Source organism: Lonchura striata, chromosome 1, assembly GCF_046129695.1.
Source record: "Lonchura striata isolate bLonStr1 chromosome 1, bLonStr1.mat, whole genome shotgun sequence".
NCBI lineage: Eukaryota > Metazoa > Chordata > Aves > Passeriformes > Estrildidae > Lonchura > Lonchura striata.
Genome location: NC_134603.1, coordinates 133,874,112 through 133,946,200, shown reverse-complemented (window position 1 = coordinate 133,946,200; position 72,089 = coordinate 133,874,112).

Below are 72,089 nucleotides of genomic sequence, written 5' to 3'. Positions count from 1 at the left end.
AACAGAATTGCAAGGTTTTTAAATATTTTTAAACTATTTTTCTTATATATATTTGTACATATTCCTGTGCTTCAAAAAAATAAACATTTCTTGGAAAAAATAGGTGTGTAATTATACATGTACCACAAATTACATCCACCAGAATTGCTACATATCAAGTGGCACCTCTGCTTTTCTGCACTATATCATAATCCTCATTCCCAACAGCTCTTACTGGAAAGGAAATACCATCTTTTACAAATGTTGCCTAGTAGTTCTTGTTAACTGGTGAAATTACTGTTGTTTTTAATTTTAGGATTGTATATTAAATCATAATGAGTCTTGTGGAAGGTAGTAGGTACCTCTTAAAACATGCAAATTGTGTAGATGATGGATTGCCTCTGATAAACTGGTTTTTAAATTGCTCTGAAAGTGAAGTAACTTTCAAATGCTTTAATGTGCAGAAAGTTTCTACTTTTTATTTGATATTTCTTTTTTTGTTGTTGTTATTTGAAGATGGAGCCATAAAAATGTGGGGATCCAAACAGAATCTAGAGTGAGAGCTGACACCATATGCTCAGCTCAGCCTTTGCACAGCAAAAGTCTCTAAGTAGAAAAATTCTTTCTGCAGCAATACTATGACACAGAAGAAGAGTTGCAGGTGATGTTCCAGTTTTTTCTTGAACTGACTTCTGTCATCATCAAAGTCAAAAGGAAGAAATCTGTTTGGTTAATTTGCCTGTCCTCCTTTGCAGTACTATCACCCAGTTCTTTTTTAATTTTTTTTCCCCTTTACACTTGGACAAGGTGATTCAGAGAATCCCAGTTTACAATCTCATAAACTTGTGTTTTCAAGTGCTGGAGATATTTGTATCTGGTTGTTTGTATGAACTCACCCTCATCAGGCTTTAAACCACCTTGCTGAGATATCCCTAACCCTAGATTGACACACAGATGCTGTCTCAAGGGCACAGCAGTCTCTGTGTCAGTTTCTACATCAGGTTTTCAATCCCTTCTCTTGGCAACTGCATAAGGGGAACAGAAATGCTGCTGAATCAGACCTCGACCTACCTAACCCAAACTCACAATTTTGATTCTGCCAGGACCAAAATCTTCAAATAGAGATTCAAAAGGGGGAGACTTACAAAGCAACTTCTCTCTCATTTAAAGTTCCTAGAAAACAGCTGGTCAAAATCTTTGAACACAGGACACAGAACCTCTCAGGCTCAGCTGAGTTAAATGGCTGATGAACACACTTGAATGTGACATTCAAAAGATTTGTAGTTTCTATCCTCTACATTTATGTCTCTTCTTATTGCTGTAAATATTTTCCTTTTTAGTGTTTTCCAGCTACACCCAGCAGCACGTATTTCCATAGGTCATTTGTTGTCAATGCAACGTACTTTCTTTAAAGTTTTTCTATATTTGTCCTTTGTTCTGTAGCTTTGCTCTTGTACTTTTAGCATTCAATACAAATGCTATTTGCCAATTGTTTTAGAGTATCCTTTTACAAAACTACTTTATTTGCTGCAGTTAGTTGAATTGGTATTTACTAAATTATTTTCTTCTTTTTTCATTAGTCATTTTTACAGATCTGCTATTACTAACTTCTTTGGGGCCTTCTGTCTTTCTAATAACCCTTTTTCCCTACATTTAAAATCCTTCCATCTTCAATCTACTTGTGCCTTTTTTGATTTTTTTTTTAATCAGAAATGAATACAATTTACTTCAGGAAGGCCTTTTTCAAAATACAGAAACATTTAATGATGTCTTAGTACAGACTCCAAGTGTTCTTCTGAGATATGAGGCTACAATGAATTAGAGCCCAATCTTATGCACAAAATATTTTAAAAAGTCTTTTCAGTTTATGCAATCTTGCTGTTGGCTTTATGGAACTGTCTGCCATGATACTGCCAAATTAGTTACATTGTGAGTTTTCCAGAGTCTTCCAAAATCCTGCCAAATTAAGCAATTGTGTGCCATATAAAAATTGTCCCAGTTTTCCATTCTTCTTCTCAAATGACTATAAAAGTTTTTTAACCAACACAGTCTCATTAGAGGCAAAATGCTCAGGTCAATACTGTTCCTACTGTTGAAAATTTACCATGTTTCCCATCTTTCTCATGCTATCTGCCCTCTAAGAAAACAACTATTCTCATTTTATAATTAATTTTATTTTCCCAGCAAGTTATGAGGTGCCATAGAACATAATTACACACAGAAAAGACAACTTGTGCATTGGCTTGTGACCTTGCCATACTTATGCTCAAAATTTATGTATTTATATATGTACAGTGATTTATAATTATGTACTTCTATTTATTTTGTCATTATATAAGCCTCTTGAAATAAACTTGATGATTTCACAAACTAGTTTATGGTTGATGAAGCCAACACAAATGAAAACTCTTGCATGCACCTGTGGAAGGACAATCCTAGGTGCCAATACAGACTGGGGTTCTGGAGAACAGCCTTGCAGAAAACAACTTAGATGTCTTGTTTAATTTTAATGAAGTTTTAATTTCAGTGCCACAGCAGCTATAAAAGTTCATTTTCTGCTCATTCTGATTCACAAAATTGACATCTCATTTTGCCTAAGATGGTGATTCCCACTTTTTTTTTTTTTTTTTTTTTTTTTTTTTTTTTTTTTTTTTTTTCTGATAAGGAAGGAAGCAAGAAGGATTTGGCTGCTTTGATAAAAGTTCACTGTCTTCCTGTGTTTGATAAGGAATTATTTCTTGTTGCTTTTTTTCTCCTGAAAAACTTGTTTGCATCTTTTATGTTTTCTGGAATATAACATTTTCTCTCACCACTTAGGCCTCTATCTGTGGACTGATTTTCCATTTTCTGAAGCCACCTGAATAACCACCACTGCAATTTTATCATGGAAGGAGTTTGGGGTTTATACTTTGCTTTCTTCTTTGTTTAGGGATATGTATGTTTTCTAGTACTTTGACATATTCTGCTTAGAGCACATTAAGCCTCTTCTGGAAACTTGCATTTCACACTTTTCATTATATAATATTTTTAATTTAATGTTTTTAATGATTTATTCTTTTTTTCCTTATTCCCTCAGGCTACTTTTCAAATCAATTTAATGCAAGTGTAGCACATGTTTGTGTTCTTTTAATTTGGTTTTGGTTTTGTATAGAAATATGCATACCCCACAGTGAGTCCCTATTCAGGTGGGTTTTTTTGGGTTTTTTTGGGGTTTTTTTGGTTTGGTTTGTTTTTTTTTGTTGTTTTTTTTTTTTTTTACTTTAATGATCCTTCTATACCGAGGACTGTGCTTTTAAAAATATGTCTACTTCCCTTGAACAACTGACCCCTTAATATTTTTCCTTCATCTCTCTGTCTCTTGTACCACATTAATTCTTCAGTGTGACCCATGACATTCATTCCTACCATGCATACTCATTTGCTATCCAAACTCAGAAGTAACTGTGTCGCCTTGACCCTGGTGCATCCATTCCCCTCATCATTCTAGTCCAAAATGGTTCCTCACTTTGCACTTTTCTGCTACATCTCTGACTGCAAAGGGAAACAAACACTACCAAACAAATTGCCAAGGGAACACACAGGAAAAACACAAGCAAGAGCACTAAGTTGCATCACCCTCTTGAATTGGATAATGTCTGTCATTCAATCACGTCTCCCTCCATAGTTCTTCATCCTGGAAGTTGAATTTCTATAATGCTCTTCTCAGAGTTCCCAGAAGATCAGGGCTGTAGAGTTTGCCACGGTATGTGGTGTTGGGGGTATGTGGCATGAATGAGTTTTTATATCATGTTCACTGTGGACTGAACCTTCAAATGACAGGAAATCAATCTCCATGCAGCAGAAAGAGCTACTGCTTTTGGTCTCAGGTAACCTACAGAACATTTGTAGATAAATCCATTTCTTAAACCTCTTGTGAAGATTATATTTTCATCATTTGCCTTTTGCCTTCCTCTTATTATTTGTAATTATAATTGATTCATTCGAAAATTTCTTCTCTTTTCTAATGTAGATAGCTGTATCATATCTAGTAAAAGACATTCGATCTGTCTGTGGAACATAGGTATAACAAGAGAGCTGTATTCATGTGGCTGAAAAACAGCATTTATAAAGAGCTGGAGACAGTCCAAGATTACAAAATTCACATCCACAATGGAATTTGTTCTAAATTTGAGTGGTTTCAAAGAGAACTAATGATCTGATGTGTTTAAGGGAAAGGGTTTCTCATACAGAGGGCTTATCCATTTCAGCAGTTGCATATGATTCCTTTTTTTTCTTCAGAGTAATGTCTGCCAACAAACAATCATAACAGATTTGTTTGGAAAATTTACCCTTTCATTTTCCTCCACAGACAGGTTATTTAGATTCTCCAGACAGAAATATGTGTGCTAACTGCAACTGTTCAACAGCTAGGATTGCAACTACCTTAACAGAAGATCTAGTATAAAATAAAAATGTTTCTAATTCTTCTTCAGATAACTTTGTTTCATCCCAAATTAGCAGCATTTTTTGTTAATGGATTTCAATTATAAACCTCAAGTTGAATTCTTTTTTTTTCCATTCCTTTTATATCTAATGCTTAGCTCCAAGAAAATTTGCACCCCTTTAGAAACAAAGTCCTTTTTAAATATATGAAATGGTCAAAAATTAATGTTCCCTTCACTCATGTAGTTTTACTGCTTAACAGAAGAATCAAGAGGAGTTTTGCAACAAGACAAATAATTTCATTTCTTCTTTAGACTTCATCTGATATTTGGCATCACATCAGTGCTTTTTAAAAGAATGAATATTACTGTCAAAATAGCTTCTCACTGGAGAAAAATGTTGCCTCAGAAAAAACTTGAAGATAATAAAGAAGGTCATTTAGTGGGTGTAAATACCTATAAGATTTTTTTATTATTATTTTGAATATTAATAGTAGTTTTTAGAAATCAAACATGCATTTTCCATTAAGCATGTGCTTTGTCTCACTGAGTGCCACGTGGTAATGCTGGAACCCTGTGCTAGCCCTGAGTGATGGTGTTTGAACAGAGGAAAAGACATCATCTGTCAAAGTTAAATCTATTATTATTTTACTATATTTTATATCTGGCTTGTATTCAATGAATAATCCAAAATGTGCACCAAAGAAAGCTGGAAGCCAGCATTTGAAATACGACCAATTTGCAAGAAAGGTTTTAGGATATCATTTTCAGTTATCCCCTGTCAATGATTGATTGCTTGTTATTGCCTATGTGACTAATTATAAGCATGATGAGTTGACACAAAATTTCACACTACTTACAGCTTGTATGGCTTGTTTTGTCACTCAGAAATAACCCTGCTTTTTATATCACTCACACCAGAATTTATATGCAGCACATAATAGTAGAATTAAAAGCAGACATTCCTGATAATTATTCTTTTTAGTGATAAGTCAAGGTTATTTTACTTGATCCAAAACAAAGAATTTCCTTGCTCAGAAATTATATATATGTGACCTGACCTAGAGCATACCAAGCCAGACAGCTGAATGAGGCAAAGCAGACAATGAAGCCAACACATGCATTTGTAAAGAAAAAGCTAAGCTAAGGCAGAAATAGTGAAAGACAAAAATTTTTAAGATCTCTTCCCATTCCTTAATTTGGTGTACTGTTCTCCCCAATTAATCTAATAGAAAATGTCATTCACTGAGTTTTCCAAAGAAGTGAGCAGTATAAAATGCACTTGACTCCAGAGTACAACTATGGATGTAGTTACTATATTCATATCTTACTTCAGGAGCCCTTCTATTTAAGGCAATTGTTATTTAAATGCTGTTTAACAGAAGCATCATATGCAATGTCAAAGTGCTAATTATTTTAGCTGGAGCTGGTAAGATCACAATTATGGTATAAGAACTCTTTGAGGCATTGCATTTTAACCAATAAAGAAAGCAAAAAAAAAAAAACCCAATAATAAATAAGACACAGACAGGAGAAGAAAAAATATTAAGATACTTAGAAAGTATGATTTTTATGGGATGATTAAAAGAATTTTGCCTTATTAGTCTCAGACATGGTGAACTGTGAGAGGCATGTGAACAGTCTTTAAAAAGACAACTGCTCTCCAAGTGCAGAAGGGGCAGAAACAGAACGAATCCATTTATTTGGTGTAAAAAAAAGATAAAAGTCAGAGACAACGAAAACTTTCTAAATGGCAAAAACAGGCAATTATTGCAAAAGAAAGAAACAGGAGGTGATGGTGTCTGCTTTCTGGAGGCTCCTTAAGGGAAAATTTTAAAAGCCACAAGTTATTCTGGAGTAAACCATAAGTACCTTGCCTGTGTGCAGCTGGCTGGAGTGGGTCACCTCAGTAAAGGGTGTTAAAGCCAGCGTTGTGCTCCAGTGTGGCCAGCAAGGAGAGCAAACACTGAGGCTGCAGTGGCCCAGCAGAAGTGTCCAGAAGGAGCATCAGTGCCAGCCCAGTTCAGATGAAAAGCCAGAGTAGCTGTGCCTGGCCAGAGCTGAAGCCCACCCTCCAGCCTGTCCCACCCCAGACCCAGCCAGGCACACGTAAGAGCTGGGCAAACTCTTTCCTCGGGGCACCAGCAGGTCTGACTTACCCGCTGCAGCACCTCCCCACAGCCCAGGATCCCATTTAACCCAGGAGCACCAGTCCCAGTCCCAGGGAAGCCGCAGCAGGGCTGATCTTCAGCTCCACACCCTGCCCAGCCATGAGCCCCCATCCATGGAAAGCCTTGGTCTGCACACCCACAAGCATGCAAATGTGGCGCTCCCCCAGAGCACTTCTTCATCATCCAAGGACTTTTCTGAGCAGTCAGGGAGTCACAGAGCTGGGAACAGAGAACAGAGGTTGTACTTGGAGGGGATGAGACCTTTGGGAGGCAGTGGCTACATATTTGTAAGTTATGATTGATTACAGAGTAAACACGAGGAGCCTGTACAATGTGGCTTCCAAAGGGCTCTTTGAGCCCTGGATAGAGAAAAAAAGAAGAATTGAGAGCAGAAAAACATTCTGCCTTTATGGGTAGCTCTGGCAAGATCAGTTCTGGAATATCAAATTCATTTCTGGTATCTACATTAGGAAAAGTGTGTTGAAATTTGGAGATGTTACAAAGAGAAGCTACAAAAATAACTTCAGACTTTAAATGAATACTTTGTTGAGAATGTTTTAAAGAAGTTCATATCTTTGGCTTGTCAAGAGAAAGATGCAGGAGTTACCTGACACTATCCTCTAAGTACTTACCAGATGTTAATAATGTGCTCTTTAGCCTACCAGAGAAAAGTGGATCAAAGACCAATGGTTGAAACAGAGCTAAGAAGAGGAAACATATTGTAAAAGCTATGGGTGATTACTTCTTGAAAGAACCTGCCAAGAAAAACAATGGATTCTCCATTTCTTGGTGTCTGGAAATCAAAAAATAATGACTTTCTATAAAATAAATCCAGGCAGATGATGAATTTTAAGTTCTAAATGAATGAAATGCTGCATTTAAGTTATATAGAATTTCAAAATATTATTTATTTGACTTTGAATTGTGCATTTCTCAATAGGCAAAAATCCAAAAATAGTATTTTCCAGTTCTTTTATTTGCACTTCAACTACAAAACAATCTGGATCAGATTTAAAGTCATGACAGAAAGAGCTAGTAAAGGAACAAAGCAATATGTTAAATCTACCTGTTAAACATGTTCCTATACCAGGACTGCAACTAGTTAATCAAAGAAAATTTTCTATATCACTGTCTCACATTAAATGACCAACTTTTTAGCTTAGGTAAAAATAAATAGGCTCACCCATATATAATTTGTAAATCTGAACTTCCTTAATTGACATCTGTGTAGAAAAGAAAGCTCTACAGATATATCAGGCAGACACATATCTGATAATATCTTCCACTCTGGCAGTGTTTCCCCTAGTGCAGCTAAAGCCAGTCCAGATGGAGGGCTGGAGGGTCTTTCCTTTTTGATTGAGCAATCTTTCCCTCTCTTTGATACAGCTTGTGATGAATGTGATGGCAACCTTCTCTGAAATAAGTCACTGGGAGACATCCAGGCTCAAGAGAAAAAGGTCAGCCACACATTCTGCTCACTAGATATAAGAATTACATTATTTCTACAGGCAGCTGGGAAAACCTGTTGGGTTTTGAATTTAGTTTGCCTTCTCATGGTCTTTTGACTACCAAATATACAGGTTGGTGTAGGTTTTTAGCAAAGTGAATGGTGTAGGGTCAGCAGCCCATATCAGACACCCACCCCCACCCCGCCCCTGCAGCATCAGCAGTGCTGCCTCCCCTAGGATTTTGACCCAAAGAATGTGTAGACACTTCTCTGTTCTCACACTGGAGCTCTGTGCAGAAAAAGAGCTCCTTTATATGGAGAAAAGTTTACCTCTTCTTCTCTACCTACTTTTTACCAAACATCCTGCACTCCACTCATCCCTGAGGGTGGTGCCTTACTACCCAGGCCCAACAAACATGGCTTATTTGAAATTTCAAATGGAAGCACCTGCTGAAAGAGGACTCAGCTAGGAACTTGATTTTCTCTTCTCAGTTTCAAGTCAGAGCAGAAAAAGGAAGGGAACCTCATGATTACAGCATTCAGCCTCATTGCATCATTCAGTAGAGCAGAGCACAGTGGAGCCCCTCAAACTTCCACCTTAAGCATAAGGAAAATCTGTCATGGCAATATATATCTTGGATATGGTTCAGCAAGTGTTGTTATAAATACTTCATTTGGCTTAACATGCAAATATGATGAAAATACAAAAGCCAGGTGAGCCATAGTATTCCAACTTTCAAAAATGTCCAATGGAACCAAGGTGTGATAATAAATATTAGCATCATTTGCAGGTAATTTTTTTCCTGAGAAGAAAAAATACCCTTCAGAACTAAAAACGCTTTTTGGTTATCTTAAATGTACATGAAAACTGCAGTGCAAAATGTGTAAAAATCTTTCTGCAATCTCCTCATAAACTGAACATAAAATAGCAGCGATCCCAAGCAGCAAAAGGTGTCATTTAGTGCTCATAAAACTTTGTCCTATGAATGATGTTATGTTTGTATGAATAATGTTCTAATTAACTTATAGAATATTTATCTTAGATTCAATTCTGAGGCAAATGTCAATATCAATTTACACTAAAATTGTTTTATTTTAACATAAACCCTATTTGTCCAACAAGTTAATTCAATTTTTGGCTGGGCTATGTGCAGGTATCCAAGCATAAATACCTTTGAAGATGCAGTAATGAAGCAGCAATATATAAACTGTCCACATTTCCAAGATGTTTGTTTGATAAAATGCACATACACACTGTTAATAGCAAATGCTTTCCATTTCAGAAGAAATGGACTCATTAATGAAGTATTTCCACAAACGTTGCTGAAAACTTTATCAAGATGCTTTATAGTCTTTTTTCCCATATTAATCTCATCCTGAATATTAATTGTTCATTGAATAAAAATCATTTGCAATGTAAAAGTTAATGTTTTCATTATGGCAGGCATTAGTCTATAATTTTAAAAGTTAGAATTATCTGGGAACCTTAGAAAGTTTGATAATGTCCTTCAAAAATGTTCAGAACAGTGGTGCAATCCTAAACAAAATGTATGTTTGGTGTACAAGTGAACTCCAACTCCAATATAGCTATTATTTTCTGGGATTTTTCCATCACTGTTTCAATCATGGGGATTTCCTCATGATCTTTCTCCTGTTATGTTTAAGCTTTTGTAAGTGCTCATCATGTAGTTATTTTTACTCCCTGCTGTATTTATTCTTACCAACATTTTAAGCAACAATTTATATTCCAGCATGCCTTTTTTTCCTAAGGAGATTTCTGAAGAAGAGCATAAAGCAGCAGAACTGTAGCTCTGCACACCACAGGGTGCCTTTCACCCACCCACTCCCATCCCCAAAGAGCAGTAAACACAGATATTGGAATTACCCAAACAAACCCAGTGGATTCCTGGGCTATGACCATTCTTTAAAAGCCCCATGACTGTGCTTGAGAGATGTGGGTTTTCTTAAAATTAAGAGATCATCCATGAAGTGAAGGGCAATGGGAATAAACAAAGCAGTACTGATTTCTAGGCAAGGATTAAATTCTTTACTAATGTAACTCCATAAAGTGTTCCTTCTCAAAAATCAAGACAGCTAAATTCATTGCAGTAGAAATAATGTCCATTGTGAGCTGATACCTAAGTTACCAAACAAATTTTAATTACCAAATTGTTTGCTGCAAAATTTGTCCTTGCAATACAGCACGGTACCCAGTCAGTACAGTCAGTATATTAAAATCCTTAGCAACTTTTAAATTCAAAATGAGTTATGTCAATTTTGTTTTGGGTGGCAGCAAATTATGACTTCACTCAGCAAGAAAACATTTCCTGCTGCTATCTCTTAAAGACTGCCTGCAGTGCTTAACTATCGACTGCTGCATCACACAGACTGGAAGGTGACCAATGGAATGTGCAAGAAGAGATTAGAATGAATTTTTGACGTGTGTTTTCATTTCATAAACTCTAGTCTCTGTAGCCACAAGTTTGTCATTTGTTACGTGTTTTATTTTCAACTGCAATTTTGTCTTATCTGATATTGAAACTCTTCCATGAAGCTTTGAATGCTGAAGCATAAGAAAGAGAAATCAGTTGGAAATTTGTTCATGTCTATCTCTGTACTTGACATTTCTCCACTGATAAGGTTCAGCTAAGTATTGACTTTTTAGTTAAGTTCAGATTAGCTCTCTGGTCCATAGGCATTGATTGTAAACCATTATCTTTTCCTCATTTACAGGCCCCAGTGCTTTAACACAAAAAAAAAAAAAAAAAAAAAAAAAAATAGAAAGAGGGAAAAAAAAAAGAAATATGTAAGACAAAATGGAATGAAAAAATGTGTAAGTGGCTGCAAAGGTGTCATTAAATTCTGTTAGGAAAAAATAAAAATGTTATTGATGTTTACTTTTAAAAAGCTGTCCTTTTTTCATTCTAGCAGTCTCCCTGTTACAGGAATTTTTGACCCATTTAAGGAAAATGTCAAACCAAGATTGCCACCACAACACAAAACTGGGAAAGATAAAAAAATTCTTCTATCATCAATTATCTAAATGCAAACCTGGCATTAAAGAAGTATTACTAAAGGTACTGCTCTGTAGGGGTTCAGTAGTACTCCAAATTCCATTCACCCAGCTCCTTGTCCCAACACAGTGTAATACTTTGGGTATGTTAAAATGAGCACATAAGAGAGCAGGATGATGTAACTCTTTTAATTTTTTAATAGCCTTCAACCTCCCAGGAGGTTCTAGAGGAAATTGAGATCATGCACTACAAGGCAAAGTATGCCTATACTTAAGAAATTGGCTAGGAGAAAAAAAAACCAAATAGGATGAACAAGTAGGAAATCTTCAGCTCAGCAAAAGCTTATCAGTGTAGACCCTTGTGGTTCTGCTTCAGAGAGGTGGCACAGAGAGCTCTACTTCATCTGCCTAGGGATGTCCCTGCCTGGAAGAGGTTAGGATTACATATGGATTTATTTGAAGCAGCTATTGCACACTCACTTCACACCATTCAGTTAATCCCATCTAATATCCAAGGTGTAAATAAGTATTTAACGTCACTGGGCTGAAGCTGGAACAACACAGGTATCCTGGCTTTCCTGAGCAGGTGAGACAACTGTTAGCCTCAGCTGTCAGAAGGAGAGGAGGGAAGGGGTGACAGGGAGAGCTCTGGATCAGGGAGGCATTAGCATTAATGTTGGCAAAATCTGTCTTTTCCTCCATGACTATAAACAGACATGACTTGACCTAAGAGTGTCAGATAATTAGTGCATGCATACTGGCTTTTGTAACATGAACCCTGCTGGTCAACACAGATAGAGAGTTAGGTTTTAAATTTTTGGTCAGCACATTGTATCTCCATGTGACCCTGGATCAATAAAGGAGAATCTCAAAGCAGGGAGAAAGAAGCTGCACTCAGTGGGGTAGATCCAGCTGATGGCTGGATGTAATGGGAAAAGAATTTTTCTGATACTCAGCAGTCACCAAAGATTTAACAATAAGTTTAGGGATCCTTTCTGCTGTGAAATATACCAGCATTGCCTAGTCTTGAATCAGAAACTCCATGTGTTATCCTGTGTTCCCCATCTTCCCTGTGCCTGGGTACACAGTCTACATTTCAAATCCTATGTATGAGTACATTGCAGCAATGACAGCTTAGGTGTAGGAATTCAATTAAATGAAATACTTTATGTGGCTTATTTGAAAGTGCAAAAGGAAGCACCTGCTGAAAGAGGACTCAGCTAGGAACTTGATTTTCTCTTCTCAGTTTCAAGTCAGAGCAGAAAAAGGAAGGGAACCTCATGATTAGAGCATTCAGCCTCATTGCATCATTCAGTAGAGCAGAGCACAGTGGATCCCCTCAAACTTCCACCTTAAGCATAAGGAAAATCTGTCATGGCAATATATACCTTGGATATAGTCCAGCAAGTGTTGTTATAAATACTTCATTTGGCTTAACATGCAAATATGATGAAAATACAAAAACCGGGTGAGTGCCTTTGCATTTTGAGGGCACTGTTCTTCAGATTTTCTTGATTGTTAGAACACCACATCTTCCACAGAAAGATCTTCCAATTTAGTGACTGCCTTTTCTGTTACTATAACATGAAGTCCAGCAAAAATTTCCAAAATCTTAAAAATAACTTATTACCTAAAGACCTTTCTTCCCTTTAAAACAAAATGTTGCGCCTATGCCCAAGTTTCAGATGGATGCATATTTAAATCATGAATCCTCAGAAATAAATGCAGAACTGCAATGCTGATAGGCTCCTAACTGACACCTACAGTCCAAGAAATGATTCCTGTGATCTCATCACATACCACAGGTCCAGCTGGGTTTGGGCTAAGTCAACCTGTGGGTGAAAAACCTCAGTGGAGTTTTAGGAAGTAGTATTGGTAATTTAGAGTGCATTTACCCCGCAAATTTTTCTAAGATTGCAGTACAGTTCATTACTTGCAGAAAGCAGGAATAGCATTTTAATGCTGCTCTTAAAAAATTATGCAGAACTGTCAGCCTTTAACTACAATCATTCTGTGCAGCTAGAAATATGAAGAATAATTGAAATAAGTTGGGCACCTTTTATGGAAGTAGGAGCCTATAAAAAATGTGTTGATGCTGTGAAAATCTTTATTTTTCTCTGACTACCACCATTTTGCAAAGCCTTTTTAAAGCCATTGGTTCTCCCTGGTACCATGTTCCTGTTCAGATATGCTGGGAATTCAGAGGCCATGGCAAATGACTTAATTTACCAGAAAGCCTCTACAGAGCTCCTCAAATGATGAGCTGTGATGAAATTTGTCAGGTCTCCTGAGCATAAAAAGGAAGATAGGTGGAAAAGGATGCAGAATTATTAGTAGCAAGTAAGTTAGTCAGAATCCTGCTTGGAAGACAATCAACTGAATAAATGCGTCATCCTCTTATCACTGTTCATGGCTGGGTCAATAATCTGGAAATTACAGCATCCCCAAAGTCAGGTGAGCAAAAGTTGTATGTAGATAAGATGTAAAATCAAAGTGGAGTTGAAATTAACTCCACAGTGAAGATCCATGGAAGTCAAAAAGCATAGATTCTTCTTTGCATTGAAAGAAGTAAGTGTGAAGGGAACATACACACAAACACATAAAAATCTGCAAAATTCACTTCCTCTTTAATAACGTTTGTTTCTAATATTTTTACAGATCTAGTAAGGGAAAAAAAAACAAACAAAACAGGATTGCTTGTTTTCTCACCAGAATCACCTGAAAAACTGTGCATACCCACAAGGTAATCCACAGAACCTTCTTTAGAGAGAAATTAACAGGTCTTCTATCTCAGGTGGAAGTGAACATGCCCATATTCAGCATGGGCTGGCATGTTCCTGGTTGCTTGGCCATCCTCTTGATTGCTCTAGGTCTCTCCTTCTTTTATTTTCCTTTTTTCCCATAGAGAAAAGATCAGAAAATGTGGCCTGATTGTTGAGCGAAACAAAATTATATTATTTAATTTAATCTGTATTTTAAATGGCTATATTTTGCACAAATCTGAATGCAATAAACTCTGAGCTATATTTTTAAAAACCCATTTAAAAATGACCATTTTAAACCACCCTATTAGATGACTGATGTTTTCAATTACCTTTCCTCTATGGCCACTAAATGCTCAGTCAAGGGCATGCTGATGCTAACAGACATCTTTCAAGTTGTCACAAAAAGATTTCTCAATCAAACCCTAGAGGCACTACTTTTATCAGTATTTGTCAAGTTCAACTCAAAATATTAAAATTAAATGAGAGAAATCCAGGTCTCCGAGGCACTAACTTGAATAAATACCATAAAATTAAACCAAATTCAGTCATGTCTCCAGCAATTCCACTCAAGCCAGTGGCATTTCAAAGGTTTCAGATAACAAGAGAATTTGTCCCAGTCACTGTTTTGCAGTCAATTTACACTCAGAGTTCATCGACTTCAGTGGAAATTCCACCATGATAACCATGACAGAGCTGGGAATGATTATATGCAGTTAAGGTATAAAGAGCTAATGAAGCATGCACAAATCAGTTCAGTATGTTGAATATTCTCTCAGGACCCTTAGCTAGATAATGACTTCAGTAGATTAAGAGTTATAAACAGGATTCTTCGTTTCATGTTCTTATTAAATAATGACTAACCTACACTAAAAGTAGTGATGTACAAAGTTATTCAACAGACAATTTAAAAGGCAAATAAAATTCTAGAGATGCTTCTCTGCCAAAAGTGCTTGCCCTTTTGTTCTAAATGTTTCCAGTCTTAACTATAACAATGTTGTCCAGAAAAGTGTGGAGCAGACAACAGTATATCTACTGTCACTTCTCATTTATTGATGGTTAATAAACTGATGTAGGCATTCCCTATTTGTCTGCAATTATTAGAGATAATTCACATTAAACATATACACACAAAATTAGTACAGTATTGAGCAAACTTTTAATTTCTTTTCCATTGCTTTGAAGATAAAAAGAAAAAAAAATCCCTATCTTATTTTTGGATCATGAGAAACAGCATGGAAAATGCTGTAAGGCACTGTTACACTGTTACACAGTCTCCCAGCATTGGTTCCAGACAATTCTTTGGCAGCTAGGAAGTTACTTTTAATTATATCCTGGATGCTTTGCCCCATTTTGCTCTCTAATAGCCCTTGAATGAAATAAGAACCTGGGCCATCATATCTAACTGGATCAACATTGGTTACAGAAATGGAAATGAGTTGCCTCTGGTAGAGCTGCACTGGTGCAAATTGATGTAGAATGTTACTCAGGGTCTAATATATTGTCTTCTATCTCCAAAAGGACAAGGTGCTAGGCAACATTCAGGAGATGGATGGGAGATGTTTTTCTGTTTTCAGTCACTCACAAAAAGCCTGGCAGCTCTTCCATGCATTAATCCTGCAGGCAGACCTAACTCAGAATTTCCAGAGACTTGCCATCACGGTGAGATATGGAATGATTATGCAGTTATCTAAATGGAGTGGCATCAAATGCAGGGATGCTCAGAGAGTTGGAAAACAGCTTCTGTAAGGTGCAAAAAAAAATTATTGAAACAGAAAAAGCTACTGAATGCAGAAATAACTCCAATGTGATTATACATTATCTAAAAATATTGTGGCTGACAGTAATAAATACATCCATAAGAAGTGAAATAATATTCAGCCCTTCACAGGATTTAAAAAAAAAAAAAAAAGGAAAAAAAAAAAACCAAAACAAACAAAAAAAAAAACCACACAAAAACAAAAACAATCAGACAGAAACAATCAAGATGATAAATATGGAACAAAACAAAGTACTGGTAATCCTTGTTAGGGTAAAAAAAGCCCATCTTTTTGTGATCTCACTGCCAGGCACTGCTTTCGAGGAAAATTACATGGTTCATACCTGAATTTTTTCCATATTTTATGTGTTAGACTGTTAGAGCCTTCCAATCTCTGCCTTCTCCACTACCTGTTTATGTGATGATTAAGCACAATATGAGGAACAGAGACTCCCAGATCAGAAACTGGAGGATTGTAACACAAGTCATCCAAAAAAATAAAATTGCTCTCATGATTACTTAGTATGCCTGTGTTGAGAAGAGAGTGTGAACTGGAGTCAAAACTTATACTCACCTGAAAATTCTAACCAAGTTTCATGCAATCAAGAAAAATGTGTATCATGCATGGCATCACCAGCAAAACCTTTTGTTTTTGAGGTCCTTTACTTTTTTTCCCATCATTCATTCCCACATCATTCCATGCAATTATTCAAAACTGTGTTTATAATCACAATGGCAGCATTTCACCCTTCCCTCAGGACAGATGGGCTTCTGATTCCTGCAGCACTCCAGTAAACTGTAATCCAGAGACCTACATTGTGCTGGAAGACAAAAAATGAGCTGCAGGCAGAAAGTTCAGCATCACTGTGAGCCATTTGAAAAACCATTTGAAGGACTACATAGATCTGGAGGGTTTACCTCTGCTGGTAGCTCTGAAAGATGCCCTAATCTACTTTCAGCTCTAATGTTCAAAAAAATGGCAATGACAGATGGTATAACAAGAGAACATGTGAGCTAGTATGTATGATGACTGAAATCTCTCATCCATAATGTTAGCTTTAATCAGATATAAGAAAAGAGAAAAATTTTAAAGAAAGCAAGTTGTACTTTGCAACAGTCCCATGAATTCTCAGAAAACAATCAATCAGTAAAGTACCAGCTTTGTGAATGTCTTGCTTGACATTATCTTCTTCCTGTCTTTACAAAGACTCTGAAATGTGTACAAATCCCAATTTGTGTATAAATATTTGCTGTTTCAACAATTTCTAGTTAAAATAAAAATAAATTTGTGTTATCAAGTAGGGAATCCTGATGATTACTTCTCATTTTGTACCAACAGCTCCTTTAAAGAAAACCTGGCACGTTTCTGAGCTTAAAAATCCTTGCTTTTTTTCCTGGAATGAAACCAAAATGAAGCTCTAATCCTTGCTTAACTGACAGATGACTAAAATTTTAGACAAATACAAAAGACTTTTCTGAAGACCAGGTGTCTGAATAGCTGTGCAGGGTCCCTTTATCTAGCATTTTGTGTCTGATAGCAGCTCCTCATCTTTCAAAGCCAAAAACACGTCAGTCAAAACTTCTAAAGCTGAAAATGTCCCTTTCTTTTTTCACTTGCCATTATCAGGCTAAGTTGTTCTGTAATTGTAACATGAAAGTGAAGCAACAGCAGTACAACCTTTTCCTTACTAATTGATATTTTAAATATACTAGTAAGTTTTTAGAAATAAATTTGTTAAAGACCCATGTGAAAGAATCATGTACAGCTGCTGGTCTTTATCTGAGACAAATTCATTATCATGTAAGTTCCCAGAACAGTCACAGTGGCGCCACACCCAGTGACACAAGTCATCCTGTAAGTTCAGTTACTTGTTCTTCATGTACCTCTTCAGAAGTTTGCCCTTTCAAATTAAAACAAACAAAAATAACCACCAAAAAAAGAGGGAATTTTCATTGCAAAACTTTGTTGAAAGGATTATTAAATATTGGGCAATTGAGTATTAACAATACATGTTAACTGAAAGAACCCCTTTTTTTCCAGTTGTATGGTGCCATGGAACACTTACAACAGGATATTTCTGCTCTGGTCTCTCTTCCTCCCAAGTGACTTCAGAGTTTATTTTTCCATGGTTATTATTTTTCTATTCTTCATTATTATTTTTTAAGTATGGGTCTTACCCCTTTCACTGTTTAACGAATCCTTGAGGGAAAAAAATGTCTTTTCCTTTAAAAAAGTTTGTCTCCTTTTTAATGCAAATTACAGCAAAAGGACCTTTATTAACACTCCATTATCTGAACTGAAAGAGGTCCAGGATACCATAGGTAATGGAAAAAGTAGGAAACATAAGTGCTAGTAGTCAACCACAGATCCAGAATAAATGTAACTTGGCCAGCACTGACACAGAGCTCATAAGCTTATGCTGAGCAAGTTAAGAGCTCATACAATTCATATCTAAAATGCCCCTGCATTGTGCCTATCTGGGACCAGATATTTAAATTATCTGTTAGTTTGGATGGAGAAATAGTTGTCAGAAAACACCACCCCAAAAGGAAAAGTATGTACTGAGAAGATAAAGCAGGGAAATCTCCCAAGGACTGGAAGTCAGACTCCTGCTGAATATGCAATGTGGTTCTTCCTCCAAGAAAGGTTGGGGTACATCACTTGATCTGTGCCAGCTCTGTGTCTTCACTCAGGACTGCATAAGAAGCCATAATTTCCTCTCACAACATGAAGAGATGCAGAAGCAGGTCAGTGTTGGCCAGTATCAGGCTCAGAAATTCTGACACTGAAGGGGAAAGCACCAAATGCATGTGTCTCTGCTCAGTGTTTCCAGATCTTGACTCTCCACAGAAGTACCCCAGATCTACCAGGATAAAAAGTCCAGTCTGTGGTGGGTGCAGAAGCAACAGTACTGTTCCAGGACCTAATCTGGTCATGAGAGAGGTACATCCTCCTTCATGTAGCTCTGTGCCTGAGCTAAGTACCAAAACAAGACACTTTTCAAAAGTCTAGACAGTGGACAAAAGAAATGTGTTGTATAAACCGGTAGGCTTTTGAAGGATGTGTCAGTGGTATATGTTTTGCTAAGCGCATCAAGATTTTCCATGCATTTTTATTAATTCAATATGGTTGATCTAGTCATATGAACAGGAAACGGCAATAGATTAGCTCCTGGAGAGTGTTTCATATGGGATTACATTTAATGCCAGAATTCCTGTCAAACTCTTAATTTTTAAAATACTGATAACATGGTGCATACTGTGCATTTTTTTGAACGCTTGAGCACTGCATTCCCTGCAACACACTCAGAGCCCTAATAATCAAGATTGCATTTAGAGAAGCTTAAATTCATTCCATTAATCTCTCCAGTGGTAAGAGTAATTATTCAGTATCCACTAAGAAGCAATCCCATATCATGCACAGGGTGCCAGTATGTTATCATGATTTGAATGACTGCATAGTGAGAAGACATGTTTCTCTCTCACCATCAAATTATTATGCAGGTCCCTTAAAAGACTATGAAATGTATTCACTGGATATAAAATTCCCTCTGCTACTCCAAATTACCTCCAAAGTGTCCTATCTCCTTTAGTATTATCTTTAAGGTTCCTTTTCCAAGACTATTTTTTATTTTATTATTATCTCTTTTTTTTTTTACCGTGCACCTTTGTCCATCCCTACATTCTGCTAAGGACTTTTACCATTATTCCTGTTTCTTATTCCTCTTGTCTCATCTGAAGCCTTTTTAAACAGCTACTGCTGTGTATTGTGTAGCTTCTTCAGGTGAGTAAGGCAGAAAGACAGTATTTGAATAAGGTAGGAATCACTGAATGCTAACTAATGACTTGTCTTTGTGTTAAAGACATTTCAGTTTCCAGGAAGGAAAGTTTTCCTGTGATTTTTCTTTGAAGAAGATGTAACTTCCAACCAATTAATACTTTCCATTGTAAAAGATGCAGAATAGTGGAAGACAAAAATGATGTCTTAGATGATGTGTCCCATAAGTAACTAAACCTACAATGTTTTCAATGTTGTACATGTGTAGATTATTTAATTGTCTCTCACTGTCTCTTGCGTTTATTTACTTCTGCAGATTTCTGTCATATATTTTAACTATCCTGAAGACAAAACCTATCTATTTTTAATGTACCTAACACATCTTGAGTAATGAATCAGGCTTTTGGAGACCTCTGTAATACATTTAATAAAATAATAATAAAACTAGTAGAGGATATGGAAAATTTTGCAACATGAGATCAGTCTCTGCTGTTTCTTAAGACTTTGCCCTCTGCATCTGATAAGCAAACTCATGGATATTCTGACTTGGATGGTTGTTCAGTCACTGTAAATTCAAGAATTCAGCTAACACTTGAGTCTCAGAAACCATAGCTATGGCCATCTGGTGCTAAGTGCCACAGGGAACCTTTCTGTCCTGTCATTTAACTTCAGTAGGCAACCTGGTATCTGTCCCTATCTGCAAAGATTATTCCTTTTTTGCTTGCTTAATTCTTCTAAATCTTCTTGTTTCTAATTATTACTCCATCATTTATCTCAATCTATCATTTATTTCAGCCTAACATCAGCTGGCCCACTTCAGTCCATATAAACTTTGACTGCTCCTAATTCTCCTTTCCCATCTTTCATCTGCTTCTTCACCAGTTCCTTCAATTACAAGTTTATGGGAGATGTCAAGTCCTCCAGGTCAGGCAAGCCTATGTCCTCATCAAACAGGAATAAATTCATGCATGCCGTATGTACCTGGACTCTCCTCTTGATATTGTAAGGGGCAAAATGTAATGAATAAGCTTATTAATCACATTTGGAAGAAGCCAAATTCCTGCTGTATAAGCATTCTTGAGGGCCTGAGGGTACTATAATACGTGCTTCAGGGTTTATGAAGATGGTAAAGAGCCAGATTTCGAGAGAGGAATTATTAACTGCAACAAGCCTGCCACCTTTAAGATGAATGTGACTGATCCTGTAGGAGTCTGCACCACACTCACATTTTCTGGCTTCCTGGCATCTCTGAAGGGACTCAGATGCAATGTCTCCCTGCCAGAACAATGCAGTCAAGGATAATCTACTGTGAAAGGGAGACTCATGGCATGCTCTGTGGAACTGAACAACCACAGCTGTGAATATTATTCTTGAGTCATACAAGCACACACCATACTGAGCGTAGGTGTGTTCCCTGGCTCTGAAGATGCACTGTCCTTGGAGAGTGCTCAGAGTTATCTAATTCCTTCTTCTACTGTAACTATTACAAAGAAATATTTGTCTGTTTTAAAGACCTATTGTATGAACTGGAATTATTTATTTTGATCTCCAGGAAAGAAGATTGTTGCCATTGTTGCATCTTTGTGCTAAGAATTACTGTCCCCTGCTGACGGGAAACACAATTCACCTTGGGTGGGCACTGTCCTGGGCTATGTGCTGACTGTTGTCAGTAGCTCTCTCCATGCTTCACACCAGCTTACCTTATGAGGAGAGTGTCTCCTGGTGATCTGCATCTCAGTGAAGTTACAAAACCCCTCAACAGAGTTTACATTTGCTGAAGACATCTGCCTCCTCTGTCCTTCAAGCTGGCTAGCTGGCTTGGCTACCATCCTGCTTTCTCTTGAATTCCCCTGAGGTTAACTCTTCCTTGTCCAGCACTCCATCATTTATCTTACTTCATCCCCCATCAGTCTGCCTCTTTCAGCTCACTCCATATAAATTTTGACTAATCCTTAGACCTCAAGATCATTTAGGCATTTGCAGTGTGTATGCAGCTGTGTTCATGGTCAGATCCAAGGTCTGCCTGACAGTCAGTAAAGGCCAGGGTGAACATTAATGTGTAAGCAATGAGGAAACCATTGAGTGTGATTTTGAATCCTAAACTAACATGACAGTATAAACACAGTCCCAGTTATTGCTCATATGCTCTCTGCCTGTCTGAACAATCTCTCTCTTTTTCTCTCAGGCTCTCCCATTCCTCCTCACCAAACTTTCATTGCTTCCTCAACCATTCCTCAGTCTCAATGTGAGATTGGAGACCTTTTAAGCAAGTTGAATAGAGGTATTCAAAAAGTACAGAAAGGCCACTAAAAATCACCTGGTCCTGAATGGCTTCACATAAGTCCATGCCATAATGAAGTTCAGAGTCTATATTTGGATATCCGCAGGCTTCTGTAATTTTTAAATTAATCAGTCAGTGATGCCTCAAAATTATTTCAGTACAGTCCTCACAACTCACCCATGTAAGAGATTTGTGAATTCCAGTCCACAGTGTCATGATTTTACCAATTTGTCCTTCTATATGATTAATCAGCACCGGTTAAAAAAAATACTGACAAAAGTGGCCGTCACATGTTTATGCATGGCAGAGACAGAGCTGGAGCCCAGAAGATGCCTCAAATCCTTCTTCACTTAAATATGGAGAGTAGAAGAAAGAACTATTATACTAAATAGTTTTTCATTAAATAGTAAGATTTTTGTGTCCTGCTTTGCCTTGCCAAAGGATTACCAAATTTCAGCATATTCCCCAGCCACTGCCATCACTCTTCATTCTGATAATTGTTTTACAGGCAGGAAATCCCATGATTTATCAAATTACTCTTTAATGAATATGTAATAGCAACTAACAATAAATGAAACTAGAGAAGGCAAGAAGGACTCATAATCAGCCATCAACTCAGTCTAGAAGTGCCAATCCTGATGCTAATTTAATTTAAGATTTAAGATGATTACAGAAACTATAATAATAATTTCAACTTCCAGTGCCTCAGCAGTCGGCTAGCATTGGACAGATGGCATCATAACCAAAACATTTTTCTTGTCCCTTGTATGTATTTCCTCCAGTTATTTCCTTTATCATGATATGGCACATCAAAGAAAACAAAAATCACACTGTCTGTTAGGGTGTAGAAGACTAGTATCAGTTAGGGCTTAAGTATAAATTTCTTTTCTTTCTGAAAACTTAAAGGCTTTCATAATTTTCCCCCAGAGATCCTCATAAGCCTGATTTTCATGATGGACTACACAATAGATCAGTAAGGGATGGCATATCATAGAACAAATAAACTGACTAATAGAGAACGACAGACCAACAAGAAACCCAACAGAAATTGCAACAAGTCCCTAACTGCATGTTTTAAGTTTTGATTTTTAGACAATTTTTGTGCTTTAGGTAAAAATTTCTGGGTTCTCCCTTCTATCTAAGTGTTGATATTTTCCAGTCAGCCCTAGTTCCATCCTGGTACCTGTTACAATCACCTCATCCAGACTGCACAACTTCTTTCTATTTTCAATTTTCATTAATTATGTAAGATTTTTTTTGTGCTCTCTATATACCAATGTTTCTAGACACTCAGCCATTCTGTGACAGACAGGAATTCTATTAGCTGTTCTTTTCACAGTTCAGTAATTTTAGTATGCATGCAATTCTTTTTCTTCTCCTTTTACAAATTGGGCCAACTTTGACTGAGAGGAAGTATAACCAGCCATTTAAAACACAGTAAGTTGCAGCTTTTAGGTTAGGGTAATGTGCTGCTCTGAATACAGAAAAAAAACCAAACATGTTCTAACTGTACTGTGTTTAGCGGGTACACGAAGGAACCGAAATTAGTCCTGTCTCTGGTGAAGAACACTATGGTCAACAATCTAATATATTATTTGCCAAGATAGGTGGCATGCTGGAATTAAGTGATACAAGTGAATTCCTACTGAGATGGAAATAGGCATTACCTACATTCAGGAATGCATCTGGAAAAGGAGCAGGACACCTGGCATTTTAGAGTATGCAATGGCAGGAATAAAAAGGAAGGTGGGAAGATTAGATGGGGAGAAAGGCAGATATTTATAAAATGAGAGATCTACAAAGTTTATGTTAGAGAGTCTCAGGTTTCAGTTGCTAGAAAACCATGTCTGAAGCAAACATTTTCCAAGAGTATGCAACATCAAGCAATTGGTATGGAAACCAAGATGCATAAAAATATAACTTCAGAACACTACTCAGTCAGAGCAAAGATTCTGTCAGCCCAGTATCCTGCATTTGACAATGATTAACACCAGTTCCTTAGAGAAAAAGCAGAAGAAAGACAGCAGGTACAAAGTGACCTCTGCCTATTATGTACTTTCTGCAGAGTTGCCTGGGAGGAAAGCCTTCTTGAGACAGAGTAAGTTAGCAGTCATGAACAGAGCTGTATCTGATTCCCTTGTTGAATATACTGTGTTGGGCTATCCATAAAATAATTTCATATTTTCATTTTTAATTGCAAAAAAATATATACTGGTTTCAATTTTATAACCTTCTGTCTAAAAATGTCAGGGGTGGGGGGGCAGCCTCTATTCCTCACATGTATTCATTTTTTAGTCTATCTTATAAAGATCAGACACTCAAAAATCACAGCTCAGATGGAGAATTACAGAGCACTCCCACCCAAAGAAAGGTCCAGACATGTTATGTCCTCCTCCTCTGGATTTATGCTTGGCTCACTTCTCCACCTAATAGAGCTCAAAATGAAGCATTAGCCAATTCCCTCTGCTGTCCCTAAGTGACAAATAAAATGGCCAAATGACAGTATCTTGTGCTGAGCAAAGAAGAGTCAAGTGCTACATCAAGAACGATATGAACAATATGAACACATCATTTTATCTCTTTAACAAGTCATCTCTGCTATAGGAAGAGCTGGAGTCCAAATGGAAGCGTGCAGAGACATAACAACCTGTTATGATTATACTTTTCCTGGGGAAACTGTCAATTACACTGGTGAATCTACATATACAGACACTACACTGCACACCTGGAATGAGAACGTCCCAAACCTTTTGCTCTTCACCACCACCATCACGAAGTGCTTGGAAAGACATGGCACCTGGATGAGTTCAGCCCCTCTGCACTGCTGCCAGCAGTATTGCACTCAGTACAACTCTGAAAAGAGTCACCTTCAACTCTCAGTCATTTCTCTGGGCAAAAAGCAAATTGAAGAGCAAAAAGCAAATTGGAATTGTGGTTTTCTGCTAAGTTGTCTCCAATGCTCATCTTTGCATATCAGATGGCCACACAAAGTCAGTGATCATAATATAAAAATAATCTAAATAATTCCTATCGGAATCAAATTCCATCTTTTCTCCCAAATTAAATTGGATTTTTTTCTATATTTTCAGCCAGTGATTTTAACATGCCAGCAAGCTTGACTTCATGTGAGCAAGCTTCATCATCTCCTTCTATCTGTACTTTTGAAACATCGTAGCTCACCTCAGATTGTCTAGTGCAATTTCTAGATAGGCTGATTTTCAGTAGTATCAAAAAGGCAATCTGAGCAGCATGTTCCTCTCTTTACTTTTTTATGAATCCCATGAAAAATTTGTCTTTTTTTTTTTCCTGCATGGAGCTTGAGGCTGTCAGACCACTGACTGCTACGCCAACCAGCGTGACTTCCAGCACCTCACAGTAAGTCACTTATGTCTGAATGATTGTTTCAAAGGAAACAGTGCTGTATACTTCTGAGGCCCACGGCATCTCCTACTCCTCAGTCATGAGACTCAACTCACAGCTGTAAAATATGTATATTATACACATTTTGCTTTAACTACAAGAAGTAACTCGTCTTTCAACATCTTGAGAATTGGGACTTCCTTAAGGGAAAAAAATAAATCATAGCATAGATTGGTTTGGGTTGAAAAGGACATCAGAGATCATCAAATTCCAGCCCCCAGCCATGGGCAAGGACACCTCCCCCTAGACCGGGTTGCTCCATGTACCAGTCCAACCTGCCCTTGAACACTGTAAGAGCTGGGGCATCCACAGCTTCTCTGGGCAACCTGTTCCAGTGCTCTGGGGCAACCACAATGTCTCTGGGCAACCTGTTCCAGTGCCTTACTACCCTGAATTTATTCCCAACATCTAATCTAAACCTACTCTCTTTGAGTCTGAACCGTTTCCCCTTGTCCTGTCACTACAGTTCCTGATGAAGGGTCTAACTCTGGCTTCTCTGTAGGGCCCCTTCAGACACTGGAAAGTTGCTCTGAGGTCTTCACTCAACCTTCTCTTCTCCAGGCTGAACAGCCCAAACTTTCTCAGCCTGTCTTCGTAGGGGAGGTGTTCCAGTTCTCTTATCAACTCTGTAGCCTCCTCTGGATGTGCTCCAACAGCTCCATGTCCTTCTTACACTGGGGCCACCAGAGCTGTGCACAGTGTTCCAGGCAGGGTCTCAAGAGAGCAGCAGAGAGGGGCAGAATCCTCTCTCAAGCTGCTGGCCACACTTCTTTGGATGCAGCCCAGGATTCATTTGGCTTTCTGGACTGTGAGTGCACACTGCTGGCTCATGTTGAGTTTTTCATCAACCATCACCCCCAAGTCTTTCTCTGCAGGGCTGCTTTTAGTCACTTCTCCACTTAAAGTTCTTCTATGAGATCATGTTGTTGTAGAATTAGTTTTTTGAGTATGGATATATTCCCCTGCTTTACTGATAGCCATTCTATTCCACCTAGCAGATCTGCAAATCTGAAGGTTGCCTTCCTGTCATGAACAAGGAATTCCATGGGATACACAAGTGGTCAACACCAACAGCAGTCAGAGCAGACAGAGGTCTTAAAGCTTGATCCTCTGATCATCTGCAAGACCCATAGACTGCAAATCTCATTTCTCCTTAGAAGTTTGACTTTAACATGTGTTGCACATAATTAAACACTTCTGATTTCAAATACCACAGCACAATAATCATTAGCCCATGCTAGATTCCCTTTATAGCAGCCACCCTCAGATTTGGACAGCATTCTGAAAAGTGGTAAGCCAAACATTTTCAGCTATCTTTACAAATATAGTGAGAGGAATAATAAAATTACGTTTACAGGCATGAGAGAATTTCCTTTTCAATAATTCCAGGAAAGGCCATTTTTATGGAAGGGATTATAATACAAATAAGAAATGGTATAGACTTAACCCATTTTCTTTACAGTCTTAAGACTGCAATTTTGTGGTTGTAATCTAATGTCATGCCTTTGCTATTAGTAGATTTTCTCCAGAGTCCAGGCAGAAGTAGACACGTTCAGAAAGACCTCAGGAATATCCTGTTTTTCTGGCACAAATTTAAAATATAATTCTCATTAGATTTCTGATTCTTCTTTTATTTGTGGATTTTTTTCTAGAATTAAATGTATTCTGTCTTCAAAAGAAATGTTGTTGCTTTTGTTTTAAATGACAGAGAAGTGCGCCTTAGATCCTATTGCCAGAACCAACATTCTGTCATTTCTAGCTCAGTTTATTTTGTGATATGATGATCATCTAAGTAGAAGCCTGATATACAAATTCAGCAGAGAGGAAAGGAGTGCACCCTCATGGCCTCCGTGTTCTTCATATCCAAAGTCAGCAGCAAGAATCCGCATTTCAATGACAACAAGACTAAATAATCAGAACATCCGGTTTTGGGCACAGGGATCAAGTCTCTCCCTCTAGTCAGAAAGGTGCCAAACACAAAACCTGTGCCAAATAAACACTAAACACTAAAAGGAGAGAGGAAACCACATACAAGTGTTGTGGTATTCATTTGGTATATTTAATATGCCAGTGTATTTCTGTGGGTATAAGACTGCCTCCAAAACAACCCAAAATGAGAAGGCGGCACTATGTCAGAGGGAGACAGGAAGGTTATCCTGTTTTATGAAAGCATGAAGGATCCCAGACAGCCCCCATGTATGGAGAACTACACTGGCTTCTCCTGATGATTTCTGAGGGCCAGCCACTTTCCCTCCCTACCCATCCCCCTGCTGCATGGAATCCAAGGGATGTCCTCCTCCCTTCCCCTCTCTGCCCCCTCACTTTGTCCTCTCTGGCACAATGGAAAAGGATCCAGACTGTAACAAAACCTTCACCTCATAGATATGCAGCCCAGCTTCCCTCAAACTCTCAAGCAGATTTTCAAATGAGGTAGGAGAGCAGAGTGTCTTTTAGTGCCAGGCATAATTCTACCCCTTGCTGATGTATTTCTGGGTAGGATGTTTTGTTGGGTATGTTTTTTTTTCTTCTTTCCAAGCCATTAGCAGATGGCTCACCAGTCTGATTTCATCTGGCAATTTTTCTGCTCCTGTATTGCCTTCATGAACCACTCCACAACCACAGTATGGGGCAGTTTCAGAGCTTTCTGGTGTAAAATTGTCACACCTGTTAGAATCATAAAGATACTGACAACAGCAAGTTATTTTAAGTTTTGGGCTTATTTCTATCCAGGGTTTCCTTCTACATTCAATTCCTTCCTAAGCTGTGAACCATTCAAACTACACTTTTATATAGCTGAAAGCAGATTTGATTAATATGATTTCTTTGTGAAAACCTGAGAAGATTAAGAAGCAGTGATGCAGAGAACATATGCCCTTTCTCAACATGACATTCTCTAACATTATACAGGGGTCTGCAGATCCTTACAGTCATTATATTGTTCCCACTACTGGTATCTAAATAGAAAAAATTCTATCATCAGGAAAGAATTTCACATTTTTTGTATTATAGTTTCAATCTCATGTGCAGGTCAACAAATCTGCAGCTGTGTATCGATTTCATTCTGTAACTAGGCAGGAAAGGCCACATTTCAAGGGAGCATTTGCAGATTGTTTTTTCCTTTATATTACAGGTTTTTTTGTGATGGTCCCTTAGAAAAAAATTAAGATTGGCCAGATGACTTCTATGCTCAGTGAAGCAAAATGCCAAATAAATATGTTTACAGGCACACCAGTTTACTGTTTTTTCTCTTTGTATCCCAGAGTGTAACTAACCATGGAAATACTTTCCAAAATCAGTGGGGGGAAAATCTGTCTGGTATTGATTGAATGTGGTTTCTCATCTGTCTCATGACCTTTTCCATCATATATAATTAGGAATGGAAAGGTCTTAGTTGCATGCTTGCAGTACTCTCTGGAATACAGATAGAAGGTTTGGTTCAGTACTGAGAGACAATGAAAGCGTGCAATCCATAGATTCTAGGATTTGGCAATACCTGCAGTTGTTCCTCAAAACAATAAATACAGATCATGCCAGAATTTTCAAGCTGATGCAGTACAGTATCAGCAGGTGTCTTAACTGCATTAGTGTAATATCTTGGATTATATTGCACATTGTAGAGGATAAATATAGCTTGCAACCATCTACAGCACAGGAAAACATCAAACCTGTTGATTCTATGATACAATTTTTGTTACTTGCTGCAGCAGGAATATTTCTACACCAAAGAGTCAACATGATTTGCTAATCAGTGGTTAAGGAGATGATTATGATGGTTGTTTCTAAAAGCATTTTTGAGTCCCTTGTGGTGAGTCAACCTGCTATTTCTGGAAGTCAGAAGACTTAATCAGCCATATTGTCCACAGACTCTTTGCAAGGTTATGGCAATAGCTTTCTGATTTTGACACCTACACTTTCTTGCTTTTGCTTGGATTTGAAAGGTTTGGGTGAATGTCATTATGTACTGGCCCTGACCCTATATGTACATAAGGAATCGAACCACAGAATCATATGCCTTTCTCAATGTGAAAAGCAGACTGGTGGTGGGACCATCAAAATTTTAATACATTTCACATGTATTTAATACATTTAAATACATTACACTTTCAGATACAGCTCTATTTCCATTTTGATATGAAAATACTCTAGCAAAGTACCAGACAAGTTGTTATGAGTAAATTATTATTAGCCACCAAAAATTGTTATCAGCCATTAATAAAGAAAATCAGTACTTTTAGATGGATGGTTTCTTCCTGTATGGAGTAGGTCTGCATCTCAAGAGACTGTCAGCAGAATGTATTTGTTGGTCCACTATTTGCCAATCCTGTATGAAATTGAGATAAGCCTAATTAAGGATGGAAAAAATAGCTCTTCAGCATGGAGGATGGTGGATCAGTTCAGATGATAAACAGATGTCAACCTCTTATGCTTGGTTGTTGTGTGGCTTCTGATGGACCGTTGCTCATACTGACTGCACCAGACACAACTACAATTAGCACAGTCATAGGAGAAGCCATTGCACATGATGGATGGCTGAAGAGACTGATCCAATTTTTGAGACTCTTATCCCCTATAGAAATCTTTTCCCACAATTTACATGAGTCCTTGGACTACATGGAGCATGACATCTGATCAACAGGATCTGCCAATCCTGTGCCTTTCAAAAATCATTCACACACAAACAAATATTTAAAAACAGCTGACCTTCCTTCATTATTTCAGATACCTCTCAAACCTCTGAGGATTCTGATTAAGCAGTTGGTAAAATGTAAATCTCTCCCATTCATTCAGACCATTTCAATGCCTGTTTTGGTTTCTGACTTCTACCAGGCACTCTATCTGTTAGATATAGTATCTGCTCTAGGAGAACAGAATCATTGAGTCACCAAATAAAAGAGATTTGTACTTCAGGGGTGTGCAATATTCCTGGCTGTGAATTTACACAATGTAATTTCTATTGGCATCACTATAAATTATTTCAAAGATAGCTGTGAACCAAAATAACATTTCTCAACAGAGTATATACAGGCAGCATTCTAGATAAAGTTCTTCAATTTCTTTTGACCAGAAATGTATCTGGCTAATAAAACAATAACATGAGTATCTGACAGCAAAGAACACATTTGCAGTGAGGATGAAACATGCATGAGTGGCACTTCATCACATCTGTAAAAATAAATAAATCCCCCCAAAACAACAAAAAAGAAAAACATGAGTTAGTGTTGTTTCTGAAGTCCAAGTCTTATAAAGTAAAAATAAAAATAAAACAAAGATGGTTTACTTTCAAAAGACATGACACAATGCCACCTTCTGGTTAAAATGTGTAGAAAAACATATCAGTTTTGTGTTGAACATTGACCTGTTTACACATGTGCATAATTAAATCCGTTTCTGTATGAATTCATACAGTCATACAGTCATACAGTCGATTGTTCTGACTGGCAGATCCCAGTATATCCACTATTGAATTTTCTGGATTAGTCCTCCCCAGACTAAAGGCAGAATCTTGCTACTCAACAGTTAAAGTTCAGCACAGGTTTGCATCTTCAGACAAGAATCTATTTCATATTCTAGCAATGGGGTTTGGCCTCCAATTTTTAAACACTCATTTTTAATAGAGTATCAGATTTTTTAATAATGTGTTCTTGTTCAAAGATTTAGCAATTTTGGCAGGAAAAATATTTTTAAATCAGGCTTTTGTGAATTTTCTCTTGAGAGCCTCATGTGTTATTAGAGTGAAATAGCTAAAAACTTAACTCTGCAATTTGCAGAGACATTTCATAACAGCTTGGAGATATGAAGGATTTAAATATTTTCCACTTTAACCAAAATAAGAATCATTTCCAACTGGGAAAGCCAGAAGCTCTTTTAAGGTATATTCAATACCTCTCTCCTCTCCTCTGGTCCTTTTGAACTGCCAAGCACAATTGTGACAGGATCCACATAAAGACATACTACTGCTTATTAATTTAATAGCTGGAAGAGTTAAACTGGACACATACATACATCAAATTTCTCCAATACCCTTCACCCAGGAGCAGGGTTTAGCCATTCCTTTACACTTTTGAAGAAACTCTTGGAATGACTTCAAGGTACTGAAGTTTTCCCTCAAATCTTCACCCATTCAGGATCATTTGTAAGGAGAGCCCACCCATGTTGTATTAGCTCAGTAACCCATCCCTGCAGTGCCAGGCTGCATGGTCCAACAGCACACTCTGGTCTGCAGAAATCCCCTCTACAGAGAAGACAAGCAAAAATAGAAACTCAAAGAGAGCTTGAGCACAATGAATAAAATTGGTGGTGTTTCCCACTTCTGATTCATCAGCCTGTTTGAGAACCTCACTTGCCTCATCCACATTCTCTGTATGCACCACGTGAAGGGGAAAGTGGGAAAAGTGTGCAGGGAGAGGCAACAACCACTTCTCCAGAGAAGTAGCACAGGGAAGTTTCATAAATGCACTGGTGTGACCACAGCTATTGCAGCATATTTATACAGCTTTAGAGTTAGAAAGATCACAATTGTCCCTGGCGGGTAATAAATTCCTGAACAAGAATTTGAGCCCTCTATATGATATGAGAATAAAGCTGATCAATGGAGAGAATTATTGTATTGTAAAACTACAGCAATGAGCACACTGCAACAATTACTGGATACTTATTCAACTGATTTTCCTTGAGGAATTTTAATGAGGATTTCACACTCCATAACCACATGCTTTAGATTCTGTCAGTAAAAATGTTAAATGCTTCTGTTAAAGTAATATGACACTGCTTTTTCTGCACTACTCTTTGCAGGGGAATGATATTTTAACATGTCTATTTTTTTTTTTTTTTTCAGATGTACTGGGAAGGTTTTCAATTATTTATGTTGTGGCTGAATCCCACTAGAACCAGACAAAAATGACAGTGCCAGTCCCATTGTGTAGCAGTTGTGGAAATTCCTCTAGCTTTTCATGCATAAGTTTCCCTGTCCTCTCCATGTAGCTGGCAGCAATATTGTGCATAATGTACAAGAAATGCATATGGTGGGATTAGAAGTGGCAAAATCCATCAATTTTTATACAGAAAGTTCCATAGTTGAACTCATTTATTTGCAGTTGTAGCCATTCCATGTTATTGATTGCTATGATTACAGAAAAATTAAGCTTTTGGTTTCCAATGCTTAGATTTAATCTCATGAATACTGTAGTGGGATTCAAACAAAGAAAAGGATCAGTTAGTAATTTGAAAACTCTGCTTATATTCTTGACTCAGACACTGATCTGCACCATGCACTTCACAGGCTTAATTTTTCTGTGCTTCTCTTTCACTCTTGTCTTGCAGATTATAAGTAACATTTTCAGAAAAGATTGTCTCTCATTATGTGCTTCTACTATGCCTTATTTAATGAGATGCCAAATTCATGAAGCCTCTAAGCTTAACTATACTATACATAATAGCCCATAATGCACTGAAATCATCCTTCACAAACTAAAAATTAGAGTTTGTTATTCCAAATTGCCATTAGTTTCCTGCAGTTGTTCCTCTGCAGTTGTTCACGGACATGTCCCAGAATTTTCAGACAACATGGCAGCGTTTAAAATGCAAAATGTGAACATATCTCTCAGATAATCTGCACTAAATCATTCACTGCTGTGGCTGTTAAAGTATTTCCATGTATATGGCATGGTCTGTTATTCCTGCTTGGATATATAAGGTAAACAATCACAAAAAAGTAAGTAGAGCTGTGTGACCTCCTTGTACACAACAACATACATTTAGTTTAGTCTTCCCACTGATGCTTATGCAGACAGCTGTAATTTATAGCACTGTGAAGCAAAACTGACATTTCAAGTTGGGGCTATGAATTCCTTCCTGGTGTAATACTACAGCATTTTATGAGACTACATCAGAAACTAACACAGCCCAACCCACTTTGGATTTGGAAATGTGTTGTGAAAGGAAAACGTCTTTCTTACTGCAGACTTTCATTTCTCTCAGTGATGGTAATTAAAGACTTGATTGCACAGATTGGCTCTTCCTCATTTAGTCATGTCAGATATAGCAACCAGATATAGGTATGCAATAGGTAAATTTGGGTAAAAAAACACTAAAGGGAATAAAACCTCTATTTTTCCACACCAACAATAGGTTATACCTTTTTTAAAACTATATCAGGAAATCATCACAAACTAAAATGTGTGCATGTTTGGTTGAAGACAACCTTCACCATTGAAAAGAGGAAAAGAGGAGTGAAAATTGAACTTTGATAAGGGGTGAAATGGAAATCTCAATGACCAACATTGAAGCAAATAAAAAAGTGAAGATTATCGAAAGCAAAAAGTATTAAAGTAGATGAAGATTAAATATGACAATACATATTTTGGAGCAATTATGAATGAGTCTAAAACAAACAGTAAACTTTCTGTTGTAAGCTATAGTGATGGCTCAGGAGCTTTACATGAGTCCATGCTCTGCAAATCTTTCTAGAAGTTATCCTGCCATTAAAGAGACTCTCAGTGCCCTGACAAAGGTCGATAAACTCTGAAGGTAAGTCTGGGTAAAGACAATGCAAACCTATACTACACACAGCATAGAAGGCAGCATAGGATCAGGGCCTTTAAATTACAAATTTAGTACAGATATAGATCATGTCTGCTTTCCTCTGGAATGTAGCTCATGGCTGACACAACAAAATGGCAATGAGTGGTAGGAAGGTGTAAGATACTGTTCATCTGTGAAAATACCTCCAGCTTTACAAAAGGAAGATGCATTCTGCTACATCCCTGTGCATGGCACAGCAGAAGTCACAGGATTCAGCCCTCCATCACAATGACTCCAATTGCAATGACTACATCCATGAATGTAAAGAAAAGGCCATGGGATGAAGCACTGGCCTGCCCATGGAGAGGGTGTAGAACACTCTCCTGGGCTGGGAACCGTTCAAGGGATAAGGAACTGCAGACAGGATGGCAGGAGTGAAGCAACCCTGTTTTGAGTGGGAAGAAAGCAGGTGCAGTGAGTGCCATACCTTTGGGTTTTGGGGTGAAAGGATGGGTTTCAGCCCATGTTATGTACTTGCCAAGGGGTTTCTGTGAGAGAAAATCATCACTCATTAGACTCATTAGTGACATACCAGCAGTAAACCAGCACAATACCCAAAACCAACAGTGCCAGCCATCTGCTACTCCAAGGGAAGGTGGAAAAGGGGGACTTGGCTCAGCCAGAAGTACCATGCAAGGGGGAGAGGAAGCCCTTGCCAATAATGTCTGTGGGGACTAACATGCTCTCTGGGCTCATGCCACCTCCTGTCCTGTCCTCTAGCTAGAGGAAAAAAGCAATAGCAGCTCTGGCCCATGGAGCTCCACAGCCTCACAGGAAGCTTCCTTCACTCGCAGCTCTCCCTCAAATCAACTTGCAAATAAGCATGTGGGGAGCTCACTCCTCTGCATGGCCAAGTGAGATTAGAGACAGCATTCCAGCGTTTCATTTGTGTGGGCCTTTGGCAAGCACCCACTGAAGTGAACGATTGCACGAAGTCAGTTATTCTTCTGTTAAAATAAACTCCTTTTTTAAAAAAGGAATCAACAAAGCAAATTTTCAGTGAAAAATTAAACAAATTTTAGTTTAAAAGAATTTATCAGCACTGAAGGATTCAAAGAAAGAGAAGAATTAGGGAAGCCATACCCAGTTAAAAAAGAAGAAAAGAGAGGGGGGAGAAAAGATTTTTTCTGAATGTTTTCCTTAAGCTGAGGAAGTCAAAACGATCATGAAGAAGAAAGGAAAATAGTGGCATCTGCATTAATTGGCATTAAGCACTTAAAACAAGAAGCTACAATAACTGTGCAAATTTAAAATTTTGAACTTCTTCTTTCTATCTTCCTCATTGATATTCGTAGGGCAGTAACCACTGTTTGCAAACAAAGATCAAAAACAGTATTTACTCTTGCTGGAAAATGCAGCTATAATTTATTATGAATGCATTCAATTTAGTCTGAATCACTTTGTGAAACTTTCAGAATATAACCCAAATAAGAGCTAGGCAAAAAAAGTAGAGTTTTTTTGGTCCAGTAACTAAAGAAAAAGGAAAACAAAATATAATCAATGAGTTTGAATCAAAACAAACATTTTATGTTTTTTTTTAAAAATAGGGATTTTTTAGAATTAAGCTAATTTGTAATGACTTTTGCTTTCATTTTAGACTATTTCTTTTTTGGTGAGTCATTATTAAATACTAAAGATAAGTTTATTTCACAAACATCAAAAGTAAACATTCTAGCATTCCTAATTTTTTTTTTTTTTGCTTCAGAAAATTCAGTAATTAATTTTTTTTAAATATAATATCTGTTTTACTCTTTATTATTCTGAATTTAACTGTGGGTGATTCATACATGCAAACAATTTCAGTCCCCCAAAAAATGCTGGTTTATACTATTACCCCAAAATTCACACAATTTCAGTAAAAAACGGGAGCTACTTCCTATTTGTCTGGAGTTCAAGTCTGCACCTGAAGACTCAGGAATATATTTTGAAAATGAGTGTTTATTTGCTTGGCTTGGCCTGACTTTGCTTGGTTGAGTAAAACCAGGCCAAGTTCCAGTAGATCCTGGAGTGACTTACATGTTTGACTGGAAACTCCTGAATGTCTTTCCTAGGAGTTTCATGCTGAGTGCTAAAATCTCTCAGCAAGTCAGAACGACTCTACCAGTCAGGTCTACTGGCACTCAAAGGTCCCAAGCACTGGACAAGTTCATGCAAAGCTTCCTTTAGTACAGAAAAAATGGAGATTTAACACCTCAAATATCAGAATTTGGAGCTGGGCTATGCCTACCAGAGGTAGCCTGATAAGAAGTCCATCCTTAAGGCTGCTATTAGAGTGGGACAAAAAGGGAAAGCCTGCTGCTGGGGATGTAAATCCTCCCTCTGCCCCCAACAACTGCAACTGCTCCAGACACCTCAGCAGAAGCAAAGAGTCTCCAAGCCATGGCAGAGGGAAAGCAGGCTTAGGCACACAACAATGATGTCAGGTGCCACCAAGGGATGTTTGGTTCCACATCCCACCTCTAGCAGTGGCCAAGAGAGGCTGGGGAAGCATGTAAATGAGGACAAGCATGCAGCAACATCTCCCTGGCTTTGAGCACTCTTTGAGCTGCAATGCTTTCTGAGCCAAAAACAGCATCTCTGTGTTCTACATGCCTCAATGGATTCTTCTTCTGTGGATTTATCTAATTCCTTTTGAAACTATGTAAACTTCCAGCATCCTCAGACACTTGTGCTAATGCCATCAACAATCTAACTATGCTTTCTGTGGTAAAACCCTGTGGTTTTTTTTAATCAAACCAGCTATCCCATGCTGCTAGTTGTGCTACTACCCTACTCACCATTCATAGATTTCTGTTTTCTCCTTCCTCAGGCAAATTTTTCCTAGCAGTATACCAAATTTATGTAATCAATTTTCATCTGGAAATTATTTCATAACTTTGAGCATCATATCAACATTTTCTAGCTCTGGTCTACCCTTTCTGAGAGGCAGGGGATAAGAACACATGCAGTCTTCAATATATGTCTAACTCACAGACTTACAAAGTACTTTCTGTCCTTCTCTTAGCAATTCCAAGTGTCAATTCCAGAGTCAACCCCTGGTGCATCACTTTACATCTTCCCACATGGACTGGTATCTGATATCTTTTCATTCAGCCAGAACCTTAAGATACTTTCAAAACTACCGTGAATTGCTAGTTCTGTTTCATAAAGCTGTATCACCTCATTTTGTTGATTGCCTTAACCATACCTGTATGTACTTGAAAGCACAGAGCTCATCAATGATCTCTGTGGGTTTCCACTGGTGCATCAACCAGGAAAGACAAGTCAACCTTTTATTTTATTTTTTACCTTCAAACTTTCTATTTAGACATGCTAGGATCCTTCCTTTTGCGCCACAGCCTTTTATTTCCTTAAAAGCACTTGATGAGAACTTCCTCAAAATATTTCTGGAAAACCCAGTAGAACATATCAACAGGATTTTCTAGTTCAATGTTGACTGATTGTTGTCTGATTCCTTCAAAAAAATCTACAATTTTTAAGAATAATTCCCTATGTAAACAGGAGGCTTGGTTCCTACTCAGTAAATCATATGTAAATATATTTACTGGTTCTGTTCTCTATGGTAACATTCACATCTATATATGCTCATTGTTTCTATTCTTTATTATAGCTACTACCAATTTGCTAAATGCACTTGTCAGATTTGCTAAGATTTATATATCCTCAACTCCTCCATTAAGTGTTTTTTTTTTTTTTAATTAAAATCATTTTTTTTTCTCATAAGCAAGGGGGAAGTTTTAGAAGACTGGATGCCAAAATAATTAGTTCACCCCTTTCATAGCTGACTTCCTATATAACTCTTAAGTGAGCACCACGTGCTCTGGCTGATTTGTTGGTATTTCTAGATTTAAAAATTCCAAGTTATATAAATATATAACTTATATATTCCTTCCTCAAAAATAATGATTTATTTCTTAATGTCTTATGATGAGCTGGATGAGAGTAATCCTGATTTCACAGTATTTTTTTATATCACATCAGAGCTGTTTACACACAGCCACCACAGAGAGCCTGAGGACAGGCCAACCCGCAGTGAAATATCCAGGAAGGATTTATGGAGCACAGTGCACTCTCCTCAGTACCCTTCTCCTCCTCCTTCTTTGGAGGGAGTACTGACAATGGCTTTTTGCTAGTCAAACAAAACTGGTGTTTTATCATCTTTACCTTCCCCAAAGCATTTGTGAACTCTGAACCACAATCTGGCCCTTTTGTTTTACTTGCATAATATGACAATTCAGTATAAACATTCTCTGTCTCCAGTAATCTCACTTTAAGTTAGAAAATGGGGTAAAAGTATAGATTAGATACGGCTGAACCTAACTTTGAAGTTGTTGCATTTATGTTAAACATTAGTGAAATCAGAATACTTTATTTGGAGCAGTAGTTGATAAATAAAGCAAAAAGGAATAACAAAAAGTAGATTCAAATAAGTGATGTCTACACATATTTGCTTAGGCAAGTGCACTTCCCACCACTCAGAGCCAAAGGCATTTCCCTCCTCATCAAGGTTGTCACAAGAAAGAAACCTACCTGTGTGAGCTAGAATGATGCACTGCCCAGTCTGAACATTTTGGGGAGTGATTCTGAGGTGGTCAGAGCCTTCTTGTCACAGAAAGGCCAGATGGGGATATGAACTGGTGCTGTGTCTAGCATCCATAGCTCCTCTGTAGCTTAGGCATAGAAATGACTCATTATTCCTTCCATCAAAAGCAGGGTTACCAAACACTGCTGTAGGAAAAAGGTAATTGTCAGCATGCCTCTGCCTGTGCAGCTTGCCTCCCATTCACACACAAAGGGGCAGCTCTTCTCTAACAGGAGAACAGCTTGAGAGTGGAGGAAGGTGTTTTCTGTTGTGGATTTAGGCAATGCCAAATTCGGTCATTTATTTTAAGGTCTGAGTTTTGGCTGAAAGTCAAGATCAAGCAAAAATGTTTTTAGCATAAGACCTTTCAAGGGAAATGCTGATTTAGTTATCTACCTATAGAATAGTAAGTTTCATTAATTTTTCTTTTTAAAGAAAACCCTAGAAGGTTTTGAAACTGTCAAAACATTTTTTTTAAATTTTTTTCCACATTTTTTAAAATTTCAAATGTGGAGTTACTTGAAGTGTGAAAAACAAAGATTTTAAAACCTATAAGATCAGAACTGAATACGAGAATGGTGAACCTATCGCAATATTTCAGCTAGTGTACTCTGATTACCCATTAAATTGCATTATTCTTGTTTAAAAATGCATTTTGATTTTTCAATCTGTTTTTAGACAAGAAGAGTCTTTGAAATAGTGGAAATTCACACAGAGCAGACAAATTGATTCTCTTCCCAATTCCAGCTAAACGGAAATTCAGAATTGTCCATCATTCTATGCTATTTTTGGCCACAGATTAACAAGTAATACAGAGCAGAGGACAGTCTTGTACTTGGGGCATTTTGACAGGTAGGAAACACACAAAACCTTGCAAAAGAATCCTGAAGCTAAACCTTGAAGCGATGTGCACTGAAGTGTGTATTGTGCATTCACAGAACTCTGGTATCTAAATTTATTTAAATTCAGGAGCCAAAATGTGACCTTGGTGAACTGGGTGGAAGTTCTGCTAGATGGTTAGGTGGGACCTGGATCTGACCTCAAATTTCTGCATAGAAGTGGCATTGATTTGACAGCTTGCATCAGCAACACATGTTTTATCAAAGCATCCTATCTCACTTTCATCCCACTGCTGCTGCCCCTGCTGTTACCATGCTGACCTCTTGTTCACACCACAATTTTACTTGCCTCTGAAACTGAGATTTGAGTTGAGGATTTTACTGATAACTTTCAGGGTTCTTCAAGCCTTGACCTCTCTGTTCTTGCACAACCTGGTCCACATTTTTGCTTCCTTTCGTAACCTACTTTCTCTCTCATTTATCTTCGCTCTCCCATCAATTTTTAAGTTGAATGTGTCAAAACACAGTGCTTTTGCAGAGTTGACCCCAGTGTGGTGGAACTCCATTCCTCTTAATATCTACAGATTTGGAGATAAATTCCCTCCCTCTAACTCTCCAAGATTTTGATGGCCTGTCTCATAGGGTACAAAGCATGGTCAGGCCATGTGATACAGCTTTCATTTCCCCCAGACCTCTTCCTCCTTCAATTTTTTAAAGTTAAGGTCAGATTATGTTAAAGAATCAGAGCTCACAGCACAATAATTGGAGTTATCTGAGACTCACACTAAGGTCATGTAGGTTAGTGCTTTTGAGGAATCTGTGATAAGGCAGTGCCTGAGAGATATTTGGGATCCAAGCAAATATTTCTGTTTAGTGTAATTTATGGGAGAATTTTAAACAAATTCTAACAGGGACAAAGCCCCTTTTCCTGTGCTTCTTACCATAAAGTTTATGGATGTCCAATATTGGACCTGCAAAGTTCACGTCCACTTGTTTTCCTGAAATATATTCATTGTAGCTGTTGTTACTACCTCTCTGATACTGAAAGCTTTCTGCCCACATAAATAACTTGAAGACACTTAAAGCATCTCTAAAAATTCATTGCTCCTTTAACACATCGCTTTTCAGAAGAGTATGCTTTGATTTTGAGACATATGAATTAACTGGGAAAATTATAATTGCAACATTGTATTGATTTAGCTTAGAAAAATCCTTTGGCTTTTACTCACATAATTTTGTATTTCATAATACCTAGAAACAGTTGCACTGCTCATAGGTTTCTTAAACTAAAAAAGGAAAAAATGTCCTTCCATATTTTTTCTATATAACAACAATTTTCCATTATTGTTCCAGGCTATTTTATCTTGGTAATGAATTCTATTATAAGAATTAATCACACCAGTCAAGCATGTTTCTTTATTAAGGTGTTTCTTCCTGTGAAGCATGGTTCACATCACTGCAGATTCTTGAATGAGGGCTCCAGTATGGTTAGCACTGAAGGAGGCCGAAGAAGATTTTGTAAATAATGCAATTATTTATTATGGTTAACCAAGACTTAAAAATTTGTAAGAACAAACTCTAAGAATATCTAGAGTGTTCTGCTGCTGCACTTACCAAAATACAGTTTTCTGTATTTTTAACCAAACTCCATACAGAGAAGATTTTAATATTGTTCAGGAACGAAGCCCATAACTTGTGGGGCTAAATTTCTATGGACAGGAAGTGGAGACCCTGATGTGGATGAATAACTTGGGATTAGCTCGGGAGTTTGTAAAAACATACGAACAAAAATGAATATATTTGTGCTCTAACCTTCTCTTAGAAATAACAGTGCGTTTTTCTTTCTGTCAGTGAACACTTCTCACCCAATGCCAACTTGTCATTGTATAAGTCGAGACATTGAGAAAAGAAGCAGACAGAGAAAATTTTATCTCTTTCATTCAGACTTTTTGGAACTCTGAAAGCAATAAAAAGCAACAAATAGTAATCTTTATTTTGCAAAAACAGAATTCAAACCTCTGTTTTAGCAATTTTAGAACTCAAGCAAAAAAAAGCACTTTGAAGGGTATATTTGGAAAATCAGCACTCTTTCATTCTATTTACAGTTCACCTTTCCAGCTGTGCAGTGCCCTGACTTGTGTGTGCCATTTCAGGGCAGACAAATGTCCACAGTGATACAACAAAGCTCAAACTTGCATTGAACTTTATCAATTTGTGAAGTCTTTCAGGCTCAGGTGATTTGGACATTTCAAAGAACCATTCACTTAAGCCCTGCCTTGGCAAGAACAAATACTTGATAAATGTTTATCACTTCATACCACACTTCTCTCCTAAGCTGATTGCTGTGTCATCAAAACTTCATCAAAAGTTCCACCCAAAAATGGATGGAATTCAGAAAAGTGACTATATCAAAAACATGTGGTGTTTTGCCAAAGGGAATGATTCTTCACCAGTCCCTCACGGTAGGCCTTTACTTTACAAGCAGAATTAAGCACTGCTTCCAAAATCTGTTTTCTGCACAGTTTACAGACCTTTTCAGTGATGCAGGATTGTTGGGTTTGCTAACCAGCAAATATATGAGTTGTAAACATTCCTAGGAGTGCAGCATCCACAGCATAAAAAAGGGAATTCTTTTCCCCTGCTCTTTTCCAGATCTTCTGAAGTGTAACAGATGGTTGTTATTATTTCTCCTTTTGGTTTCTATTCCTTTTATCTTTATCCAGAGTATTTCACCACTGCATATTTGTATTGTCAAATTGCTCCATGGTGGAATTATGCACATTCCTGGAATGTGGGATGATCTCTTCAGTTCTTCAGCCTTCCTACCACTTCCAGATAACTCTTCACTTTTCCTGACATTCTTCTTCTGAGAATCATCTTACAAATTACATACATTCTCATTCACTCTGAATCACAATCTCTGCTGTTTAGGCAGCTTTCAGTTCTACTGTTGTTTTTTCCTTTTTATTTCAAAACATCTGAATATTAAAATACTTGTAATACACACTGTCCTTTACAAAAATTTAGTACCAGAGAGCATCTCAATCTGGACAAAAGGCATGATCCCACAGTACTTCCAGTGCTATGTCACCACCAGGTTTGTCATTGCTTTGGTACCTTGTTTTCTTCCTCTCAACATAATCCTGCAGAGCTTAAAACTTTTCAGATATATTATTCAGAATTTCATTTCCCTCTTTATGAGATCATGACTGTCTCCTAAGGAAACTATCTTATCCTTCATTTTCATATGGGCTCTTCAAACAGTAAAAGATACCTTTCAATCATTATCATATTGTGTGATGTATAGTTTTAAATTTTCATTAAATCTGTGATGTAACTCCTGCAACAAAAACTTCAGCTGGCACTCAATTAGTTTAACCATTGTTCTCCATTTATACTACTTCTACTATAATTATGTACAATTTATTGTTGGACTCATTTGTTCAGTCTGGCTATGATTAATTTCACAAATTTCATCATTATTCAAACAGATCTTCCACTGTACTTAGGTTTAATATTATACTCTTATCATACCTGTTAAATAAGCTAATGTACTTCAGCACAAATATTCTCTCTCAGCTGCATTTACACTACAAGACCATTAATTCTGAGTAATCAAGCAAGACACATTTTTTCACATCTTACACTCTTCTGAAGATAAATATGTCTATCAAAATTCTTGTTATGGTTCGTGTTTGTGGGATGGGGTTAAAGAAATGACAAATTCACTGTGAAAAAAATATTTCTTCAGAATGCTTTACCCCACTTGTGGTCCCAAGAGCTATGCCTTCACTTGAAAAGATTTCTATATGGGGAAGAGGAGCATGAGTTTTAATTTGAACAAAACAGGTATTATAGAAGAAGTTGCATATGAAAGCAGCAAAAAGCCTTTGAGTTTCAAGAGGCCTTTATAATCTTCCTAAGTGGCCTGTTTATCTCTGGCATGAAAAGTAATTTATACACATTTAGTCTTCTTTATTTTCTTAGGAATAATTATTTCTTCCTGTTGCATTTTTTCATCTGTTGCTACTTTCTCCCTAGGGCAGTTTAACCTCTTTGTAACATATAGCTACAAAACATTGCTTGCAACATTAATTTCAAAGATGTATCCCAACCTCCTTTGAAGGTGGTTTCAGTTCAGTATCTGCAGCATTTCTCCTCCATTGAGAATTTCCCCAAAATTTAGTTAGCTATTTTTATCAAAGAGGAGTGGAACTGCTGACAGTACAAAAAGCAGAAAAGGCAGGGTCTCACAAATGTGAAAAGGAACAGATAAGTGATAACTTGTGGGTTATTGTAAATTGTATACACTTCTGCTGGAAGTTATGCCTCTATCTAATATGGATCAGAACACCCTTGCTACTCTGTCTTTACTTGAACAGTTCAAATGTCAGTCTTGCTAGCTGAATAAAGGGCCAATGTGGCAGGTAAAAGAGGCATCTAAAAATTGTCTCATATCAATGAATTGATGTGAAACTTAGATTTAAGAATTAGATAATCCAGAGATGGCTGGATTATTTGTGAGATTAATCTCTCACTGAACCTGGGAAGCTGAGAGCAGAATGTAGTGAGTGGAAATCCCTAAAATGAATAACCTCCTAAGCAATTCATGGAGGACCCTGTTATAGGAAAGGAGAATATTCTTTCCCAAAGCTGTCAGCCTTCTGTGCTCAGCTCAGGCTTGCAAAAAGAAGCTTGGCATTTTCCCTTTCTTACACTTCCTTCAATAACGCACAATGCTTCTGTAATTCAAAATTGCCTCTTTACTTTGATGCTGATTGAAGCAGAATATGATCTAGTTTCCTTTTCCTCTAGTAAGCTGGTTTAGTTCTGCTGCACAGAAAGCAAACCATAAAAATGTGGGTTTGTCAGTTTTATGCAAGTAGACAGGACTGAAAGACATGTGGGGTTAAAGGTTGAAACACTTTCAATTCATCATCCAGCCCTAGTTCTCAAGTATTTGGCTGCTCCATTTTGCAAGCACAAGACAGCAATTGTATGTGGAAATTTAGAAATTAGAACCCTTATCAAGTATTTGTATAAGGACACAATCTCAGGGGAGAAAAAAAACAAAAAAAAGTGTGAGTAAGGTCATATACAAGGACTGCAATGTAGTTTGAAAATGTCCCTGAAAAATCTGTTAAATGTTTGCTGACCAGAATCCTATACCTGTATGTGGGGGGCAGTGGTTTCTAAAAATACCCTTTAAAAAGATAAACTTTTCTCCATAACTTTATGGATAGTGAATTTTGGTTTTTTGAATAAGTGGTGCCTCTGAATATTTCCAAGCGTTATTTTTATCCAGCTCCATAGGGATATAAAGTAAGTGAAAAGAACTGAGTTGAACATTCCAGAAACATATATATGAGTATTTAAGCTCTGAAAATTGTGTTCACTACATACAACTACTAGGTTTTGCTACATTTAAAATCATAATCTTTATATGGGGCCTGATTTTCACAATAGTCTCATTTTGTACTCCTAAGAAACTGCTGCAATTTTTCAAGCAAAAAATTTGCACAAGTGTGTTATTCTATGACTGATCCTCCTTCCAAAAATCAAAAGCAAAAGAACAACTCACATGTAGATAAGGAGATTGAGCCTATCCTTTTTTTATTTCCATTTCTTCTTCTTTCAGTGTCAACTTTCTCACTCTTCCCTTAATCCATAGCTGAAACCAACTTGCAAAGTTTTCCCCTACCTATATATAAGTGGCTATCTCCATGAACAAATAATTTACAGGATACAGCTCCTACAGATTGAAAGCCAGGTTGGTAATCAGGGACTCTCTGCATCTCCAGTTCATCAAAGCCTCAATTCTGCTTAGAAAAATTGCAGCAAATTTAGACCTCACAATTTCATTTATTCATTTATTTATATTTATTAACTTAGACCTTGCAATTTAAACAAGATCTTGCAAGTTCATTCAGCAATGCTTGCTGAAAGCTGATGAACTCTTTCAAAAGCCAAAAAGCCAGGTAGATATTTATAAGCTAATTGTTTCTCTAGTTGTCTTCAGAACACATCATGGCCATGTGGAACACAGGACTGTGGCAATCCTGTAGGAGCTGTAAAACCCCAAACCTTTTAATTCATTTTACCCAACTAAAAGACTTCCTTTTGGATCAAAGAATTTTCTGGGGGACGGGAATTTTAAGAGCTGACTCTCACTTTTGGGAAAGTTAAATTGTGCATGAAACTTGCAAAGTTTGCTTATAGCGATCAGAAACCAGTGTCCATATTCTGTCTTATATACTGTGTGTAAACAAGGAACCACAGTGTTCCTCATGTCTTTTTTTTTTTTTTTTATTGTCAATATCACTCTCTTGGAAAGCTAGGATGAAAACTGTTGCTACAGTGATTTGGGGCTGGATGGTGAATTAATAGTTAAAATTAGTTACAATTAATTAAATAGTTAAAAAATAGTTACAATTAAGTCTGTTCACAGACTGACTGTGCACAACTGACTAGGAAGAGCTGGCACTGGCCTTCAGAAAGAATTGAAAGTCAGTTCCAAACAGAAAACTTGGGAATGCTTTGAGGTTTACCAAAACCACATCCATTTTGAAGTATGTTTATACATTACAAACGGTGTTCACTTAGAGGTAGGACAATGTCCTACTTTTGTATCGACAGAAAATTCCAACACAGTAATAATTCTACAATCAAAATCCCTTCTGCCAGTGCTACTTCTTTCACTCCAGGGCCCAATGCCTAAGGAATACCATCAGAAGCCATATGGCAATATTAACTCTCTGCCTGACAAACTATGCCAACAAAACCTTTTGTATTTCCTTGACTCCTGAAGAAGGGCAGAGGAAGGAAGATGAGCCAAGTATTTGTCTAGCATCCAACCATGTTACAATGAGGAGTGGGACAATTTGTATTCAGAGAAGGCAGAGATTAGGCTGGTTTTAGTCTCTTATCAAAGTTTCTACTGTGTTGTGCTGCAGAGCATGTCCCCAGCTACACATATCCCAAAATGTAAATTCAGGGGCAGAAACAGCATTTTACAAAAGGAAGCAGAGTTCCATTGCAATTTTGAATAAGGAAAATTCAAGTAGCAGCACTACTCAATTAGAATAGTAGCAACTGGAACATAAGTGAAAACTTGAGAGCAGTTTGGATACTCAGCCTCCTAGACTCCCTCAAAGTAACTTGCTGAGGGAGTAGCATAATGCTCCAAAGATAATTATCCTGGTAAAAAAAGGTGAAAAAGTTTCAGCTACTTGCCATGTTTTTTCAGGTTCATTTTTCATTTTGGGTATCTGAGGTACAGTGAAAACAAAGACAAAGAGAAGATTAAAAACTTTCATTACTAAAAGAGTATTTATTTTAGTCATCTTGATTAACCTAAGTTGTTATGTCAAACAATTTTTATTCTGTATATGGAATATAACACCTCTATAGGCCAGATGTCCAAAATGTGCCTGAACTCAGTGTCTAGTTATTCGAAGCAAAATCTCTTGCATGAACCCTTTTTCCTGTTGGCAGTTGACAGCAGAAGTGATTGAAATGGGGGGAAAAAAAGAAAAAAAAAAAAAAAAAAAGCAGACACAAATGGAGTACAGGAGTTATGGGTCTAAAAGTTGTTATTTGTTTATTTGATAAGATAAACAGTACATGACAAAGGAGAACATGAAAGTGACCTTGATATATATGAATGGAGATCACACTAAGTCTTTGAAAATTTGACCTTCACTAAATTTGCAATACTTGTTTCTTACGCTACCCGAACAGTGTTGTAGATGTTACACAGTAACAACTGAGATTCCTGACTGTGCCTGATAGTTTAGGTATTTTTATCTTTCAGAGCTCTAGTTTCAGGGCCAAGTCAATGCTGTGGATCCTTTGACTGTACTGGAACTCTCCAGTGAATATTTTTCCCTCATTCACTGAATATTCTCCCCCCATTACACACAGAGAAATTCTATTAATATCAATACTGGTTTGGAGTATAGAATACACAACACAGATCTATACTGAAGTTCAAGGATCACAAATTTGCTTTCTGTATTAAACTTCAGCTCTTTTATTGATTCTTTTCCTGCCCACTCTCCTCAAGGATAAATTTAAATTGCTTGCAGACTTCATTATAAAATTATAAATTGAGGGCAAAAGCAAAAATCAATGATGAAACCTGTTGTGATTAATATGTCAAACAAACAAACATTCTCAATTTCCCTACGTCTTATTTGCTCATTTTGTAAGAGACATTGAAAAATAGCCTTAAAAATGTAAAAGTGAAATATTGTCTTCTTTCTGGGGAATAGAATCCACAAGTTTAAATCATTAAACTATAATTATACTCTGAACATTGGAAGGATTTACAGTAAAAATATCAAGTTGAGATTAAGTCAATAATATTAATCACTCTAACCCTGAAGGAGCAAAAGGGTTGAAAAAAGCTGCAAAATTGAAAGCTACCATGAGCAAAGGGACTCAGGGAATTCATTTTAATTTACCACAGCCAAGTTCAAATACAAGCTGGTCTTTGTTATCCAACTCGAGGTATTATTTTTCATACATACGCTCACATCTGACCAAGCCATAATCACATACTGTAGAGCTTTCTTTATCTGTTTGTAGAAGTTTCCTGTTTTAGCTATATATTAACAATGAACTGCATATGGATGGGGTGGTGTCACAGAGTGGACTCTATTCTGCCCACCTAACCACATCTATCAGTGTATTAAGTGCCTTAAAGCTGGGACTTGAGCTATGGGTTGTAAAGTTGGCCTTCAGTCACTAGTGTCTCTCTCTTACATGGGCCAAACCAGCATTTTATGTTGTAAATTCTTTGCTTTTCTAGCAGCACAGACAGCTCTCCTACAGTGGTCTAAGAGAAGGTTATGAATTGCAGTAACCTTTTCTCTGTCATCTGGGTTTAATGATTGACCATATTGTCTAAAAGAGTTCCTCATGGGCAGTACATTTGTTTTGGGGTACAGTCCTCTGCACCCCAAAAGGAATGTACTGCCCATGAGAAACTCTAAACAGCAAATGTGGCCATTTTCCTTCCAAAGATCCACATGCTCTGATGACAGAGACTTTTTAGTAGAAATTATTCAAGAAATGAGGTGTGAGTATAAAAGGTTGAGAAGGACATAGAAAAGGGAGTGTTGAGGACACGCGATCAATCCCCTAAGAAGTAATTTGTAATTCAGATAGAACATGCTTTTGCCTTGGGTCTGAAGTGACCTGGTACATCTACCCTGAAAAGCAAGATGTATCCGTGAACTGTGGGACTGTGCACTACAGCTCAATTTTAATTTGGCTGCAGAGATTTTGGTTCTTCCTCTAGCCCCAAGAAAATTAAAACCAATGAAGGAGATCTCTTTTGCTGCTGTGTAGCCACCTCTATTCACTTCAGATATTAGCCATCTGATTTTACAGCTACCAAAGTGGGGACAGCTGTGTTTGAAGACTTGGAAGTAATGGAGAGAATTGCTTAATACATGATGTAAAGTAACACTTCCAAGTGAAATCAACCAAATTTCAAAGATTTTTTTTCAATGAGTGCTTTGAAAAACTACCAACTCAGGAACTATTTATGTTACCAGAAATAGTGAAGTAGGGGCTGCATGAAAAAGCATATATACCATTGCCCATTCATAAGCAAAATCAAACATCATAGCCGATATTTGCAGTGAAATAGTTTCAGTGAGAATATAACCTGTGATAGTGCAGCTCCACATGATCAGCCTGACATGGCTTTCTTTCCTGAATATTTTCAAGAATTCACTGAAACCTTTGTTTATTTACAAGATTTTCACCAAAGTTAGTTTAAATAGACATTTTTCAAAAAATATTTCCAGAAACATATAGCGGCCATCTGCAGGCAAGTTTATTTCTGAAAAGACATATATGAATTTACATCCAACATAAATAAAGAACTGTTAGGCAATTAAGCTGGAAAAATGTGCATTTTTCAGACAGAAAATAAACATTTGTTTCCAGCCAGTTGATGTACAAGTACCACAATTTAAAATGTGAAAACATAACTTTCTGCTCCCAATGTTGAGACTGACTTTCTGCTTTAAAAACAGAATGTCTAAGTGTTCTTGATGATATGAATTTTTTTAACTCCTCTCCATGTGGAAGATGCTAATCTTCCACATGATTTAAAAGTCATTTTCACTCACAGCTTTATTCTTACCATATATACAAGACCTTCTTAATGGTCTGTGCCCTGCCACACTTTTTCAGGTAAATGTCTGTTTCAAGTCAGAGGGAATTTTGCTTGACTGTCCTTGAAAAAGGACTTTAGGATTAAATGCAACTCCTGGGATTATTTACCTATTACCTAGGGATATAGGTGAAAATGTAACTTTATTTTAGGCTACAAATTCTTAGGTAGAAAGCATTAAGAGTACTATAGTTTTGCATCAGTCACTCTATTGTAAAGATAATTTTGCTACCAAGCCCCAGTTTTCATCAATTTCCTCAGCTAGTACCTTTGGCTTGAAACATTTTTGCCTTGTTTCCATCCTCATTGAGTTCCCTATATTTTATACTCTACATGCTTGAAGAACATCCAGTTATTCCTTCAGATATCCAAGACTTAAAATGATGCAACAATATTTATTTAGCCAAAGATCTGATAGGATATCTTTGGAATAGGTTAGACAGAAACTATTTGGCTTTAAAATACTGCATCTGTGTAGCTCATTGTGAGTAAACTGATAGATTTTTGTGATAGAAGAGTTGTGAAGGAAAAGAATGAGATTGTTACAAGCTGTACTATTTTATAAGGTATATATGAGCTCTTGGTTCAGCAACAGATCAAAATATTACTTTCCTCATCTATGTGAAATCCCACTAGCATTATTAATAGGAAACTGCAATGATGCATTTCTAAAAATTAGTCTTAGAGTTACACAGGCTTGGGTATTCTGGGATTACAAAATGAGTGACCAATGAAGCATGTGACACAAGGTTGGTAATTTTTCATTCACTTGGACTAAAACTGCATTTCTTATTCACAGGAAAAATGAGGTGGCACACATATACTAGTCTTTGTTAAAGAAAAAGTTATGACACAGGTCTTCAGAAAATTATTTTCCTGTAAATAATACCTACAGATTGCTTTTATGCTCTAAGCCAATAGCTGAAAAGACTAAAAACAGTACAAGTTTTTTAACAGTAGAATTTAGGTGTGGTTCCTCGACCTGCTCATGGAATAAAAATGTATTTGGAAGGAGTGAGCTAATGGTTTCTGAACTGTGCTCTCTCCACTCCCTAAAATCTCTAACAGCATTAGCAGCTCATCCACATAATTTGATCTCTTATTTAAACTCCGTAGTAGAGTATTAACTTCCACCCACACTAATATTTATATAATCTTTCATGTTTACCTAGTTTTACTTTACATCTTCTTTTAGAGAAAGGAATGGATGTGGAGGGCAGGTCCATTAGTGTCTGTGGCTCAGGATGGTCTAGATGCACACTCTGGCTACATAACTCCATATACAGCTGCTAAGTGCCACTATCAGTAAGTTAAATAAGAATAAACATCTTCCTATACTTGCCCTGTATCTTATATATGTATCCTAACTTGTCAAAATAGTCCACCATCAGAAGGAGGACTCTGTGCTAGCTAGGTTTGGGTTTATGTGGTACATTTTTATATTCTTAATGTTTGCATTTTCACAGTACTCATCACAGCCTCAGCTGCGGGTCAGGACCCCCTCCACTACATACTGTACAAGAAGAACGTTCCCATCCAAAAGGACTCAGTAAGGCAAAAGGCGGAATGGATATACTTTGTCAGACAGGGACACAGAAACATCAAAACAAGTAAGAAGATATTTGCTCACTACACAGAGAAGAAAACCAGCAAATCTAGTTCAAGTGTTGTCTAACTTCTGCTCTCCATTCCCTCTGTGTACTGAGAGGGATGAAAAGTAACAGTACAGTGCAAGTGATATGCACTGTAGACTGAATTTGCACCCCCCTTGCCTCTGGCTGTCAAGACACAGGTCTCTGCACCATGGAAACCATAAGCTGTGATGTCTGTAGAGAAGGGCAATAATGCAATAATACTGCAACACTAGAATCCAAACCCCACTTCTAAAGCCCATGAGCTGCAACACATAGGCTATCTGTGACAGAAACTCTCCTAGGGACACCCGAGAGCGTTCACCTGAGAGATCTGCAAATAAAGATGTTGTAGGCATCACTCCATCCCAGAAACTGAGACCACTGTGTCCTACCTGTGAACTATGGTAATACATCACAACCTTTGATCTCCATTATCTTCCAAGAAGAGTTTACTCCATGTCTGCAAGCATTAAACTCACACTCACACACACAGAGAGCTTTTATTTCCCTTTAAATCATGTTCCTTATGACAGAGAAGATGAATTTTAACATCTATGGGAGCTCAGAAGCACAACAATGTGCAGAAAAATCAGTTCCTAGATGCACAACAGCCACCTAAGTTCTTTACTATCTAGATCTCAGTTATCTAAATCCTCACTGTAAACTATAGTGAAGTGAAGCTAATAGTCTCCTGATGCTCCAGTAGTCCTCATAATTGATTTTCCATATAGATTGCAGTAAAAGGTTTCCTAGAGTCAGCTAGTTCTAGAGTCCTCAGTAAAAAGGACAAGAGACTCCATGGATTACTTCCTTGCTAAATGAGATTTAAAGAACTACTGCCTTATGAATATATGCAAAGTCAGACAAAACCTTCCATATCTTGAAGAGAGATTTTCTGGAAAGTTGTCTGTGCACAAATAAAAAAAAAAAAAAAGAAAGAAAGGAAAAGGATACCAAAAAAAAGAAAAATTAAAAGAAGTAGCAGCAAAAGTAGAAAAAATTTAAAAATTAGAAGTAGTAGAAGAGAGGGAAAGGGAAAAAAATAAAAATGAAAAGGAGAAAAAAAGTAAATAGAAAAAAGCAAAGAAATGAACCCATATTTAAGCTTTACATTTTGCATTCCTTAAAAATCCTACTTATTTAAACCAGACTTTGGAAATGTTGCCATAGTTTCAGACTGTAGAGCAACAATTTGCAATGCTAAAGATATTTCCTTTTGGAGTATTAATCCAGGATCTCCCTTTTTTTTCTTGATTTAAGAATATTTTAATTGGAAAGAGTCTATTTTTTTTTTTTTTTTAGTTCACTTAAGCAAGCAGTTTTCTTCTAAAACATCTAGATTTTCTGTTAGCACTGTTAACTACTTCATCTTCCTTCCTATGCACATACACGTCATGTCTGGAGCAAAGCTAAATAAGAACCACATGTTCCATATAAACATTTAGATGCTTTGCATATAGATGGTGCTTAGCTGGAACAACTATAAAGGAATAAACCAAAAGGAAACAGTAGGTGAAAGACTCAGCATTTTAGTAAGAGAGCAGGAACATAAGCAATTAATCATTAATGTGGAAAAAGAAGCGGAAGGCAATAGGAGGAGGAAAGTAGTTACTACAAGAGAAGAAAAGGTTTGGTTAAGCTTACAGTCGAGGTGAGCCTCTCCCAGCCACAGTTTAAGTCTTGTCTAAAATACATATGCAGGGCTACACTCTGCCTTGATGGAACCGGTGTCAAGTCCTAAACATTTATTTTCCGTAGATATAAGTACGAACAGAATTTGTCCTTTTATCACTCCATAAATGTGCTGGATGTATTGTTTACATTTCAAGTGTTCAGAATCAAAGGCAGCAATATAACTCGGACAGGATTAATTGCATCTGGTAAAATGCAGAGTAACTCTCCTAAAATAAACTCATACTTAATTTTTTTGAGTAAACTTCAATAGAGTCACATAGATTTATCATTGTGTAACTCAGATCAAAAGCTAATTCAGTCAAAAGCAGTATCAGAGTGAGTAGTGCCAGACTTGTCAAGCCTCATACTTCACACACGACACATTCCTCTGGCTCCATCTTGCTCTCTTCAGTGTGGTGTTTCTGTCTCAGGCAACCACACAACAGCTCCTCAGCTTCCCTCCAGCTCTGGGATCCAACACCAGATATGTGAGTTCAGGCTGCTGACAAATCCTGTTTGGCAGACGGGGCACCGAGTGAGTAGGGAGAGATGCTGGAGCACACTCCACAGCAAGGCATGGTTGGTCTGGAGGGGATCCCACCCTCCCAGTCCTGCAGGTAGGCAGCAGCTCCCCAGCTGCAGCCTCACTCCACTGTCTCTTTCCCTACATGGCCCAAGACCCAAATTCCTCTAAAAGCAGAGTATTTCTGTAAAAGCAAAACTGAGCTCTTAACTCAATGACAAATATATGTAAAGGAAATTTCTTCAATGATTCTCATTATAATGAAGAGTTTTCTAAACAGAACAGTAGTTTTACAGGTAAGGCATCACCATTGTAAGAAATTTTGCATTTTCTTAACATTTTGTGGCACATGATAGTTCATAACTATTGCATTTTTCATTGTGATCACCATAGTGATGCACTGTAAATTCAGTGGATAGTCTCTGTGAAATATATTTTGATCCTAAAATGAAAAAACTAAATACTGTACACTGCTAAAGAATGCCAAGTGAATATTCTTTTTATCTTCTAGACTTGCAGCCACATCCTGGCCAAAAAATGAGAGGCAAATGAAAACAAAAAATTTCTGAGAAGGGCAATCCTTGTACATTACATTAACATGTATAGCAACTTCTTCAGTTCTTATGATGCATAAAAAAAAGATTGCTGCTTTCTGAAAATTGTTGCAAGGTCTACCTGATTAGTGGATATTCCATTGTTCATTAAATTACTAACCAAAATATTCCTTTATAGCTAAACCAAAGTAGTGAATAATAGGGTACAGTCCTACTTTTGATTTTGATTTACAGAGGTAGTCCTGATACTTTGAGATTATTTCCTACAAATGGGGAAAAAAAAAAAAAAGACCATGAGTTTCAATATTTGACTTGCTCCAGGCTACGAAAAGGTTAAGATCCAGATTCTGAAAAGACCATGAGTTTCAATATTTGACTTGCTCCAGGCTACGAAAAGGTTAAGATCCAGATTCTGTCTCCATTTTGCCAGGCCTGGGAACAATGGGGGTTGGGAGACAGGGTAGGAGGTCAAAAAACAGTGAACTTCAGTGACTCTTTTATCTCCGTCTTTCACCCATTATCTTCATCACTCAAGTGAAATTGTCTTTTAAGGATAATTAGGAAGCAGTTTAGTTTAGTTAGCAGCCCTGTGGTTGTCCTAAAACAAATGGTTAGAAAAAGAATGATAGAAAATAGCTTCATTTTTTTCTGACATGGAAGCACATGGGACTTAATGAAAAATATACACAATTAAAACCAGAGAAAGCTGAAGATTTCCTGGCTCTTAGTTCTGTCTGAAACCCCTTATTCCTCATTCAGACACAAAGGGACTTCAGAGCTTCATTCAAACTAAATCTCTAATGGGAGTCTACCAGATAAGGGTATAGGTCCTTGGACTACAAATTAGGAAGTAAAAGTCACTGAATTTCATCAATAATAAACTTTTAAGTTCACTGCCAATAATATAAAATAGATTGAAAAAAAAAAGTTTGAATCTCAATAATAATGAGTCTTTCTTGAATCCTCCTAAAATAAGCAAACAAACAAAAACAACTTTTGAGGAAAAAATACTTTGTTCAACTTTTTTCATTTCAGGGTTCTTCCCACTCTTGAAACAAAGAAAAAGACTTCAAGAGCATGAAAAGATACATATCAGGCAGTCTGCATCTCACTGATGCTAACCTAATCTATCAACAGTCTGGGAAATATGTGGCTTGACAAAGGGAAGCAGATGTGCTCTTAATCCTCCTAAAGCAAACTATGGGATGGGTATCCTCAATCATCCAGAATGGTTTTCTGGTGCCCTTATGTCTCTTGGTAAAGGCTGAACAGTTATTTGTCATAGAATCGGACCTTCACTTGGGATTTGTGTACTTTTTAGTCCTTTGATCAAATGTCTCATATTTTACCTTAACTGAAACTTCATGGACTTTTGAGGATAATCATTGCTTTCCATTTTTCATCAGAAAGAGCTACTGGCATGAGCAATCATCCCTCTCTGTAAGCACTTCTCTTGAAATTAGGAAGCCACTTGCCCAGTCTACTGACATGCAAATAAGATACAGTAGGTGCCAGATTCAGGCTTTTTTTCAAAGAACAGTTGTTAAATCTTTGTTACTTCATGTTGATTGGAAGCTTGATTAATCTTTCACAGACGAGATCCAAAAGAGGGGAGAAAACACCTTTAATGCCAAAATGGAAGTAGTATTTATTACACCTTGTTCGTGAACAAGATAGCCATGGTATCTTTTCAGTGAGACTAGTTTCCTGCTTCATGAGCATGTAAAGAAGAGAAAGCGCCATCCTTTCTTCATGAAGCCAGATGTCCAATTCAAAAACCTGAAAACGCTAAAAAAATAATATACCTTGTATTTAAACACAATATGCACAATTAATCCAATTCCTTTGGCTTTTGTAGAAAAGAGTGGAGAGCAGATCAATGCAGTCATCAGTGAACAGCATTATTGTGAAGAGAGTATATGAGCCAGGGTCAAATCAACAGTCCTAACTGTGCTATCAGCAATTTTCTCTTGAGACTAGAGTGTCCTTTATCATTATCTATTCTACAGAGTCATCAGAAAAATAAGAGAAATACACAGAGTATTCTTCACTGCAGAAAACCCAGACTGATTTTTAGCTACTGCTCTAAACACCTCCAAAGCCAGGACAGAGACATTCAGAATTTTGGAAGTCAGTAAGTAGTTCATTTACTCTGTACAGAGTGCCCTTGGCAAAACAGGGTGTGCAGTGCAGTATAGCAACCCTCTTACCTTGACTGAGAAAGTAGTGTAGTCTTTGTTTGAACCTAACCTCCTTTACAGATATTTAAAATTTGGTGTATTGGATTGATAATAGGACAAGACATTGTGCACCATTACACAAAAGACCGTGAGTCTTCTGCATGTAGGAAAACCAAAACAAAGGGTAAGTGATTACTTATTAATACCACATAATGAGGCAGACAGAGCTGTGGCTGAAATACATGTCTCTTGCCACCCAGATCCATGTGAATATCACATTACTTAACCTCTGCATGTCTCATTCTCCCCTAAAGTAAAACAATATGCCATAAGACTTTTTCATCATCAATTTTTCATTGACATAACTGGTGTGCCTTGGAAAATATAAAGGATTCTGCTAGAAAGCAGCAAAAATGTTAATGGTTAACTGCTTGGTTATATACAGAAGGAACTAAAATATGGAATTAAAACTTCTACAGGCATATTACACAGAGGCAGTACCACAGGAGCCTTCCAAAGCCCAGACTAGCTCAGGATAGGCAACATGAATTAACTTGTTCTGTGGCACTTTGCAACTCTGGAGCTGGACCCCAGCGAACCATGATTTGACAACCTTTTTTATGCAATTAAGTTGCTCATTGACAAAAGGTAGTGTTTTATTGTGCTAACTAGAGAAAATGGGTTGTTTTGTATAAAACTGACCTGTGATACAGGTGTCCTGGATACAGCTGCCATCTCTACCATGTATTCCTGTAGGACCTTGAGCTAGACAATTGCTCTTTACAATCCTCAGCTCCCCCTATGTAGCAATTTCACCAGCAAAGCTTCTGGGATTGACAAAGGAATTGGTGAGAAAAATTCTACAGTAAGTATTGTAGATTGCATATAGCTATCAGGGTATAAGTGATACCAAGTCTGTGGCTCTGTATCTTCTAGACAGAATGTGTATGCAAGTATTCCATTTTGAAAAGTTTTAAAAATTTCATCTGGTTCTATTTAACATTTTCTTAAGCGTCCAATTTTTTCTTTCCCTTAGCTGCCAATGTTTTGTGATTAGAAAACATTTTGTTCTCAAAGTCTCGCCATGCTTTCATTGCCATGTTTTTATGAACTAAGTGACAGAGGAGATAAATGAAGGCTCAGCTGTTCATGGTCGGAAAAAAAGGAAAAAATCAGTTAAAAATTTAACAATGGGGCATAAAAACCAGAAAGATAGATGATTATCTAGTGGTTACTTCTATGAAATTATTTTGAAGGATGAATATTTAAGGAAAAATGTTAAAATACTGTGTTTTCCCTGAATTGTTTGTTTTGTTTTATGAAATAAAAACATTCTCCTTTCTCCATCCACCTTTAAATTCCATATATGACCCTCTAAATCAATTACAAGGCACAGAGGAATATAACCTGGCACTGTAGGTGTAGGCCATGATGCATAAGACAACTGCAGGAAAGGTTTGAAATAATTTAGTAGCCATAAAACCAAAATCTAATTTGCACCTTGTTTACTGAATTGCCAAAAAAAAATAAATTGTTTACCTAAACAAGATTTCGATGTAGTCATATGTTACATATACTCTCAGACTTTCAAATTAGCTACTTGCTCTATTTCTCAATTCAGCTCTGGTGTTTGGACTGAATTTTAGTGTTGCACACACCCCACCTAGCTGCCAGCTGCAGGAAGGCCAGCTAGGCAAAGACAAAACTAGCCTTAAGGAAAGGAGTGCAAATCTAATTTCACTAAAAGACAGAATGGGATTTTTTTTGCAGAAATAGAGTTTGTTACATTTTGAGTTGTGCTCTCTCAGTACTGGTTAATAACTCTCCGAGAGTATATTCTGTTATGTGTTACTAACACAGTTGCAGCACTTCTGCACTTTGCAGAAAATCTATGTCACAAAATCATTCTTAAAGGTGCACAGTGGCACACTGAGAAGTTTAGAAATCTAGAAATGAAAATTCTTTAGGAAACAGAAATAATTTCTTTAGTTTGGATGCACTATGTTTCAAACTTATATCAGTTTGAAACATTACCTTCCCCTATGGAGAAACAAGCCAAAACCAGATCAACAACTTAATGATCTCAATTCTCATCTGCTTACACAGCAGCATTCTATATCCTCTGTCAGTCTCAGTCTCCTTGGGAACCACATAGTCCTTGCCCCCAGGCACATGGGGGGAACGTTCCCCTGTCCACTCCACAGAATCACAGATCACAGAATATTCTGAGTTGGAAAGGACCCACTAGGACCATCAAAGTCCAGCTCCCAGTTGAGTAAGTTTTAGTAAGACTTTGATCTCCAGACAATGCTTCTTGCTAGGAAAGAATTTAACAGAGCTGCCCTTTCCTTTCCCTTATCCCATTTGTTCTCACTGCCATACAACATGAATGAGTTAATAAAGAGCAAAGGAGAAGGGAACAGAGAGCTCAGCAGAAGACCTGAGAATGAGCATGGTTAGAACTCATGCAAGAATAGGACTTCACAGTAATGGGCACACTGGCTGGAAGCCAGGGTAAAAACAACTGTGTTTGTCCAAACTAGTTATATGTTTATTTCTGCCTAGTAAAAGGTTATAATAGTTTCCTGTGCTTTTGTAGAACATTATTGGTCATTTATGGATGGCATAAAGAAGAAATCATCCATAATGAAAGAAAATACTATGGGGGAGGGAGAAGGTAAGTGGAGAGGGATGGAATTTCAGTCAATACATAGTTTCAATTTCAAATACAAATTTATAAAATAAGACTCGATAGTAAAAGTCTTCTTTTTTGTGCTTAAAAGCTTCCTTTTGTGAATGAGGAGGTAACATAATGAGTTGCTCTGGTTAGAAACTATGAAATTTCTTTAAAACCTTTTCTTGTACATTAAAGAGAGGCCCAAATTTAAGATGGACCCAGTAGTTAAACAGGACCTATTGTCCATTGCATTTTCAAGAAAACACTGATAAAGAGGGAAGCTCACTTTAGGGGATCCATTCCTAAACTCCATCACTGAAAAAGACCTTGCTGACAGTGAGAAAAAGCAGAAACAAACTGTAGAAATCACATCTCCAGAAATTCCCTTAAATGTGATAATGGGTGTAGCCTGGTGGTCTGTACAAGTGAGAGAGAGCAGAGAAGCAGTAAATCATGGACAAAGATAGGACCATAAACCGGAAAACTGCAATAAGTTCCACATAGAGCCTAGAGAGTAAGTAAAATGGCAACTGGTGTTACTTTTGGGAAATTTTCACTTATAAGGAGGCTAACAAACTGATAGTTTTATTATTCATTATATTTTTTTTAATCTGCTAGCAGTTTCTTTGTTATTAATGGTTGTCGCAATACTAGAGTCACATTGGCTTACTCATATGTGCTGTGGCTGGAAGTCAGCTGAGTCCCTCCAGCCTGTCTCAGGAGGGAACTCGAACTGTTGTTAACAAGCAGGGGTCTGTAACTGCCTCATTTCCCCTCATGTGTGAAGATCTCATAAAAGCCTACTCTCTCAACACTGGTGATTTCTGCTTCAAAGCAGCCCTGAAAAGTCCTTCTCCTACAAGCCCTGTGCTAATTGAATCAATGGTACACTCTGTACTTTCTTGTTTAAATGTGGACTTTGGAAGCTTAGCAGAAAAACAGAACTCAACAAGAGCAACATCCTTTATCATTGATAACTGTATTAGCTCCTCATCCTATTCTCTCACTATTGCTTGTTTCCATAATATAAGGAATCAGAAAGAGTCAACTCCAATTGCAAGTTCTTTGGGATAGCGTTCTCCTTTTTGTTAAATAGCTGCTTTGGTTTTGGAAGGAATATTAAAAATTAGAATTATCACAAGCCTAACAAAGTAGACACCTAACACTCTTAGTCAAAGGTGCTGTCCTTCCCTGAGATGTCATGCAGATTCACACAGCTTGATCAATTTGGTCAGCAGTGAGATCTGATAAGGTAAGATAATAGTTTGTAGTTTCTTGTACAGATATGATAGAATTTCATCTGGTGGCAATTCTCCTCCTGTTCCACATTTCCTCCAAGTGAAACAACACTTTTAAAACAAATAATTTCAAGAGAGCATATAGCATATAAAAAAAAAATAAATGTCTAGGGCATCAGAAACCCAAAGTAATTTTTATTTTGACTGCCAAATAAAGTTTTAAAATTTCTTTTTGCCTTTGCGTACAAAGAAACTATTGTAAGGCTTTTAGCGACATTTTTTTCTGTCTCCCCTTCATCTTAGAAAACTAGCATTAAGTATTAAAAGTCTTTTAAAAATACCATAAACATAGAATTTGTGTGCCAGTGTTTCAGCTCTGTCAACATGAAACATCTGGAATTCCTTTTGCTCTCAGACTTTAAGTCATCTCTGGCAGGAGCCACAGAACAGATCCTTTTGCTTGTTTTGCCCTGGTTCCCAACACCTCAGCTAATCCAGAACCTTTTTAATCCATTCCTTTGGACAAAAAGTTGCAGACAGTCTCATTAAGGGAAGTGAGATCTGGATTTTTTTTTTCTGCTGTTGCAACTGCATTGTTAAGTGCCAATCTCAGATAGAAAAGTTCTATCTTACCTTAAACTAGACATTTTATTCTAAGACTGATTTAAATGTAATAAATTTTTGGTTGCCTTGTTATAGTTGGGTCTCTTCTTATATTTTCTGATTTCAGATTGTGTCAGGATGGAGCTGATTATGCATTTATTTGACTGGAAATTCAGGATATTGCTTTTTGCTGTGTGCCATTCACACATATCATTCCCAGCAACAGCAAATCTATTGTTTGACAAAATAGATTCTCTCCTGAGGGAATCTTTTAAGTACTACTCTCTCTACAGTAAATTGGATCTTCCTGAATAGCTAAATTTATATCTAAGATCATCTGGTAGCAGAGAGGATTTGCACTCCTACAGCTCATGTATGCACATTTCCTATATATGAGTACATGACCTCCCACTATGCAGTGTAATGAAGTCAAGCCATAAATATTGTCATGAAATAGATTGTCTTTTTTAATTACTTCTGTTACTGGGCTTCCAGGGCATCAGGCATGTAAGAAGCTTGACATACACTGAAATGTCTACAAATAGGAATAAGTCCCAAGACAAGTCCAGGTCAATGTCTAAAGTGTACTGAAAGCTAAGACACCTGCTTAACTGAAGCAGTCAAACTAAAGTAAGTATTTCTGTCATCAGCAGACTCCCACAAAATGCATAAAACTCTGGTAGGATACTGAGGTCAGTCTCACCTCTCAATTTATCAATTTATGTATAAATATACAGTATTCTCATTTCTGTTGAGAACTATTTTTTTGGAAGGAAACTTCTAGAAGTTCATACAAACTGAAGATCCTAATGTAATTACTACTTTGGGAGCTCTGTGCTTACTCATCTTTCTCTCAAATCAAGATCCAGGCGTATTTTCAGTGAAAGACACAATGGCTGCTCTAGACCAAATGGGACTTATACATAAGGTTGCTTCCCAGAAACAATATGGTTCTTCACATTTGTTTTGGGGTTGAGTTAATTTTTATTCTTAGTAGCTCATACAGTGCTGTGTTTTAGATTTAGTGTGAGAGTAAATTTGGTAAGACACTAGTATTTTTATTGTTGCTAAGTAGTGAAAACATTAGTGTGTCACCAGCTTAATCCCTAAGTCAAGGACTTTTCAGTTTTCCATGTCCTGTCAGAGAGCAACTGCACAAGAAGGTGGGAAAGGGCACATCCAGGACAGCTGACCTGAACTGAGTAAGGAGACATTCCATACCACAGAACATCATGGCCCATATGTGAACTGCAGGGAGTCAGCAAGGAGCTGTAGGTCACTGCTCAGGGATAGGCTAGTGGTAAGCATTTGTATAATTTGGTTTTCCTGGGGTTTATTTCAGTTTTCAAGCTGTTTTCTATAAGAAATGAATTGTTTTTAAAGTATACACTATATAGATAAAATATAGCACTTTCCTACACAAAGTACAGGTGGAGGCTTTTGATCTCAATTATCTCAGAGTCCAGAAGTTTTATTCAAATCCCTTTACTTCAGAAAACATGATAGAAAATTACTTCACTCCTGAAATTTATTCTCAGTGAAAAGAAATACTGCCATTTGCCATCTCTGGCTGGCTGGTTTTGGCCTTCTTGGCTGTAATATAGGCAAATTATTCTGCAATAAAAGAAGAGGATTTTTATTGGGTTTTAATCTTTCTCCATGATGCTGAAACAAAGTGGGTTTAACAATCTAGGCCTGTATAGAACCTTCTCATTATTTATGTTGTGGCTTCTTTAACAGCTATAAAATTCCTACTCTGCCATCATTGCTCCCCTATCATAGCAGTTTTCCTCAGGTCTGCCAGTAATATACTGCCATTTTTTGTTGCAGTCTTTAAAACAGCTATCATCTGAGTAATATTGAAGACTGTATAGTCACACAGAGTAGGAGAGTAAGGAAAGATGTTTGCTTTTCAGAATGATTTTCCTTCTTCAGAGGAGGTGGCTTTTTTTCCACTGAGAAAATTCTGCAAAGATAAAGCATCCACCGTTTACAATCTCTGATAAGATCTAAGAAAACTGTACTAGAAAGAAGAACAAAAAAGCATTCACTTTTTAGATTCCTATCAATTTTTCAGGGATATATTAAAATCAAGGATGTAAACACTCAAAACATAATTCTGCATTTCTGAAGATTGCAATTTAAGAAATACTTTATCTGTAAGGTATTTTTTAAGGCTGCACAGTGACAAAACAACCAATCTTTCTTACATACTTTTCATATACAATTGCAGTTTTTTACATTCCCAATTAGACTAACATCAGTGTTGTTCTGTATCTTACAAAGGTCAAGTAAAAGACACTAGAGTCAAAGAATAACTTTTCTGGAGGAATCTTTAGAAAATAGCATGCTACTTAGAGAGTTAGATCAGGTCACACAGGCAACAGTCAGATACTGAAAATTTGCAAGGATGATTGTGGCACAAATTTTCTGGGCAGTCTGCTGCCTCACATAGCCATTCTCATTCTTTATATCCAATCAGAAATCCTAATGTTGGCTTGTGTCTTTTCACTGTATACCTCAGAGGAAGAATCTGGCTCCATCTTTCCTGTGATTTCTGTTTAGGGAGCTGAAGCCTGCTACTAGCTGGGTCCCCACTGTTGTGCCTGTCCTTGTCCAGGCTGGACAAATGCAGTTCTATTAGCATCTCCTCATTTGTCAGGTGCTCCAGCCCCCTGAATGTGGCTCAGTGGTCCAACAATGAACTTCCATTTTATAAATACCTCAGCTTCATTCAGAGAGAGTCTCAAAGCACAGTCCCATTATCAGAATGGCCTGAACAGCATTCAGTGGAAAATCAGGCAGGATATATGAGCATCTACATAGATGTGTATTTTCACTTTAAAATCAAAATAATCAAATGGGTTCTTTCTTACCAAGAAAAGTTATGTCTGCTTTGAAACATACTGTGAACTTTATATGTACAGTAATTAGTCAGAATATAATATCACATTAATTATTTCCCAAAGGATTCCATACTCTGATTTACTGCTGTCAAGTACAATGAGCTTTACCATTTCTAGTAATGAATGGTCATTCATTTTTTTCCAGTTAAAAGCTGCTATTGCTGTATTTTGCCTTTCACAAAGACATAAATATAAAAGAAGTTAGGATTTTTTGTTTCATTCTCAGCATTCGTAAATAGAAAGAAAATACATATATTCCTTAAAAAAAAAAAAAAAATCTGTGTTGGGGTAAATGTTATACAGATTTGTCATTATTTGTAATTTATCATGCAGTTAAATTATAACTTATAATAATTAAGTCATCTTTCAAATATATCTCCAATTATTGTTCTAATGATGTATTATATTAATCCTCTTCCAGTAATAAAGAGGAATGAATTGCTGTTCTATTCTGGCATGTTTCATTCCAATTTTTGCTCCCTATAAATGTGTTACAGTTCTTCTGCTGGCAGTCACATAAACTCTCTATAAAAGCAGCATTTACTGCAGCTTCTCTCAGAGCCAAGGAATACATATGAAGCTTGACATTCTGGAGATCTGTTTTCAAGCATTGATCTACAGGAGTTATTAAAATTATTGCTCTTACAATTTTACACTGTCTTAAAAGTGCAGCTTATGGCAATTTTTATGTGTTCACTATAAAGGAAAAATGGCATTGCATAAAAATGAATGTTGAAACAGACAGAAAGTCTTCACACAGCCACTGTAGATCTCGAGGATGTCTGTTTTTTTTGGTTGCTGGTAAACAGCATTATGAGAAATAAAACCAGTCTCAGAACTCCTGAAGGCCCTTGTCATCTTAATTATGCAACAACTGCAAATATAGAAAAGCTGATATTTTAAGGAAAAGTACTTCAATTAACTCCTGAGGGATGTGCATCATTTTTCTCTTATTTCACTTTTCTCTTTAAATAGTAACTTCTAGACAATAAAAAAAATATTATTTTTGAACTCTGATTTTCTGCTGAAAAGAAAGACCAGCCTTCTAATCATAACACTTTCTGAATCACAATTAAGACAAAAATGAGACTTAAGTCCTTAGTAAAGACAAAAACAAATTATGTCAACATTTCTCTTTTACATGAGTCAGAATCAAGCCTCCATGCACCCATGCCCTTCCCAGACAGTCCTAATAAGTAGAAATTTTGAAAAACAAAACTGTGGAATTAATATCCAGAAACTAATGTAAATTGAAAAAACTGCATATACACAAATTCCTGAATTAGATTTTTCCTGGATTTCTGACCAAAGATAAATGGTTTAAGATTATAAACAGTAGCCTAAAAAGGAGGAGGAAACAAAGAAACAGAAACTTGCAAGACTAAGAAAAAATATCAGCTGTATGATCAAAAGTGTATGTATGAATGCGTTTGCAATTTAACAGTAGGAACAAATGCATCACAAAAATAAAATTAGCCTTCTTTGTATTTTAAGGACATCATATTATTTATTTGTTCATGATAAGAACTCTCTTAAAGTACTCTGATCAGCCACAAAGGCTCTGTAGCCTTTAGTGAAACTGCCCCCAAGATACTGCAGATGATAGATCCACTTTTCTTACATCTCCTTCAGTCATTCATTACAGTCTGTGCCACCACTGCTTCCATTGAAATCCTCAGCAGAAGCACAGCAACACATCTCTAGAGGTCAGTTACCTTCACATTTGACAAGGTCAAGCATCAAAATTTTCTCATGGCCACTGCAGACCATTCCACTCTAACATCAGAGCATTTTCTCACAGCTGTTTATTTAGGGGAAAAATATTTTTAAACTTTTTCAGAACAATATAATTTTTTTTAATTACATAATCTGGCTGAGGAATTTTCATGCAATATGTTCTCTACCCATGAATAATAGCTATACCAAGTTAAGCTACAGTACTTATTTTCATTTTGGCTTCAAATTTCATTTTAATTAGGACAAAATTACCATTTCTATAAATTTCAGTTATAATCAAACTTTTCCAGTCCTTTGATCCAGCTGCCTAATGTACTTTACAGAGAAGGACAAATGTTTATTGTTTATTGTTTATGTTGGGTTTATTGTTATATGTTTAATGTCAATTTCTAGCTGTATGAGATGAACTATTTTATCACTGAAGATTCTGGATCAAGAAAAAAGGACTTGCAGATAGTGAAGAAAAAGTTTATCCACAATCCTTTCAGTACAATCAATGCACAGAATTTTTTCCTTGCTACCTATAAGATTTCTTTCAATATGTTCATTAGATAAGGTTAAAACACCAGCCACACAACCAGAGATAGCAGTTCTCAATTGCTCTCTGAAAAATGTCTAGACAAATTCCATGCAGTTACCTTCTCTCTGCTCCAAATGACCAAAACATTTCTAGAAATGGTCTTTAAAAAGCCACTTGGTTTTCACTGCATACAGGCAACCTCAGGCAGCGGTTGAGTCACCTACCAGTTCTAATCTGCTCAAAAACATTGGGCTCTGTTCAATTGATCACAAAGGCTTTCAGATAATCCAAGAAAGTGAAAACTAATATTGTTTTTCTCCACATTGTTGTTACTACAAGAATAAAAAAGGACTCCTAGCCAATTTTCCAGAGTACTTTTAATTTTCACATCACCTATGGTAATGTTTTTCCCAGTATTTTCCAAGAAACTCATAGGATGACCCATGGGTAGTGTTAGATGATGCTGCTAGCTTCTTCAGTCTTCAGGAACGGCTTCAGGCCCTGCTTCTGATCAATCTCCTAAGAACACACAATGGCTATTGCCTAACTATTTTGATATCCACTCTGGCACAATCCAAATTGCTCTTCATGTGATCCTGCACCACCACTACTCTATTATCTTCCTTCTGGAGCCCAAGTAGGCACCAGTCTGAATACAGCCCACACAGAAAATCTAATAGCTAGAAATCATTAGAGATCTAAAGCTAGAAATCACTAGAAAATTAGAAATCACTAATAGCTAGAAATCATGTTAGAGAAGCAAAGTGTTCTTCAAGAGTATTAATCAGCTGCCTGCCATAGGGATCAGAAACTACATATACCTTCAAAGGACTCTTCTCAAATGGTTCTTCATGTGGAGGTAAGAAAAAGAAAAACCACACAATGCAACCAAGTTGGATGAAAAACCAATATCTCATATTTGCTGCAGACAAAAAAAAAAAGAAAAAACTAGCTAAAATAAGAAAAGGCAAACTATTATTTTTAAACAGCTAAAAATGATCCTACAAGTCAGAAGTAGCCTAAACTGTTAAAAAGTTAATTTTTACTTCAAACTTGATAGTGCAACACATGAATGTTTGATCTTACTATGGAGCCAAATTACATTATATTAAAGTTTCAAAGCATCATTTTAAAGAAATGTAAAACAGAATCTCCCACTCTCAGAGGGGGAATAGCTAATATGAATTGAATCTTCTGCTAAACTTTCCCAGTTCTGCATGACCTCAGTCTCAGAATATTCAGCTTCATGCACTCATTCCTGAGAACTAGTACAAATTATGTCCTCTAAATGCCATCCGGAATTTTCCATTAATGTTTTCCCCCAGACACTCCCCACTTACACCTTATAAATAAGTGTTCTAAATAACAGTTCAAGGAGTTCTGTAAGGACACCATCTAGGTTTTTTCCTACAGCAATGCAATTCCAAAGGAGGTTTTATCAATAAAAATGGGATATCACAACACCTGATTCTGGTTCACTTTGTTTCATGATTACAAAGAAATAATACATTCTATTTTGTAAAGACTAACTATTTTCAAAATCTTATTATGGCAATAAGCTCAAAAATTTCATGATTGTGAAAAGCATGCCTTTTCAGAGATCCTTTTTACTGTTGTGAAGTAATTTTCAATGTATTTCAATTGAGATTTGCCATAATGTATAATTTCTTGTGCTTTTAAATAAAGTTGGTTATACAAAAATCCCATGTTTTCTAATTTTCCAGCATGGACACAAGCTCAGGAAATGACATCACTCTCTCAGTGCCAAAAATCAGATTGGAAGTCCTAAATCTCAGCACACTTTCTCAGCCAGTGACGCAAGCAGCCTGGTAAAGTGAATGAAACCTTTGTCCTATTCAGTGAAACTTGGATTTTCATACCTTTTTCAAGAACTCTACAAAATCTACCTGTTGAATATGAAGTAAGTTTCAAAAGGTAAAAATCTCAAAAGTAACAAAATAAATTTTGGAATGGGATTCAGGCCTTTCAAGTTTAACTTTTGGCAATGTTCCTGATTTTTAAATAGCAACCAGTTTTACTTTTAAAAAATCCCATGTTCATAATATGATCCCTTCTTTTTTAATAACTGCCAACAATCATCCAGATTCAAAACAGAAAATAACTACTGCAGTAACACCAAAAAGAACACTGAGAAGCCACTTCTTGCCCCAAGTGTTATATCAACAATTTAGGAAACACTTCAGCTGAAGATCAGCACACCCCAGTACAGTAATCTAAATGTAGCTATCTATATATTAATATAGTTAATGATGATCAAAATCAGGGTCCAATCCAGGTCAGTGAATTTTGACTAAAAAGACTAAAAAGCACAGTGATAACCCCTCAAGAGCATAGAATCAATCTGTTAATTTTCTTGAAGTAGCAGATATATACATCCATCAATCTTTGTCTTTCCCCTACTGGGGCATAAAAAACTTAATTCACAACATCCTGAGCACATCAAATAGAACGCTGATGTAAAACACCACAACTTTTTAATCAACAGTGAGTGCTGTGAGGTCTCCTCATGTTTGTAAATGCTCAACAATACAATGTCAGTCTTTACAAGAGCTAAACTTGTGGCATTACAGGAGCATGAAGTAACACACATCACTTCCAGCTCCACAGCAGTTGAAGAGCTTGTGGAGAACCACTTCAGAGCTTAGATACTGCCATTCCTCAGAACATACCATGAACATGAGGTCATGCAATACCCTGGAACAATATGATTGAGACTACTCCTTAAGCAAATATAAATCAAGTTCTGGTACTCCTGTTCTCTTGCTTCAGCTCCAATGTCCTGCACAGAAGTGTATACTTGTTAAGCAGTATTGCTTATTTCTCTACATCAGGAGCACTTTTTTTCTGTCTTGGCATCAGAGATACAGCCTCTGTTCATGACAACTCAGCTACACATCAGCTAGGCTCCTACAGAGCTGTTGCAACTTAAACCTCCAAAGGAAGAGCGAGTCCCTTCACTGGAGCCAGTGAAAGAAGTAGTTTTTCTAATTACTATCTGGTTGTTTCCTCCCCTAAAGCAAGCTTCCCAGGCTTTAAATTTACCTGTGCAAATGGTCCAGTAAGTGCTTTATTTTATTTACACTGAACTATAATCCCAACAGAGAGATAAAAATTACAGATTTTTTACAGATTTTTTTAATCCAGGCCCTGGATAATCATGGATCTGCCATTTCCAGTGCTGATCAGACATAGGGGGTCACAGCAGCTGTGTCACAATTCTGCTCATCTCTGTCATAAAAATACACAACTGGTCCATGTCAATGGAGGAGAGAAGCTAGGCACTGTACAGAATTGCAAGGGTAAATATTTATTCATACACGAGGTGTACCAGCCAATATGGGGCACCATGAATGTGGCTTTACATAGGTTCATTTAGCCTTCATACATTCAGGTACAACATAATTTGACAATCACTGACACCCATGCTGCCGATTAGCAAAACTTTGAAAATCCTGGAAATATTTTTCCAGGATTCTTGCTTCTTGTCTGCTGATCCAGATGCCCCTGGTGCCAGTCTTGCCTGTTATTTATGATACAAAATGACACTGAGAGGGTTTCAAAGACGTGTCAGAGAGGTTGGGATGCTGATGGTTATCTTGGTTGTCCAAGGACATCCTTTATCCTTCATAGACAGCTCTAAGCTTCCCAGAAGCAAAGGCATTTGCTTCTAGGGCCTGGTAGTGCTTTAGTTGCTTTTACTGAAGCATGAACAATATTACAGTGTCCAGTAAAATACCACTCTTCTATTGCCTTACAGTATATAATTTTATACATGAACTAACATATATATCAACTAAATTTCACACTGGAAAGACTGACATACATTTATTAGGGAAGGGAATTTTTCTAACAATTCCCGGATGTGTTGCAGCTGCAGATGGGAAATGGAAAGGCGCTTGGGCTCGTCGCTGTCCTTCTTGCAGAAAGATTGTCTGGTTTGTCCTCTTCCCTTGCGCCAGCACAGATGGGCCCCGTGTGTCACCCCTCCACCCGGTTAGACTGCCCTGCTGAACAGCACACACCTTTACACGAGCCCATCAAACCCCGTGAAGGATCTGGTTTCACCTCACGGACTACGAGCCATGTGCACTGATCGCAGATGGCGGGGCTCTTCAGAGCCCCTGCACTGAACATCGGCGGCGGGTGCCGGACAGCCGCGGCGCGGACAGCCCTGCCCCGGCCCTCGGCACCCGCCCGCAGCGCGGCCGCGCTGCCGAGCCCTTCCACCCCGCAGCTCCTTCGTGGCCGAGCCAGTCGCCGGAAGGTGGCAGCAGACGATAAAACGTGCCTGCGTTTTGGTCCCAAAGGTGTGCTCCCCCGAAAGCCTTTTACAGAAAGGCACCGCAGAAAGAGGGGGGCTGCAAACCGCTTGTGCTCAGCTCTCGTGGTTTTTAAACCGTCGGGTTTATAGCAGCAGGTAGAAAAACAGTTGTTTTTTAAAGAATGTTCAAGTTTGGTGATAACAAAAGCTGGAGTCGTGCAAGGGAGAGGAAGCCAGGAACGCAGGCTGGCCAGCTCCAGGGCGTGGGGCTTTGAAATCACTGAATTGTTTGGGCTGGAAGGGACCTTTTGAATGTCATCCAGTTCCATCCCCTCCACTGTGAGCAGGGGCACCTTCCACCAGAACAGGCTGCTCAAAGCCCCATCCACCCTGGCCTTGAGCATCTGCTGGTGTGGGACGCGGCAGCGCTCAGCCCTGTCTTCACAGAAGGGCTAACAAGAAAAACAATAAATCTCTCTCAACAGGTAAACCATTGGATCTGCTGTCAAGTCCTCACAGTTACACGGTTACTGCAGCGTCCAACCAGGCACTGATGCACAATATTTTGTGGGTAAAGCAGGCACAGCATGTGGTTCCATGGGAAAGTGGCCATACCACATTCCCACCTCCTGATGCACACCCCAGTGGATTAGGTCTAGCTGGATTTGCAGTGCACACAGCATATTTTCACAGCAGCTCAATCATCATAGAATCACAGAATCATATAATGGCCTGAGAGATGATTCATTTCCAACCCCACTACCATGGCAGGTTGCTCAGAGCCCCATTCAACCTGGTCTTGAATACTTCCATGGATGGGGCACCCACAACTTCCGTGGGCAGTCTGTTCCAGTGCCTCAGTACTCTCACAGTAAAGATTTTTTTCCTAGTATCTAATCTAACCCTGCTGTCTTTCAGTTTGAAGGCATGCCTCCTTGTCCTGTCACTGCATGCTCTTGTGAAAAGTCCCTTTCCATCTCTCTTGTAGGCTTCTTTCAGGTACAGTAAAGCTGCAATAAGGTCATCCCAAAGCCTTTTCTTCTCCAGGCTGAAATAAATCCTTTAGCCAGGGTGTTAGTGCCTTTGGAAATTCTAAGTACTTCTTCCAGCTCTGCTGTATCTGCAGAACTCTTTATTTGAGGTGGCAGAAGATTTTCCTATGAATAGTAAAGATAAGTCTAGGAAATTCTTTGTTCTTACTAGCACTTATGGGATTACCTGACCTGACATACCAGCTCTTTTCTCCACATAAATAATACTCAAAAAGGCATGAGTTCCAGTGTGGTACAATGATTTAGAAGTAATCCTTATTAAGTAATGACACTTTAAATGTATTTGAGACTTGCTGAAATATATTAAAAAAACCAAATATTTTCCATTTTAGCACGAAAATATATTAAAATAGTTAAATTTTTAGGAAGCTATAGCTTCTTCAGATTTTGTAATTGTTGCCTGGAGCACTTAATCTAAGACACTATCACAAATTCTGGAATTTCTAAAAGTACATTGGGATGCTGATCTGTCAGGTGAACAGTCTGGACAAATTTGAAGAGAAACTGGTGAGTGGTAATATGCTGAAATGGGACATTCTATTAAAGTATTAATTTATTCCATGTTCTTAATGGAGGTTCATTAATTAAACTTGACCATATAAAATAGCAGAATAGCAGGAAAATAACTTGATTTTATACCTTCATATGCAATAGACTGAAGAGATTCTTATTCTGAACTTTCATGTAAACTTGGACAATTGTGACCAATCATAAAGAAATATGTACTATAATAGTTCTACATATTTCATATACAAATAACTGATTTTTGCTAGAAATAAATCTTAGTACCTCAAATATCAAGTGCCTATTTGAAGCTCCAGGGTCACTTAACTAATTAGCTGTATGAGTTGCAATCTTACTTAAATTACCTTCCTTGATATATTAGGCCTGCAGAATAAATTATTAATCTCACAAAACTTCTTAGGTAAAGAGTCTTGCCTCTTCCTAGTTACAGTATTTTCATCAAAGCAACAAACAAATGCCAGAGTATTTATCTTAATTAATTAAATTATAAGGAATAGAATCAAATATGCATCCAAAAATATATGTGGAGCTTACAATTAGTCAAACTAGAAGCTGTACAATTCCAGCATTCAGAAAAGAAAGGCACATGTCTCCAGGAGGTCCATGTTACTGTCATAGTTCAAGAGGTCTGTGTTTCAACACCTTTGAATGAGTTATTTTATTGTATTTTCACCAAGATGAAAAATGTTTGGTTTTGGAAACAAGAAAAACACTTTGGTGTGCTCAACTTGATTGTGTCTGATTGAAGCATGCTAGCAAACCC